Genomic DNA, 72089 nt, shown 5'->3' with positions numbered 1-72089 from the left:
CCCTGCTGCATCATCACCACATATTAATTAATTACATATTTGCATGCATTATAAATAAGTTGACTTTGAATCAAACCCTAGTGGGTTATTATTAATAAAGATAATTAATGAAAAAAAAAAATGGAATGATTGGATTAAATAATAATACCTGATCTGCGTCGAAGCTTTTTCAGCTATGGCGTTCCAGTTATGAGGGCCATAACGTTACCAGCTCTCTAAGTTTTCATCTTCAGCTGGCCTCCAATGTCCTCGGTGCACATTTGATCTTCAAGATATGTATATCACACAACGAAATGTTATCAAAACTGCAGAAAACCCTAATTCAAGTCCCCCGCTAATTCTTTCATTGTACTCGACGCCTCTTCAATACTCTTCCGATGATGAAGACTCGAACAAAGACAGCTAGATTAAACTTAACTAGTACTAACGCACAAAGATCAAAGTATTCACAATGGTCTTCTTCTTCTAATATCATCACCCACCAAGCAAACCCATGTGAATCACTTCAATTTGGAGAGGGTTTCAAGAGTAATTATTTTGCATTTGAGAGTTTGGAAAAACTCTTGCATATTTAAACGAATACAATATCATTCGGAGTACTGAACCTAATAATTAGGGCAGATAAACTGAATGTTTAAGTTTAGAAAAAAATAATAAAAAAAAAAAAACTGAGGCAATGGAAACAAGCCGTTATTTTATCTGTTTATGACCTAAACAAAACATCATGAGGGAAAAACTAAAAACAAAAGGACATTAACCCCATGATAATATATCGCTAACATAAAAGTTCGGGAAATATTGCTTAAACAGTATGAACTATGATAATCTGCATTAATTCTAAAGCACTATTCCAGATTGAGACGGGAGATAGCTGAATAACGGTTTATTACAACAGGAACGTACTAGACAATCCAACCAATCGGAAGGAATTAAGAAACCTCTCAAAGAAGCCACTCAAGCTTCATATATACGACGACCAAATAACCGGATCATTTTGGTCACTTTAATTGTGTAGTGCACAGCACCAGCTTCACCTTGTTGCACATTAAGAGTGACCCTATCTCCAGGTTTAAGACCTTTATTGCGAGCGAATTGACGCCAACCACCAGTGATTTCAGGCTTGGGATGATTAGGCTTGGGATTATTACCTGAGTTCTTTTGGCCAAACGAAAGTTGTACCGTATTCCGTCTGAGTCTGTAACCATAAAATGAGCGTAGTTAACACCTTCCGGAAAATGAAAACGATTGAAAGCCTTCATAGGGAAAGCCAATTGCAGTGTATGTCTGTGGGGAAAAACCTTGGAGAAAACCTGCGCCATTCGTGATCAACAAAGAATATATCACCTGCTCTGTGAGCCTCTGGGATACCAGGTGAGCATTTTTATAGGCAAGAGACAGCCGTTGCTAGTCTTTTTTCAAAGAGTATGAGTATGACAGCAGCGGAGCAGCCTCCGTACCTTTAGAAATTAAAAATATTTAAATTTTTTATCTTCGCTTGATTGATTTGCCAGTGTTAATTTAATTGTCATTTTGGTCCAATTCACTTTAATTAATTTTTTCATGACAATATATGATGCTCTAAGACCTAATTAGAAACAAAGATTAAAAGTAAAAAAATAAAACAAATAATTGAAAGCTTAATTTTAGAATATTTCACGAGTTTATCTTCAAATATTATCAAATAATTTGTGCTAATTAAAAGCTTTAAATAATCATTGTTGCTAACATTATCAGCCACCTAAATAGCTCATGCAGTACTCTAAATATTATCATATGACTTGATAGCTTCCATTGATGTTTTGTGGAAAAACTTTGACAATTTGACATTTATGAAATTCGTGGAGATTTGTGGCGAATCTTTGTCAACGGTACAGCTCTAGTGAAACTTGAATTAATTAAAATATAATAAAAATAAAAAATAAGAGCTTGGGATCTGCATTAATCTAGATTTCTTTTGCCGGTGCGGTTGAATTGGCGGATTAAGATTCAGCATCAATAAAATAAAACCATGGCCTACACCGATGTATACTGATACACGCATCAATAAAATAAAAAACATGGCCCACACCAATGTATATTGATCCAACAGAATTCCCAAAAACATACAAAAAAAATAAAAATAAAATAAATAAAATAGCTTTTGACTTCTAGCCAAATTAGATGCGGATAAGAAAATTTAGAGGCTAAAGTCTTACGCATCTAAATTGCAAAATCACTTTTCGTAGAAAACTATTAGTAAATATTTCAATTGACATGAATCTTAATCTGTCACTTCAATTCTTTGTTTCCCCCTGGAAGCCGGCACTTCCCAAGCTCTTTTATTTTTATTTTATTTTTTTTGAATGCCGTATAAAAGGAACCAGGAGAATACTATTTTGATATGAAAAGTTGAAGTGAGCTTAGAAGTTTAATAATGCTACAGACTCGAAAGTTTCATCGAATTTGAGTAATACTATCATCATATATGTGATTTGAGTTTCTACATGATTAATTAATGCTTTCTTTTTCTTGCATTTTCTTTCAGAAAGTTTTATCACCTCTAATTACTTGAATAACAAAGTAAAAAGATCATGATCCTCATCTACAATGTCAGCAGTGTTGCTATAAGCATATTGGCTTCATTTGGTTCACAATCGGGTGTTTTTGGGAAAAGTTTCTGAAAAAAGTTAAAAAAAAGTTGAATTGGGCAGGTATACGATGTAGGATTTATAATTAATAAAATACCCCTAATTTTATATTTACAAAAACACCCCCTATAATAAAATCTTAAAAGTTAACAAAAAACACCCCCACAACCAATGTCAAATAGGACAGCCGGCCACCACCGCCGGAGGGTGGCGGGTTCACCGTATTGGCGCATGACCGGCTGGATCTTGCCGGTCGTGCGCCGATATGGCCTTTGCGGCCAGATCCACAGTGGATCTAGCCGACAAAAGCCAGATCTACGGTCAGATCTGGCCGTATTTCTCGTCAACAACGACCAACAAACGGTCGTCGTTGATGGTCAACGACGACCGTTTGTTGGTCGTCGTTATAAACCGTTACGGCCAAAGATGGCCGTCAACGGCCAGATCTTTGGCTTAGATCTGGCCTTTTCCGGCCAGATCCACCGTGAATCTGACCGAAAAAAGGCTAGATCGACGCACTACTGGCAGATTCAGCCAGTAGTACGCCATCCTAACAGATTCCGGCCATTTTCCGGCAGTGGTAGCGCGGAATCTAGTAAATATGAATTACTGGGTGTTTTTATAATTTTTAAAAAAATATTTAGGGGTATTAATTAAATTATCAAATTTAAGGGGTTTAAAAAAAGTTGAATAATATGTGAGTAGTATTCCCAAAAATCAAAGTTTTTGGGTATTTTACTGTAACTTTTTGGGAATCTAAAAATAGTTTCCCAATTGGCAACCAAACGGAGCCATAAAGTTTGTTCTATTCTGCTTTTTAATTTTTTTTTTTTTCAAAAATCAAAACTAGACCCAAATACAAAACAAATACAAGTATTATTTGACTTTAAACCATAAAACTTAAGATCACTAATAATAATGCAGAGTAAACTAGTGTTAATTAAGTAGAAGATCAAAGAGAATTATTCAATGATTAGAACCAGACTGATTGGCAGGTTCGACTGTCCGACCAGAAACCAGTTCCAACTCTGTCGGTTAACCCAAATATGGAATTTGCAATGACCCAGATCCAAAATAAGGTGGGGTTTGCTCGTAAATTGGATGGGATTGGAAAAGGAACTAGGAATGGAATAGGATTATATAACCTAAGTTTAAAAATATATATTTATACCTATATTAAATTAATTAGACAAAATATTTCCTAATTTAAAATATTATATTTAATTAAATGTTGTAATAAATTTTCAACTTAAATATAAAATTACGTTTCATAAATAAAAAATGAAAAACAAAATGGTTAACCAGGGGGCAACGTCGTCGAAGCCGAATAGTAACTGTCATTCATGGTGGCGACAGCGGGCATGCTGAGGCGGAGGACAGTAAATAAATTTCTTTTAAATTTTTGTAAATAATTATTAGATTATAAAAAAATTAAATAAATTGCTTCTAAGGATAAGATGGAAAATTAATGGCATTAGTTGGAACATTTTGCATCCTTGTATATTAAATTTTAAGATTCATATTAAATAAAAAAAAATATAAATAAATTTGCATGCCATATTCAGAAATTTTTTAGGTTTTAGAAGCTTATAAAAACAATATTTTCCTCAAATTCTTTAAATCTATTGTTTATACAAACATATAATCCTCAAAACATAGCAATAAATAATCAAAAGGGTTTTTTAAAATAGTAAAGAAGAAACAAGCCAACAGAAGAGCCCAAGAGTAATGCTGAAAGCCCAGAAAATCATTGGAATAGAATAGGGTAAGAGCAGTACAGGAATGGAACTACTAGAAAAAATAAAAATAAGAGGTCTGGCTTGATGGTAGTCTCTTAACAATAGCTCTTACCCATTATTCCAAGTGATAAGACTGCCTCTGTGGGGTAGAACTTGCCTCCAGATTTGATCTTCATCTGAATTTTTTTCAACTGCATTTGCTTCATATATAAATATGAGCAATCTGCGACCTTATCTTCACTTTCTGGTACTTAAAACACATTCCTCACCATCTCTCAAGTCTGCACCAGCAACTAAATACATAAAATTTGGCAAAGTTTTGTAGGTTGAAGAAGACTTGAAGGTCGTATAATGTGGACTCTGCCGTTATGCTATGCCTCTTGGTCCATTTCATCTACCAAAATTTCAAAATCCATACATCAAGTTGGGTAGCTGAAACTGTGTACACTGTTGATGCAGTGATATTTGCTGGAAATTCAATGAATTTCAGTTAGAGTTTGAAAGTTTTTTGGCGCCAAGAAGTCCCTGTTTTTGTCTTGCATTCTGCCGTGGAGAGCTGCTGAAGTTGATATGTTTTGTGTGAGTTTAGGTGTACTCAACTGTGATTAAGGCTGTATTAGTTGTAACATTGTTTTAAATTTCAAATTTGTAAATATCTCTGAAAAGTTGGGTGTAACAGTAGTCTGTTTTGTTGTATAAATTTGGAATGTTATTGCAATGAATCACAACCTTTCTCTCAACTCATTTTCTACTTTCTTTCCTTAGCATTCTCAGTTAAGCACCAACAAATGGTATCAGAGCCCTATAAGACTTGAAATCCCTCCCTCCCCTCCTCAATTTCTCAGCTCAAGGCAGGTAAGACGCCAGATATGACATCCAAAAATAAGATTGAGGCTCTAGAGCAAACAAATTAAGCAAAAGCTTTCAGAGGCTATAAGCTCCTCTGAATTAAAGGAGAAGCATGAGGAGCTGATGGCTGAGATCTCTGAAACCACGGAGTCGTGGGGATAGATGAAAGTTCGAATGCCGAGAGTTCCAAACATGATGAGTCCAAAGTAGAGGTTAATGTGGGTGCAAACCGTAGCTTTGCTTAGTGTGAGTTGATCTATTCTCATCACACATAATTTCTTTGATGATTTTTATTTAGCTTGTGGGGTATTTAGAATTTTTATGTGACTGTTTGGAAAGGGTGGGAACAAGAAGGGCCTTTTCATCACTACCTCAAGGCCTGAATGTTTTTCTTTTATTTAGTATTGCATACTTGTGTCTATTGGATTTCTGGTGATGAACGATTGCAGTGGGTCAAAATCCATTTTTTTTTTTTTTAATGAAAATATTTACCCAAAACTTTCTTGTATGTGTAGTATTTGTTTCTATTGGAACGTAACTGGTGAGATGATGCAAAGCCGTTGGTAGTGATTGATCAAGTGTGGGAATTGCATCAACGTCTTTCAGATAGGATAAACTCGGGCGTGATACTTACTGCCATTGCATGGTCACCTTTGTAGAGGTCTTGCAATTGCACAATCATGACGACACTGTCTGAGCCCATTTCTTGGCTGTAACTTTCTTCTCTTGTTTGAATTAGGTTTTATTAATTTATTAGTATCCTTGTTTTTTTTAATTATTTTGGTAGAATGTTGGTCACTTTTTATTGAGAGCTTAAAAAAAAAACACTGTATAGATTAAAGTGAGTGCAAGGGTAAACTAATACCATGCTTCCAAATATCAGGAATAGTATTCTCTGAATGGTTCTATTCCATGTCATGTTTGCACATAAGACCCATCTCTGTTATTGTTGTTATTATTTATAAGTAGGGAACCTAGTATACATTTTTGTTAATGTAGACTAAATGCACTAGATTTGTGCGTCTCCCCGTCAACATTGATTTTATTGACTTCCTTTTTCTGTTAATATGCTTTAGTCTATTCTAAATTTTATCTCTTTGCATACCAAAATTAGCATTAAAACCACCCAACCTTAATCAGAGTACTAATTGAGGTGCACCTCAACTAGTTATCAGAAGGAGTTATTCATAGCGATCTATAACTTCAGGTAAATTATAAGCAAATATTATCTTTGGTCCAGCAAAGAATTAGACTTAGGATTGTTGGTTGGATCATTTGTCGCCCCTTGATTTTTCCTGAAATTTTATGAGCTTTACATGTAAAACAACACCATGCAAAATTGAAAACAGAGTTAAATCTTCCATAACTAAAGTATTTCACAAACTTAGTGTTATAAGTGAAGCTTGTACGCTGTCGTATTGGCTAGCTTAATTTGCATCGCGACGTGTCACAAAATATCAATATAATTTGACTCAAGATTTGTCATTAATACCTTGATTTTAACACACAACACACACAGATACAATATATGTATACAATAATATATATAATATATATTATTATATATATATATAATATATTATAGATATATATATATATATATAGAATATATATATATATATATAGATATATTATATAATATATATATATCTATATATATATATATATATATAATATAGTATTTATAATAATTATATATTATAGTATATATGTAATGTATTATATATATATATATAAAGATAATATATATTAGTATAACATATATATATATGATTATATAGTATATACTTATATATATATATAATTATATATATATTATATATACATAATATATATATATATATATATATTATATATCTATAGATATATAGTATATATATATAATATGTATATATGTACATATATATACATATGATCTTATACTATATATACATATGATATATATACATATATATATATATATATATATCTATATATATTCTATATATATACATATATATATATAATGATACATAATTCTTTTGTAACAAATTAGTTTGTAATTATAGCAGTATTACTAAATATAATGACTAAGTTTTTTTATGACAAAATGGTTTGCCACGATAAACCATTTATCTTGGCACTAAATTTTGACTCAAACATTTTGTATTAATACCCAATTTTAGCATAATTATGACAATTATTTTAATAGCAATAAATAACTCTTTAGTGACAAAATAATTTATAGTTATAGCATGTAAACTAAATATAGTGACTAAAATGTTTTATGACAATATGTTGTCACAACAAACAATTACCTAGGTGCCAAAATTTGGTGCCAAAAATTTGTGACGAAATATTATGATAAAATTGTTTTTTTTCAATATATTTCTTATGGATTTCTTTATTGTGATAAAATATTATGACAATATTTGTTTTAGTCACTATATATTCCTTTTGTCATACTTAATGTGATGTTTTTTTATTTGTCATAATACATATATTACTTGTGACGAAATAACTTTTGATAAAATTAATTTTGTCACAATATAATATATTTCTTGTAGTGATCTAACGGCTGAAAACAGAAGATTGGTCAAACCTATAAAAGCATAAGTCTATTCCATTCACAGCAGTCTTTCTCTCTCTCGATTATAATCTTCCCCAAATTACTTGGTTAGGGTTCAAGAATAGGATTTTGTGTGTGTGTGTAAATCTGCTGATAATCTGTCCATTAGAGTTGCGTTTCTTTGTGGAGTTGAGAATCTGGTGTTGAGTTCTCTGTTTGGGTTGTAGATTTACCAGTATTAATATGAAGTCTGGGTAGTTCTTGATAGGGAATCTTGCAAGGGAAGAGTGATTGAGTGGTTGTAAACGTTCCTAATAATAATAGTAAGTGCAGCGAGCATCCATATTCTGGAGCTCAACGTGGACGTAGCTTGTTCAATATTGAACAAGTGAACCACAGTAAATACTGTGTGTTGGATCTGGTTTTATTCTGCTTTGATTGATTGATTGTGTTGGTGTTTGCTTAGAATCAGTGAGAGGTATTTACAACAGTGGTATCAGAGCCGTATTTTAGGGTTTCTTGATTTGGGAATTCCATTTTAGGGTTTCTTATAAACGAATTGAAATTTTAGGGTTTCTGATTTGGGAATTCTATTTTAGGGTTACTTAGAAATGAATTGAACTTTTAAGGTTTTGTGATTTGGGTATTTCATTTTAGGGTTTCGAAATATTTCAGGGCTTTTCGATTAATTAATAGTTCCATGATAGTCCTAAAGCTCCAAACACAGTTAAATCCCTCTAAAATCCTCAGCAAATCGAGTCAACTAAACACAATCTTAGTATCTTAGGGTTTGGTTTTTCGAACTCAAAATCATGAGTGTCACGCGCATGGAGATTTCCCAATACGATGGGAAAATAGATTTCAACACCTGGAAAAAGAAAATGAAGGCCTTGTTATCCCACAACAAGGTTGGAATCGCACTAGAGAAAGATGAATCCAAATGGCCAAAAGAAAAGAGAAAGAAGAAGGCAGAGGTGGACGAAGAAGCATACAACTTGATCATCATGAACTTGTCAAACACCGTGCTTCGAAAGGTGGATGGCGTGGAATCTCCAATTCCACTCTAGGGTAAACTCGAGTCTTTGTATACTCTTAAATCTGCTCCTAACTTAGCTTTCTTGAAAGGCGCGTTATTTTCTTATAAAATGGACTTAGCTAAATCCCTAGATAAGAATTTGGATGAATTCCTAAAAATGACTCTAACCTTAAAATGTATTGACCAAGAACTAGGAGATTCCAGCCTAGCCATGATCCTGTTAAATTACCTACTAGAGGAATACTTAGTGGTAAAAAATGCCCTTCAATATAGTGGAACAGTACCTAGTGTGGACCTGATTGTGTCTGGACTAAAATCTAGGGAATTAGAATTAAAGATTCAAAAGAGTAACTGTAGCAATTTGTTTGTGAAAGGGAAATTCGATGCTGGACAATTTGGTAAAGAGTCTAGTAAGAACAATCAGAGAAATGTAGGCCCTAAAAACAGAAAGAGTAGTAAAGGTAATGAGAGACCTAAGGGGGAATTTAGGAAGTGTTTTTTCTGTAACAAAACAGGGCATCTCAAGAAAAATTGTTATGAATGGATTAAAAAGAACAAACAGGCCAGCACATAAACAAACCTAGCTAGCTCTAGTAGTAACTTAGAAATATCTGAAGCCCTTACTATTTCTAATTCATCTAGAAGCAATGCGTGGGTGCTAGACTCAGGCTGTACCTTCCACATGAGTCCTAACAAAGACTGGTTTCAAAGACTTAAAACTGGAGAACAAGAAACAATATACATGGGGAATAATCACTCCTGTGAGGTTCAAGGAATAGGTGATATAACCATTAGGCTGAATAATGGTAAGCTAGTATTGCTCACTAGAGTTAGGTATAAACCCGAACTGAAACGTAACCTAATTTCCTTGGGAACCTTAGACAAATCAGGCTATTCCTATAAAGCACAAAATGGTTGTATGGAAGTCTACAAGAATGGGAATGTGTTGATAAAGGGTGTTAAGAAAAATGGGCTTTATATCCTGTGTGGGCAGTACTATCCTAATGTTTCTAATTCTGCTTTACTTTCTACTAACATATCTGCTGCAGAAAATTGGCACTTGAGACTAGACCATATAGGCCAAAATGGTATGAATGCATTGAAACAGCAGGGTTATTTCGGTAATGACATTGTAACTGCTTTAAATTTCTGTGAAACCTGTATTCTTGGGAAACAGCATAGGATGAGTTTCCACAAAGGAACTCACCTTGCTGCAAAGTGTCTACATTATGTTCATGCAGATTTTTGGGGTCCAGAAAAAGTAAAGTCACGTGGAGGGAACATATACTTCCTCTCCATTGTGGACGATTACAGTATGAAGGTATGAGTATACCTTCTCAAGACTGAGGACGAAGCCTTAACGAAGTTCAAAGGTTGGAAAACCCTAGTTGAAACACAGTTAGATAGAAAAGTCAAAACTCTTAGGACTGATAATGGGTTGGAGTTCTGTAACTTAGAGTTTGATACTTACTGCCTAAATCAGGGGGTGCTAAGGCATAGAATTGTTAGGGCAACCCCACAACAGAATGGGGTTGCAGAGAGGATGAATATAACTCTCCTAAAAGGGTCAAGTGTCTTTTTTTCACTGCTGGGCTACCCAAAACCTTATGGGGAGAAGCTCTAACCACAACAGCCTACTTGATCAATAGGAGCCCATCCAGTTCAATAGGTTTTAAGTGCTCTGAAGAGAAATGGTCAGGGAGGAGACTAAATCTCAATCACCTAAGGGTCTTTGGGTGTGTAGCATATGCACACACCAGAGAAGGTAAGTTAGAACCTAGGTCCCTTAAATGTGTTTTCCTAGGGTACCAGGAATGGACTGAAGGTTACAGGTTGTGGGAGAGAGATGTACCAGGAATTAGGGTCATAATTAGTCGGGATGTAGTCTTTAATGAGACCATGTTTCCTTGCAAAACTTTTACTAACAATGCAGGTTACCCAATAACAGATCCTGAAATGTCTGATCAAACAGAGAGATCTTAGTTTGAGGTGGAACCACCAATCGTGATAGAACAGTCTGAACAATCTGAAGCCACTGAACCACAAAGTCCCACACTGCCAAACATTGGGGACTAATATGAAGAAGAGGATCAGCCTGAAAACAATTATGAAGACCAGAATGACACCCTGGTAGAATACCAGTTAGCAAGAGACATAGTCAGAAGGGAGATAAGGCCCCCAAATAGATATAGTTATGCTGACTTGATCTACACTACCCTTATTGCTGGGGTAGATACACTAAGGACTGAACCAGAGACATACCAAGAAGCTATGAGTTCAAAAGACAGTAAAAAATGGCTGGAAGCCATGAAGAAGGAGATGATGTCCCTAAAACAGAATAGAACAGAACTTGGACTTTGGTCCTAAAACCTGTTGACCAGAAACTAATAGATTGCAAATGGCTTTACAAACTAAAAGAAGGCTTAACAAGCACTGATCCTCCAAGATACAAAGCCAGACTGGTGGCAAAGGGCTTCACACAAAGGAAAGGTATCGATTTTACATAAATTTTCTCTCATGTGGTTAAGTTTAAAACAATTAGGCTAAGCTAGCTATAGTGACTCATTATGACTTAGAACTGGAACAGTTGGATGTTAAAACTGCGTTTTTGCATGGTGAATTGGAAAAGAAAATATATATGAGTCAACCAATGGGGTTTAGGGATAGAAACCTGTCTGATCATGCTTGTCTACTGCATAAGTCCTTGTATAGACTCAAACAATCTCCTAGGCAATGGTACAAGAGGTTCGACTCATTTATAGTGGGAATTGGGTTCATTAGGAGTGCATATGATAACTGCTTTTATTTTGCCTATACAAATAACATGCCAATGTATTTACCGTTGTACATAGATGACATCTTGTTAATAAGCAAGTCTAAATCTCACATAGATGAACTAAAAGCAAAATTGAGCACTGAGTTTGATATGAAAGACCTAGGGTCAGCAAAAAGGATCTTAGGGATGATGATTGATAGGAATAGAAAATCAAATAAATTGAAACTTCATCAATTTCCATATCTGTAGAAACTAATATCTAGGTTTGAGATGACTGATGCTAAACCTGTCAACTTACCTCTACCAGGACATTTTACATTAAGCAAAATGCAGTCCCCTAAAACTGATGCAGATAGGATTAAAATGGAAAATATACCCCACTCTAGTGCCATAGGATCTATTATGTATTCCATGATAAGCACTAGGTCTGATCTCTCCTTTGCAATATCTCTATTAAGTAGGTTTATGTCAAATCCAGAAATAGAACACTGGGTTACTTTAAAATGGTTACTAAGATACATTAACACTACAATGCATGTTGGATTAGATTTTTGCAAAAGAACCCCTACACTTGATCTTGTTGGGTATGTGGACTTTGATTTTGCAGGAGATTGAGATTCAAGGAAGTCCACCACAGCCTACTACTTTACCTTAGGTGGAAACTGCATCAGCTGGAAATCCCAGCTTCAACCATTGGTAGCACTGTCCACAACAAAAGCTGAGTATGTGGCAGTGACTGATGCATTCAAGGAGGCAATATGGCCACAGGGGATCTTGAAAGAGGCAAACTTGATGGATGGAACTGTGACTATGTATTTTGACAGTTAAAGTGCCATCCATCTAAGTAAGAACCCCGTATACCATGAGAGGACAAAACATGTAGGTGTTAAGTTTCACTTTGTCCGAGATAAAATCTCAAAAGGAAGCCTGAACCTGCTGAAAATTCCAATCGAAGAAAACCCATCTAATATGGGAACAAAAGTTGTAACTGCTGTAAAGTTCAAGCACTGCTTGAACCTTCTTCACATCAACTGAACTCACACAGCTAAGAAGGAGTATGTGAATTGCTTACTGCACCTGTATGATGCTGTCTGAGGAAGGGATAAGGCTTCAAGGTGGAGATTGTTATAAGTGAAGCCTTATACGCTGTCGTATTGGCTTATGCTTAATTTGCATCGCGACCATTGGTTTGAAAGAGATCTAACAGCTAAAAACAGAAGACTGGTCAAACCTATAAAAGTAGAAGTCTATTCCATTCACAGCAATCTTTCTCTCTCTCGATTGTTATCTTCCCCAAATTACTTGGTTAGGGTTCAAGAATAGGATTTTGTGTGTGTGTATGTAAATCTGCTGATAATCTGTCTATTAGAGTTGCGTTTCTTTGTGGAGTTGAGAATCTGGTGTTGAGTTCTCTGTTTGGGTTGTAGATTTACCAGTATTAATATGAAGTCTTGGTAGTTCTTGATAGGGAATCTTGTAAGAGAAGAGTGATTGAGTGGTTGTAAACGTTCCTAATAATAATAGTAAGTGCAGCGAGCATCCATATTCTGGAGCTCAACGTGGATATAGCTTGTTCAATATTAAACAAGTGAACCACGGTAAATACTGTGTGTTGGATCTGGTTTTATTCTGCTTTGATTGATTGATTGTGTTGGTGTTTGCTTAGAATGAGTGAGAGGTATTTACAACGCTTAGAACATTTGAAATTACCATACAAACTCACACAAACAAAAGAGAAACCAATGAAAACAATAAAAACAAAAAACCCTCGATGCACAAAAGGGATAACAGCTTTTCTACCTTTTGGATAATCCTCCCCGAACTTGTCCAAATACCACTTATGATTCGCACGTGCCCTCGGCACCAAGTTAGCACACGTGTATAGAAAAAACCCAAAGCCTGGCCAAGACCGCGTCATCACTCCCCATCCAAACCACTCCACAATCTCACCAAAATAATTTGGGCAACTCACCAGCTCAAACCATCCTCCCTTTGGAATTTTATATCCACCGCCTTGTTTCTTTAACCCCACCAATACTTTATCAGACCAAATATTAATCCACATCGCACCTATAAAAATTACCAAGCCAATCAAAAACCGCCACCAAAACAGTCGCCCATCCTTACCCTCGTAATCTTTATAATGAGACACCCACCTGGCCTGTAAATAAGCGTTCAAAAGATTAAACCCAAATGCCATTAGAGCCACGGTGACCGGAAAGCCGCTCTTTTGAGAGGTGTTATTGAGATAAAGTTGGATCTGGTAGATGCATGTGCGGTGAAAGTAATGGAGGAGAAAAGGGGACATGAGAATGAAAGATTTGGGGTTGTTGAAGTTGCGACCAAATGGGAAGATTAAGAAAGTGAGCCAGAGAGTGGGGCTTTCCATGAGAAACCACGCCAACGGTGGTGACATGGTGGGTCCCCACCCGGGACGGTGGTGCTTGCCGTATGGGGCTTGGAGGAACCGGAGACTGATGAAAGTTGGTGGGGCTGTGATGTAGAGAGTGAGAAGGCAGTAGTGAAAGAGAGCCTGATCTGATGAAGCCATGGGAGTCAATTAGCAGAATCCGAGGAGCTTGCGAAATCTTATAAGGGAATAAACTTTGTATTTTGTGCTAATTATTCCCAAATTTAATAGAAAAAAAATATTGTTTGTAATTGTGTGGGGCACTGGGGCTTTGCCACTTTTAGGGTTCTTAGACTTCTATTTCTGGTGAAATGAAAGCCCGCAAGTTTATTTTGACACTTAATCCCACAATGGAAGAGCAAACAAAATGGGGAAGTATCAGAACCAAGATTAAGAGATGAAACTGATATGCAAATTTACAAATTTCAACTAATAAACATAATTAAACATAATTTTGATTTGATAAGAAATAAAACAAATTAAAATTCAGAGAGTCTGATCTGATGAAGCCATGGGAGTCAATTCGCAGAATCTGAGGAGCTTGCGAATTTTTATAAGGGAATAAACTTTGGATTTTGTGCTAATTATTCCCAAATTTAAATAGAAAAAAAATTGTTTTTAATTGTGTAGGGCTTTGCCACTTTTAGGGTTCTTAGACTTCTGTTTCTGGTGAAATGAAAGCCCACAAGTTTATTTTGACACTCAATCCCACAATGGAAGAGCAAATAAAATCGGGAAGTATCAGAACCAAGATTAAGATATGAAATCGATATGCAAATTTTCAACTAATAATTTACTTAATCCAATAGTTAAAATCTAAAATAAAAAACAAAGTATATATCTATTTTATTTTCAAGATAATAACATTTTATACCTTTAGTTTAACATCAAAGTTTTCTGATCACAATTGCCGCAAAAAATAAACACTCAAGAATTGGTCCTCACAAGAAGGAATGATAGATGACAAACCAACCATGACTCTATGGAGAAGTCTGGCTTGATAATCTCTTTTCTAATAAATCTTTCTCATTTTTCCAACAGATAAGGCTGCCTCTGTGGGGTATCAAACTCCCCTTTCGCGATGATGCTCCGCGAGAACTCTTTCCTCCATACTACACTGAGAAATTATATTTAAGATTCACAGTAGATAGATAAAATAAATAACTCTGGTTGACCATATGTAGAAACTTTTTTTCCAAGTCTCTATACAAACGATATATATCTTCAATTATATAGCAAAAAGTTATCAAAAAGGATGGTTTATTTAATATAAAAAAATATTAGTTATTTTAGTTGGTTGAAAAAATGTCAAATACCTGTATAGTTTTAAATTACTAAAATAGTATTTTAATATCAAATAAAATTATAAAATAGTATGATATTTAATATTATTTTATCTTATTTTTACATTTTAACACATTATATAAGCTCAAAAAGAGCTTATATAAGAAGTTCAAGTTTTAAGTTTTTCGAAACAAAACATAAAACAACTTATTTAATTACCTATAAGCTCTTTCTCAATTACAAGCAAATAACATAAAAATATTTTGAAAATAGTTTTTGAAATTAAAAATTTATATATAATTTTAGTTAATAAATAAGTTTAACCAAACAAGTTGTAAACAAGGACAAGCAAATGCAACTCATATGGTCGCCAAATTATAAGTTACATTCCCAAGACAACAACTCCTTATATACCTTTAAATTAGAGTCAACAACATGTTCCAAATGGCCATTGACACTTTCTCACCCTCAAACTTTTAAAATACTCTTTTACTGTCCAAATATTAGGTTTTCCTATGATTTGGGTGAGAAATAAAGTGATTTACCTAAAAAAAGGCCTCTCTTTTTTCTTCTCTTCTTAGTCTCTTTCATTGCTGGTAATTGTAGTTGGCGTTGGAGAGTGTCGGTGACCAAAAAATCAACAAACAATCACAAATATTGCAAATAAACATTCCTCAATCGTTTTTCAACCCAACAAACATAAAAACTGAACGTATCAAACCCAATTAATCTATCAAAACTCGAAAAACCATAGGGTGAAGAAGCTTCAATCGCCGGCGATTGGTGAGCAAACGGGACCAAGAATGTTGGGGTTTTGCAGAGGAAGATCCAAAGAGTCGATTGGTGGTGAAAGAGACGATTTCTAACACCGAAAACGACCCAAAATTGGCTTAAAAATTGAAAGGTCATGCACCGATCAACAAGCAAGGATGGTGATGGAGGTAAGGGTTTTGTATAGTGGGTTGCGAGGAGTGTGATGGTGGTGTCTGAGTGAATTTCTGGTAAAGAAATCGACCGAAAATTTGGCTTGAAGAGTCGACCATGCGAATGGAGGTGGTGATGGGAAACGGTGAGTGATGACGCCAAATGGAGGCTTAGGCTTTGTAAAGGAGGTGATGGGGATTATGTGGGTAGTTTCACAAGTGATTTTGAATGTCGAGATCGACCGAAAAAGGGAAAAAATCGTCGACGGTGACATCTCGTTGACTCCTTTAAATTAAGATAGATAAGTGAATGGAAATAAATAATATTTTTAAATTAAAAAATTTAATTAAATAAATGTGTATGAATTATCCTACACGTGTGCACTTAGGACATATGTTAAGAGCACTAGAAGACAAAATATATGTCTTTCAAGTACATATGTGCCTTAAAACAACCCAACATTCTATTAAGAAAGGAATTAAAAATTGATTAGAGGGTTTTTCTTTTTTCTTTTTTTTTTTTAATGGTGTTTTTGGATACTGTAAAGAGATTTTATGATATTTTATAGGAGTCTTTTAAATAATTTTAGGAAAGTATCTAATACTTTCAAAAGACCTCTGAGACTTAAAGACTTAACTTCCCTATAAAATACATAAAGAAAATACTATTTTCAAATAATTATATACATGGTTTTTTAATATTTTAAAATAAATACAAGAACAGACTAAGTATCACGAATTACAAGACTAAATCCTTGCAAAATTTGAATAATAACTTGCCTACAATAACACAACTATATTGAATAATTCATCAGTTTATTGGATATAATGAGAGATTATAAAGTATGATATCTTAACCAAATAATCAGATTTTTCTCTTTAACTTGATTCTTCAATATTCTTGCTCCCATAGTTGAAACTTCCATGATTTCTTCACTCAAAATGAGAAGGTGAAAAGAGAATGTCACTATGAGCAAGGTGATCGTACGTTGCCCTAAAGGTTAAAGCCTATATAAAAGACTCGTTGGGCCCTACTTCTACTTTGAAATTTTTAGTTGATCGAATAAAAAAAACAAACGACTTTGTCCTTTTCGTGTCTGATATATGGCCTCTAATTTTAACAATCTCATAGTTATTGTCTAGTTGCCGGACTGAAAATAGAAGTGTTTTCGGAGAACAAGAATTTCAGGAACTAACCAGTCGAAGTTTCATTGACGACATAATACAAATAATACACAAATTAATTATAAATTATCATTAAACACCATTTGTTTTTGTTTGCTGAATTCTTATAATCTAGAATAATTATCACTTCAATTTAGAGAGGCCGTTTCAAGATGTGATTATTTTGCATTTGAGAGTGACGACAAACTCTTGTATATTTAAACGAGTACAATATCATTCAGAGTACTAGACCTAATTAGGGTAGATAAACTGAATGTTTAAGTTTTAGACAAAAAAAAAAAAAAAAAAAAAGCTAAGGCAATAGAAAAAAGCCGTTTATTTATCTATTTATGACCTAAACAAAACATCATGACTGCCATTCTTGAATGAAAAAAACTAAAAACAAAAGGACATTAACCCCATAATTAATATCTATAACTTAAAAGTTCAAGAAATATTGCTTAAACAGTATTGAACTATGATAATCTGCATTAATTCTGAAGCACTATTCCATTACTTAAGACGTGAGATAGCTGAAAAAGGGTTTACCTGCAACAGGAACGCACTTGACAATCCAACCAATCGGAATAAATTAAGAAAACTCTCAAAGAAGCCACTCAAGCTTCATATATACGACGACCAAATAACCGATCATTTTGGTCACTTTAATTGTGTAGTGCACTGCACCAGCTTCACCTTGTTGCACGTTAAGAGTGACCATATCTCCAGGTTGAAGACCTTTATTGCGAGCGAATTGACGCCAACCACTAGTGATTTCAGGCTTGGAATAATTACCTGAGTTTCTTTTGGCCAAACGAAAGTTGTACCGTATTCCATCTGAATCTGTAACCATAAAATGAACGTAGTTAACACCTTCCGGAAAATGAAAACGATTGAAAGCCTTTATTGGTAAAGCCAATTTACGTGTTATGTCTGTGGGGGATAAAACCTTGGAGAAAACCTGCGCCATTCCTGATTAATTACCACCTGCTCTGGGATACCAGGTGAGCATTTTTTATAGGCAAGAGACAGCCGGTGCTAGTCTTTTTTCAAAGAGTTATGACAGCAGCTGCCTTTAGAAATTAAAAATATTTAAAGTTAGTCTCATCTTCACTTGGTCCAATTCACTTTAATTAATTTGTTCATGACAATATATGATGCTTTAAGACATAATTAGAAAAAAAGATTAAAAGTTAAAAATAAAACAAATAATTGAAAGCTTCATTTTAGAATATTTCGCAATGTTTATCTTCAAATATTAATCATCTGTGCTAACATCATGAGCTAAATAAATAGCCCATATGAATCACTCCAAATATTATCAAATGACTTTATAGGTGCTGATATTGATGTTTTGTGGAAAAACTTTGACAATTTTGACATTTATGAAACTCGCTGGAGTTCTGTGGCGAATCTTTGTCAAACGTATGCTTGAATTGGCGGATTAAGAATCATGCCAATTGAAATATCTGTACCATAGTTTTCTTATATCACATTTTTGATATGGGACAATCGAATGCAGATATTAAGATTCATGCCAATTGAAATATACCATATCTTTCAATACCGTATGCTTGTAGTTTTTGGTGTGGGTCAATAGTGGGTTATCCAATCTAATCTTCAAACTTCTAAATTATACCATATATTTATCAATGTGAAGGTCATCTTAGAGCTCATAAAAGCATGTGCAAAGTGCAATATTGGCATCTATGTTTAATTTTTGAAATCTCGTTTTATTCTAAATTTATGCTTTTTTTAATGGTAAAATATTGTTTGATTACACCCACATCTCAAACACAAGTGAAAACGTATCACATTTATTTCTTAACTTAATCAATTCGTTGATTAAATTAAGATTCAAAACTATGCATAAGGACATTACTAAGTAATTCATACAGCGAAGCGAATCACCATTACTGGTATATAGCTATGCCATTGCTTAATAATAGTTCATGGAATTCAAAATAATCTCCACAGCTTATTGTGGCTGCCGGATTACATATTTAAAAAGCCAATAAAAACACAAATTGACACATGCATCAATAAAATAAAACCATGGCCTACACCAATGTATATTGATCCAAACAGAATGCCCAGAAAGGAGCCCACAAAACATCGCATCCGATCTGAAAATATAACAATCACCCCCCCAGCTATTACTAACTATAACAATCTCATAGTTGTGTCCCAAGTTATTGCCTATAGTTGCTGGACTGAAAATAGAAGTGTTGTCGGAGATACAAGAATTTCATATACTAACCGGTCGAAGTTTCATTGATTACATAATACAAATAAGACACACAGATTAATAATTATCATTAAACACCATTTGTTTTTGTTTCCTGAATTCTTATAATTTTAAAAAAAGACACAATATTTAGATACAAAAATCTTCATTAGTTGGCTCCTTGTTTTAATTGTTGGTAGAGATCTTTGCTGAAGTACGTAAGTTAATGGGTGTTGAATAGTTGGTGTTAACTTTTGAGCTCTGCTTCAACGTTTCGAATTGAAATGTTCAAAGTTTATTGATGTTTTGTGGAGAAACTTTGTCAAAGGGGACACTGGGTACAGTCACCAGCTCTCTTGTCAAAGATCGAGTTGACCAACTGTCTAAGTTGCTTTTTATACTTCATTAAAAAATAATAAAATAAAAATAAAAAGAGCTTGGGATATGCCAGCTTCCACTGGGAAATACAAGAATTGAAGTGACAGATGAAGATTCATGCCAATTGACAATTATGGGGGGTTTATCCAAAAAAATAAATAACACACAAATTATTAATTATCATAAACACCATTTGTTTTTGTTTGCTGAATTGGCACCATAAAAGCTAATTTTTGAACCTCATCTTAGACTTAGAGCTCATAAAATCATGTGCAGTATTGACATGTCTGTTTAATTTTTTGAAACCTCATTTTATTCCAAGATTGCGCTTTTGTTAATGGTAAAATATTTTTTGATTACACCCACATCTCAAACATAAACTGATACATGCATCAATAAAATAAAACCATGGCCTACACCAATATCTGTTGATCCAGACAGAATGTCCAGAAAGGAGCCCACTAAACATCACGTACGATCAGCTTGGAGAGTAAATGAGATCCAAAACGTGATCTAAAATCCTAAATTTTCTTCACAGATGTGAAACCCTTGCGGCCGCCGTGGCCTTTAACAAGAAGAAAGTAAGGTGGGCAGGGTAAGTTGGAAACTGACAGAATTTAAGGTAGGTCTGACTCCTTATCTGATAAGGTTTTGTTAAACGGGAGGATTGTCCTCTCTTATAAATCAGTAAGCTTGAGTGTGCCTAGTCGGTATGAGACTCGAACACTCCTCCTCACGGTCAAGCACATATGTTAGGTCATGCCTGTTATTGGAGGTACTTGTCGGTTCTAACTCATTATCTGTTGATCAAGCACTTAGCTCAACTGAATTTGGGCTCTAATATTATGATAGAATTTGAGGTGAACCTGACTCATCACCCAATGAGGCCTTGTTGAATAGGAGGATTATCCTCTCTTATAAACCAATAAGTTTAAGCGTGCCTAGTCGGTATGAGACTCCAACCTATGGTTTTTACTAAGGTCAATATTATTGTAACGAAATCACCACCACCCCCCCAAGCCACTGCCAGCCATCAGCCACCATCGCTGACCACTGCTTGGAGTCGCTGGAAATCGTTGGGAGTCTCCTAGAGTTGCTGATATGGTCGTTTCCGGTCATCCTGATGGCTGTAGATATGGCCGAAAATCTAGTCATTTCTGGTCAAATCACACCATTAAGGTTATTCTCTTCTTCACTTAATTAATTTGTTAAGTGTTAATTTAATTAGCATTTTGGTCCAATTTCAATTTAATTAATTTGTTCATGACATTATATGATGCTATGACTCTTAATTAAGACATAACTAGAAACAAGGATTAAAAATAAAACAAATAATTTAAAGTTTCATTTGTGGTAAAAGCCTTTTTTAGATTATTTAACAATGTTTATCTTCTTCTAATATCATCATCCACCACCAAGCAAACCTTATTGATGTTTTGTGGTCAAAGGGGACACTGGCTTGTCATTGTGATTGATGTTTTGTGGTGAAACTTTTTCAAACGATACACTTCGATCGAATTGACCAGCTCTCCTAGTTGCTTTTTATACTTCTTTAAAAAAAATAAAAAATAAAAAGAGCTTCCATTCGGAAATACAAGAATTGAAGTGAGTGACAGATTAAGATTCATGTCAATTGAAATATCTATTTGGTGTGGAACAATACTGGGTCGTCCAATCTAATTTTCAAACTTCCACATTATACCGTAACTTATTCTTTTATATATATATATATTGGAACAATACTCGGTCATCCAATCTAATTTTCAAACTTCCAAATTATACCGTGTCTTATTCATTTATATATATATGTCAATGTGAACCTCATCTTAGAGCTCATAAAAGCATGTGCAATATTGACATGTCTGTTTAATTTTTGAAACCTTATTTTATTCCAAGATTATGCTTTTGTTAATGGTAAAATATTTTTTGATTATACCCAAATCTCAAACATAAACCGATACATGCATCAATAAAATAAAACCAAGGCCTACACCAATAGCTGTTGATCCAGACAGAATGCCCAGAAAGGAGCTCACTAAACATCACGTACGATCAGCTTGGAGAGTAAATGAGATCCAAAACGTGATCTAAAATCCTAAATTTTCTTCACAGATGTGAAACCCTTGCGGCCGCCGTGGCCTTTAACAAGAAGAAAGTAAGGTGGGCAGGGTAAGTTGGAAACCCATGGTTTTTACTAGGGTCAATATATTATCTATCAAATTCTAATAATTCTGAATAAAAATAAAAGTCCAGAGCAACTGAAATTAAATTTTATGAATAAAAATAAAAATCCAAAGCAACCGAACAAAAATTTCTGAATAAAAATAAGTTGATGTTTACTTTTTGGAGTTAATTGCGACAATTGATGTGTTAATCCAAAGGTTTTCCAACAAAAAAGATGCTTATCGTATACATCATTTTTCGAAATAATTCTAAACAACAATATATTAAAAAAAAAAGTTAATTATTTTAACAAGAGAAATTAATTTAATCCTACATGTTGGTGCCAAAGTCCTACATCGGTTAGGAGATGAGAGCCTTGATCACTTCTATAGTTTTATAGCACAAAGACGCTCTCACCACCCAAAGACGCTCATTAACAATTGGCGTTAGAAGGAGGGCGTAAGCCACTCACCCCCTGTGTTGGTGTCAAAGTCCCACATCGGTTAGGAGACGAGGGATTTGGTCACAAGGTCACTCTCATCATCCAGAGACGCATTTTCAGGACAAAACCGTGCAGGTCACAAAGCCCAAAACGGATAATATATATCTCTGGGAACCCACCTACTATGTATCTGGACGTGGCATACATCAACTCTACAAATTCATGCAAACTTAAACAAAGGCATTATATTTCATAAGCTCATTACCAGTATGAATATACAAAATTACTAATAAACAAATTGAAAAATGGTATTAAGAAGTTAATATAATAAAAAGTAATGAAAACCTAAGAAACAATCTCTTCTGGTTCATCCACTAAAATCAAGCCATTACAACTGGACCTAGGAATATGACTCATCTGTGTATATATATATATTTTCAGGAGCTTCTTCAATTTTGTCTGTACAACAATAATGAAAAGACGATCCAAAGTGATTGCAATAGATTGGTTCAATGACATTCAAACTTAGTAAATATAAATGTGATTTGAGTTTCTACATGATTAATTAATGCTTTCTTTTTCTTGTATTTTCTTTCAGAAAGTTTTATCACCTATAATTACTTGAATAACAAAGTAAAAAGATCATGATCCTCATGTACAATGTCAGCAGTGTTGCTATAAAGCATCTAAAGTTTGTTCTATTCTGCTTTTTAATTTATTTGTTCTCAAAAATCATAAAACTGTATCAATTTAAAAATATCAAACTAGACCCAAATACAAAACAAATACAGTATTTAAACCATAAACATTAAAGATCACTAATTAATAATGCAGAGTAAACTAGTGTTAATTAAGTAGAAGATCAAAGAGAATTATTCAATGATTAGAAACCCGGACTGGATTGGCCGGTTCGACTGTCTGACCAGGAACCAGTTCCAACTCGGTCGATTTAACCCAAAATATTGAATTTGCCTATGACCCAAATCCAAAATAAGGTGGGGTTTGCTCGTAAATTGGATGGGATTGGAAAAGAAACTAAGGAATGGAATAGGATTATATTACCCTCAAGTTTAAACTTTAAAATATTATATATCTATACCTTATATTAAAAATTAATTAGACAAAAATATTTATATTTAAATTAAATACTATAATAAATTTATTCAACTTAAATATAAAATTACATTTTATTTAAATAAAAAATGAAAAACAAAATAGTTAACCACGGGTCAACATCGTGTGAAGCCCGAATGGTAACTGTCATTCATGGTGGCGTTAGCGGGCATGGTCAGGGCAGAACAGTAAATTAATTTCTTTTTAAATTTTTATAAATAATTATTAGATTATAAAAAAAAATTTAATAAATTGCTTCTAAGGATAAGATGGAAAATTAATGGCATTTAGTTGTAGCATTTTTCATCCTTGTCTATATTAAATGTTTGGTGATTCAGCCTTTTAGATATAAACAATGTAATAAATCCTCTATTTAATTTTAATTATTGAAAAAATATATTTATAACAAATTTTAAGATTCATATTAAATAAAAATATATAAATAAATTTGCATTGCCATATGCAGAAATTTTTTAGTTTTTAGAAGCTTATAAAAGCAATATATTTCCTCAAATTCTTTAAATCTAATGTTTATACAAACAATATATATCCTCAATAACGTAGCAATAAATAATCAAAAAGGCTGGTTAAAATAGTACAGAAGAAACAAGCCCAACAGCAGAGCCCAAGAGTAATGCTGAAAGCCCAGAAAATCACTGGACTAGAACAGGGTAAGAGCAATACAGGAATGGAACTACTAGAAAATAATTAAAAATAAAAGTCTGGCTTGATAGTAGTCCCTTTAACAATGGCTCTTACCCATTATTCCAAGAGATAAAGACTGCTTCTGTGGGGTATGAACTTGCCTCCAGATTTGATCTTCATCCTGAATTTTTTCAACCGCCTTTGCTTCATATCATATAAATATGAGCAATCTGCGACCTTGCCTTCATCTTTCTGGTACTTAAACATCATTACCTCACCATCTCTCATGGCTGCCACAGCAACTAAAAACATAAAATTTGGCAAAGTTTTGTAGGTTGAAGAAGACTTGAAGTTTGTATAATTTGTTGACTCTGCCATTATGCTATGCCTCTTCGTCCATTCTTGCCCGCCAAAATCTTCCAAAATCCATACATCAAGTTGGGTATCTGAAACTGTGTACACCAATGCAAGATTTCCACCCATCTCCAATAAATTGTACCTACATTCGTTGGTTTTCCCTGCAGAATCTGGAAGATACATTCTGATGGATTTTTCATCGCTTATATTCATAGATATAATGTAGTCATTTGAGTCAACATACCAGTGAAAAATTTGCCTGTTTATGGACATAGGATCTCTCCATCTAAATCTTTCCATGTCAAAGGGTCTCTCAAATGCATACTTGAATGGTCCTGGAACCCTTTTCCAGGCATTATCAGAACTACCCTGTTATGCCCAAGGAAATAAAGGGCTGACGTGGGAAAGTCACGTGAAGGGCGACCTGCTCCCGTCAGAGCAGCACGCACACGTCAGACCTGCCAAGTGATATGGAGCCCACACGCGTCCTTTCTCCTGCAGCAAGTCGTGCGATGTCAGCTTGGAAAAAGGGAAATGGGACGTAAAGCCGGATTAGGTACTGACAATCACACCAAACCACGGATTGAGTGATGATTATACGCTTCAGTCCAGTATAAAATAAGGAAGACCCCTTCATTAGGGGGATTCGGCCATTTTTCATACAGAAAAAGAAATCTCTCTCTCTTGTAAACTTTTCTTTGACTTTTTCGTCTGATGTAAGTCAGCTCGCGACCGCGATCTGACATCCACTAATATCAATACAAATCAGTGGACGTAGGACTTGCTACCTTAGCATCCGAACCACTTAAAAAACTCCCTCTACAGTTACTTCACTTTTCATATATTTCATTTTCGCGTGTATCGAACAGCCAATCAACATTATACACGTAAAAATTCGTTGGTGTAAAAACTTAGCATCAACATACCCAAAGTAAATATCTCAAACCCATAGCCATGAGCATACATATGTACCACTTTGTACTCTTGTTTACAAGGGTCAAACCCCAGGGCTGCACCACAAGCTTTGTGTAGACAACCAGAGTGACATTTTGGGGGAGTTAAGACAGGACTTGGTGAGTAAGTTCATAACATGAAACACCCCTCTTCGTTTCGGATCATCTACTAAAATTAGACCATTACAACTGGACCTAATCATTCCCATTCAACGCATATCAACATTACTGACTTTGAAGCCAAGCACCTTATCATCCATCTCCAGTAGTTTGGTTTGGTATTGAACCACTTTCGATGGCCATTTAATGTCAGTGGTAGGGACTGATATCAGCACTCCAGATTTGTTTTGTGGAGTATTCTGGGCTATGAACATGCTGCTAGAGATTAAATTATTCCATCCTTTGCATACGTACCTAAAGTTTTCATGAAGGTATTTAGCTGGAACTCGTTTCAGAATTTCGAAGATAATTTCTTCAGGAAGATCAGGCAGTACATCTGTCTCTTTATTTTCTTGAAGGTTCTTCATTTGTCTACCTCTCTATCTGACTTTGCAAACGTTCGGCCTAGTTCTGTTCCAGAAAGGATTTTCACCTCTATATATGTTTCTCTTGACCTTTCCCAGATGAAGTTGAACTTCACAAATTACCCAAAAAGCAAAAAATCAAAACCAAGATTTAAATTAACAATTAAGAATTTAACAAGCACTTTAAATATGTTCATACTTCAATTAACAGAAGGTTTAAAATAAATGCAAAAACATTATATGCTTAAAAATTATCAAGATATATACACAGTATTATGCAAATTAAACCTCAAACCCTCAACTCTTTGAAATAGCAAAATTGAATGAAATAGAGTCAGCAGCGAAAACAAAACAATAATAAAACAAATCACAGATAATAAATATAGAGAAAATAACACTCGCGATTAACCCTGGTTAACCCAATATGGGTTACATCTGGCCGAGTCAATATTATTGCAATATTTCCTCACCTCTCTCTCATTTACAATGAATGAATTGTCCTATGATTTACTATTACACTCATAAGTCAAAACAAGAGAAAAATATGTTTATATACTAGGTTTAAGTAACAAAAACCTAGTTTTACAAGGATTCATATTCCTAAGTTCAACCCAATAAGGAATTAATAACTTAAAGAAGTTGATCGGGCAGTGAGACCTCCGAATGCGTCTGCGTAACCTAATAATGCTGAAGTAGTCGACAACTCCAACAAAAATAAAATTACAAATATATAAAACAATTAATATAACAACAAACGAACCAGAAATTAAAGTTCACTGATCAAACTGGTATTAATCAAAGAGTTTATTAGCATAAGAGGGGAAGAGGAAGCCATACCTAGCCATTACATGCCTACTGTTGTTAGTCCCTGTTGTGAGTGAATGCTGAAATGGCGTTGTACTGAGTATTAGTGGAAATGTGTTGTTTTGAGACAGCTCCAAGATGATCCTAACCGCTGATTCAGAGGAAATCTAATGGCTAAAAAATCAAGCCTCCAGTCAATACTATAAAAGGATTAAGTCTTCGCACAAACAGTAGATCAAACGAAAAGAGTGAGACCGTTTTTCATATTCTTCGTTCTATTAGGGTTCTTCATTTTTGGGTCTGATTTTAGTAGTAATCTGTGGGTATCTTGAGTGGTTTGGGTTAATCAGTCAAGAGAAGAACTTCTGTGTTCTTGTTATAGGAATTGGCAGATTACGGGTTTGAATCAGAGTTGTTTGATCTAGGGTTTTGAGCGTATTCTTGTAATCGTGACTGTAAGTGATTGTTCAATAATCATAGTGCAGCGAACTCCCTTTTCCAGAGTTCAACGTGAATGTAGCTTGCTCAAATAGGGCAAGTGAACCACGGTAAAAACCCGGTGTTGATTATTTGTGTGTTTTCTTTTTTCTTGATTGTTTGTGTGTTTTCTTGTTTCTTGATTATTTGTGATAGGTTCTTGGTTGATGGCATAACAGTGGTATCAAAGCCAACGTCCTAGGGTGTATCTAAGTTTAGAAATCTATTATTTTTTGACGAATTCGAAAATTTGGGTTTGTTCGAAAAATTAGGGTTTGTCAGATTTTAGGGGTTTCTCAATCTATAGGTTCCTAGAACTTTAGAACTTCGAATCTTGTTGAGTCTTGAGGTTAATTAGTGAGATTAGATCACAAACACGAGTCAGGGAGAAAAAATCTTGGTTATTGCCTAGGGGTTGTACCAGTACTATTCATTTCTGTTTTATCTGTCAAGTTTAAGGGTATATCGGCTGGAAACCAGTAACCGCCTTAAAAACTGCCTGGCAGTACTTGGCGACCTCTGGTCTAACAACGCCACTTACACCTTAGACTGTACGACCCGACCTTTATAGTACAATGAGCACTACTTGTATGGAGATCTCCCAATACGATGGGAAGATCGATTTCGGGAGTTGGAAGAAGAAAATAAAGCTCTGCTTTCACACAATAAAGTCGTTCTTGCACTGGAGAAGGATCAAAAGAAATGGCCCGAGGAGAAATTGAAGGAAAATGAGGAGATTGACGAAGCAGCTTACAATCTGATCGTGATGAACCTCTCAGACAGCATACTGAGGAAGGTTGATGGAATCAAAACTCCTCTGGGGTTATGGGGTAAACTCGAAACTTTATATGCTCTGCAATTTGCACCAAACTTAGCGTTTCTCAAGGGTGCTCTGTTTTTATATAAAATGGATAATAACAAGACAATAGAGGAAAACCTAGATGAATTCCTAAAAATAACCTTAATTTTAAAGGGCACAGATCAGGAATTAGGAGAAACTAGTCTAGCCATGATACTGCTAAACTCCATTACCGAAGATTATCTTGTAGTTAAGAATAGGGGTGTTCAAAAGAACCGGTTGGAACCAGAACCAGCGGGTACCCTAGGTTTGGTTCGCTGGTTCTGGTTCCGGTTCTTACCCAGAACCAATCGTCAATGGGTAGGTTCCGGTTCTAAATTTTTGGAACCGTTACTATACGATTCCGGTTCCGGTTCCGGTTCCGGTTCCTATAGTTAGGAACCGAAACTGGAACCAAGAACCAGGAACCGAGACTAATATAAAATAAAATTAAAGATTAGGGGGGTTACTAAAAAATTTTGTAGAAAAAGTTATGTGAATACATTTATATTTATATTTCATAACATTTAAAGTAAGTTAGTTTGACTTTTGAGAATCTACCTTTACAAAGTAATAAGTGCCAGGTAGGGGGGTATTTGTAAGTTTTTAAGGGTTTTTTGTCATTTTAAAAACTTTTGGGGGGTCATGAATTTTACAGGGTACCCAGAACCGAAACCGAAACTGTTGTTACAGGTTCTGGTTCTGGGTATCTAGGAACCGGAACCATCGGTTTCGGTTCTGGTTCCAAATTTCAAGGAACCGTCGGTTCCGGTTCCGGTTTCGGTTTCGGTTTCGGTTTCGGTTTCGGTTTCGGTTTCGGTTTCGGTTTCGATTTCGGTTTCGATTTCGGTTTCGGTTCCTTCAAAAAGTGCAGGGTACCTGGAACCGAACACCCCTAGTTAAGAATGCACTTCAGTATTCCGGTATTGTCCCTAGTGTTGACTTGATTGTGGCCGGTCTTAAGGCTAGAGGACTTGAGTTAAAGGTCCAAAAAAGAAATGGGAGTAACCTGCTAGTTAGGGGAAAACCAGACACCTTTCAATCTGGTAAAGGAAGTCAACCTAGCCAGGGGTCCAAAAACAAGAAACGGGGTAAATGGAACAATAAGCATAAGGCAGAGTCTAGAAAATGCTTCTTCTGTAATAAAACTGGTCATCTGAAAAAGAATTGTTTTGAATGGCTTAAGAAACAAAAGCAAGGAAACACTAAGAGTAACCTAGCCTCATCAAAACACTTAGTTGAAGAAACAGAGGTACTTACTGTCTCTGTTTCTGACAAAACAAAAGAGTGGGTGTTAGATTCTGGGTGCTCATTCCACATGAACCCCAATAGGAACTGGTTTCAAGACTTTGAGGAATATGATAGGAAAACTGTTTTCATGGGGAATAACAATGCCTGTAGGGTTAAAGGTAAATGTAGCATAACCCTTAGACTCTGTAGTGGGAAACTTATAAAACTTACCCATGTTAGGTACATTCTAGAACTCAAAAGGAACCTCATATCCTTAGGAACCCTGGATGAGGAAGGGTGCTGTTACAGAGCCGAAAATGGGTGGCTAAATGTGTATAGAAACCAGAACCTTATCCTGAAAGGAGAAAAAAGGAATGGGTTATACATCCTATGTGGAGAATATTATTTTGATTGTCTAAGTTCAGCCCTAGTCTCCTCAAATATGCTACTAACTGAAAGATGGCACCTTAGGATGGGACAAATGAGCCAAAGGGGATTAGATATCCTAAGTAACCAGGGCATGTTAGGAAAGGATACTGTATCAACCCTAGAGTTCTGTGAGAACTGCATTTTATTAGGAAAACAGCACAGAGTCAGTTTCCCAAAGGGCATACACCTGGCCAAAAGATGCTTAGACTACATACATTTAAACTTATGGGGGCCTGAGAGAGTGAGATCTCATGGGGGCAGTAGTTACTTTATATCCATTGTAGATGATTTTAGCAGGAAAGTGTGGATATACACCCTTAGAACTAAAGACCAGGCACTGTCTAAATTTCAAGAGTAGAAAGCCCCAGTGGAGAATCAACTGGACAGAAAGGTAAAAACTCTAAGGACTGACAATGGATTAGAGTACTGTAACACTAAATTTGATAAGTTTTGTAGTGAGCAAAGAATCCTAAGACATAGAACAGTGAGAAGAACCCCTCAGCATAATGGAGTAGCTGAGAGGATGAATAGGACCCTCCTAGAAAAAGTTAGATGCTTGCTGTTCACTTCAGGTTTACCTAATACCTTTTGGGGAGAGGCCTTATCCACTGCAACCCTCTAATAAATAGGAGCCCCTCTACTGCCATAAACTTTAAATGCCTTGAAGAAGTGTGGTCTTGGAGAAAGGGGTGTGCTGCCTATGCACATACTGTGGGGGGAAAGTTAGAGCCTAGGTCCACCAAGTGTGTCTTCCTAGGATATCAAGATGGTACTAAGGGGTATAGACTCTGGGACAGAGATTCACCAGGGGTAAAAATCATTATTTCCAGGGATGTAGTCTTTAATGAAGGGGTGTTCCCTTGTAAAATCACTGGTCAGAACACTGTTAACCACACCCCATCTGAACATGAAGAGGATTCATCTGAGATTACAACCATTGAGGTGGAGCCTGTGGGTCAGTAGGTTGAACCACCTCAACCTGATGAAGAGCAAGCACCAGAAAACCAACCAGGACCAAAGGATCTTGGTTCTGATAGTGAAGAAACTGAAGCAGATGCCCCAGAGCCTCAACATGCCCAACTAGAACACTGTCAACTTGCCAGAGATAGAATAAGAAGAGAGCTAAGACCCCCTGCTAGATTTTCTTATGATGAACTAATATATACTGCTTTACTTGCAGGAACAGGAATTCAAAGGACAGAACCAGATTCATATGAAGAAGCAATGAACTCCAAGGAAGGGGAAAAATGGAGGCAAGCAATGGAAGAGGAAATGAGGTTTCTTGAGGTAAACAGAACCTAGTCTTTGGTTCCCAAACCCAAGGACCAGAAACTAATAAGATGTAAATGGTTGTATACGATTAAAGAGGGAATTTTAGCTACTGATCCTCCTAGGTACAAGGCTAGGCTAGTAGCTAAGGGTTACACCCAACGGGAGGGAATAGACTTCAATGAAGTCTTTTTCCCTATAGTCAAGTATAAAACAATTAGGTTAATGCTCTCTATTATTGCCCATTATAACCTAGAGCTATAACAGATGGATGTTACCACTGCCTTCCTGCATGGTAACTTAGAAGAGGAGATCTACATGAGCTAACTTCTAGGTTTTATTGACCCTAAGAAATCTGACCATGTGTGTATCCTGCACAAATCACTGTATGGACTGAAACAGTCCCCAAGACAATGGTATAAGAGGTTTGACAATTTCATTGTTAGCATAGGGTACACTAGGAGTAGATATGACAGCTATTTCTATTTTAATTTGAATCATAATCTGCCTGTGTATCTCTTATTGTATGTGGATAATATGTTGCTAGTGAGTGAGTCTAAGGCTAAAATTCATGAGTTAAAGGGACAGCTTAGGTCAGAATTTGACATGAAGGATCTAGGAAATGCAAAAAGAATCCTAGGAATGGACATTACCAGGAACAGGAGTAAACATGAACTAATCATTAGACAGAAATCATACTTACAAAAATTAGTGTCTAAGTTTGGGATGGCTGATTCAAATCCAGTGTCAATGCCTCTTGCAAACTATGTTGTGTTAAACAAGAGCCAATGCCCTAAAACTAAATCTGATTTAATCAAAATGGAATATATTCCTTATGCAAATGTTGTTGGATCTGTGATGTATGGGATGATCAGTACCAGACCAAACCTGTCCTATTCCATTTCCTTACTGAGCAGATTTATGGCAAATCCAAGCAGTGAGCACTAGACTGCCTTAAAGGGAGTGTTAAGGTATATTAATGGTACTCTGAATGTTGGTAATTTCTGTAAAAGGCGTAATACACTTGACTTGGTGGGTTTTGTAGACTCTGACTTTGCAGGTGACAAAGACACAAGGAAATCCACCACTTCATATTACTTTACCCTTGGAGGAAATTGCATTAGCTGGAAGTCACAGCTTCAACCTATATTGCTCTCTTAACAACTGAAGCAGAGTACATTGCTGTTGCTAATGTGTTTAAGGAAGCTGTGTGGCTGCAAGGTTTGTTAGCCGAAGCAAAGCTGACTGATGGCAAGGTTACTGTATTCTCAGATAGTCAGAGTGCAATTCATCTTAGCAAGAATCTAGTATACTATGAGCAAACCAAGCATGTGGATGTTCGCTTCCACTTCGTCAGGGACTTAGTAACACAAGGGGTAATTGATCTCAGAAAGGTATCCACTGAGGATAATCCAGCTGACATGGGAACCAAGGTTGTTTCACTTGCAAAGTTCAAGCATTGCTTGAACTTGCTGCATGTGAGATAACCTGTGAAGATCAGAACGATGAAGGAACTGGGTGGGTTTGCTGCACTGTGAATTCTCAGCATTCAAGGTGGAGATTGTTGTGAGTGAATGCTGAAACAGCGTCATACTGAGTATTAGTAGAACAGTGTCGTTTTGAGACAGCTCCAAGATGATCCTGACCGCTGATTCAGAGGAAATCTAACGGCTGAAAAATCAAGCCTCCAGTCAACACTATAAAAGGATTAAGTCTTCGCATAAACAGTAGATCAAATGAAAAGAGTGAGACCATTTTTCATATTCTTCGTTCTATTATGGTTCTTCATTTTTTGGTCTGATTTCAGTAGTAATCTGTGGGTATCTTGAGTGGTTTGGGTTAATCAGTCAAGAGAAGAACTTCTGTGTTCTTGTTATAGGAATTTCCAAGTTAGAGTGTTCCTAGGGCAGATTATGGGTTTGAATCAGAGTTGTTTGATCTAGGGTTTTGAGCGTATTCTTGTAATCGTGACTATAAGTGATTGTTCAATAATCATAGTGCAGCGAACTCCCTTTTCCGGAGTTCAACGTAGATGTAGCTTGCTCAAATAGAGCAAGTGAACTACGGTAAAAACCCGGTGTTGATTGTTTGTGTGTTTTCTTGTTTCTTGATTGTTTGTGATAGGTTCTTGGTTGATTGCATAACAGTCCCACCGTTGTGACGGCTAAAAGAGACTTTTCAATAAGATTTTTTATTTGATTTCCACTAAAATTATTAATTTAATTTAACCTTCTCTGATTCTTTTAGATTCACACTAATCTTATAACTATTAAGTTAATTACATTCGTTTGTTTTCCCTGCAGAATCTGGAAGATACATTCTGATGGATTTTTCATCACTTATATTCATATTTATAGAATGTAGTCATTCCAGTCAACATTCCAATGCAAAATTTGCCTATTCATGAACACTGGACCTCTCCGTCTAAATCTTTTAATGTCGAAGGGTCGCTCAAATGCTTACTTGAATGGTCCTGGAACCCTTTTCCAGGCATAAACAGGTCGGGGAAACGGTGAAAGAAGTCCTAAACAGATTAACATACTTCTTAATTCACAGGACAAGTAAACTATATGGATGATAATGAATAACATTGATAAGGAAAAGATATATAGATTCATGAACTGATATTTCTCAATCACCAGTAACCAAAATCAAAAGTACTAGACAGAATTTGATCCTCATTTACTTTTTTCAACCAATATGCACCCTAGCTTTAACTGACAACAGTTTTATTCAGTAACTTTAACTTACAACCGTTATTTCAAAAAGTTAAAACTTCATATCTTAGACTTTAAAGAAAGAAAACAGAAGAACCAGCAGATGAAGAAGAAGAAGAAGAAAAAGAAGCCACACCTGGCTTAAAGTTTGAAGTATTTTCGTTAATTTGCTAAGGATTAAGGTACTGTAAAGATACTGATAGTGTTTGAGCCACAGTAGCCACAGTATATATATAATGCCAATTTAAAGGAAGCCGTGACTAAATGAAACATGTTGAAAGAGAACACCAGGTCACAGTCATGTTAATATAAATTTGTTTTTTTTTTGGGATATTAAAGGAAATTACATTAGATTACGAATAGATATTATGAAGGATAAAGAATTGAATTCTGAAATAAATACGGTTTGGTTTTATTTCATATATATATATATAAAACACAAAATCACTATCTCTTTCACGTATCAAGTACTTAACTTAAATGGACAATCTCCAAAAATGACGACTAATCAATAGTTCCAGATCCGGACACCCATGAAAGCCACTTGAGAGCTTGGAAGGTCGTGACAAATAAATATTAAAAATTGAAAGGAGAAAATATATACTATGATTTTTTACATTTTCTATATTGTATTTGGCTGTTTAAAGACCATACTATATAATAATAAATATATCCATCAAACAGAATTTAAAATAATATGTATCTATATGAAAACAAATATTATGTTAATATGTTTTAATTTTATATGAAAGTTTCTAGTAATACCAGACAGGTTATGACCAGTGGCGGATCCAGCCATTTTTTGGTCCACCCTCAATTTTTTTTTTAATATTAATATGTAAATTTATATACTTTGGCCCACCCTAAAAAAAATATTAATGGACAAAAATAGTAATCTATAATAAATTTTTATTTTGGTTCACTCTAAAAGAAATTCCTAGATCCGCTACTGGTTATGGCAAAAGAGGATTTAGTGTTCAACTAAGTGGGTAGGGGTGTTTTGGGAAATAAAATTAGAAAAGTGTCACGTGGCGAATCTAAAGTGGAGAACCGTGCATAACTAACTGGAGAAGGATTCCTCTGTTGTTGTGTGAGGTTGGTTTAGGAATCTTGGGTTGGGTTGTTCGTTGTTTGTCTTTTTCCAGTTTCGTGTACACATCATCCACACGAATACGTCTCTGACACGTTTTTGCTTCTTCCAGTTTCACATTGCTTTTTACTTACACTCACTGTGCCATTAGCTTAAACGCTGACGCCTTCTAATAGTGCTGTCACTTTTACTATCCTCCGATCACTTCTCGCCACGTGTAAACACTTCCAAATACCACGTGTAGTTCGCTGACGTGTCGAAGTAGCATTCGACCTTTACGATTGGTAGACACCACACCGCATAATCGCTTCACCTAATCTAATTTCCACTATTTCACACTACTTTTATTATTAAAATTTTGAATATTTTTATAATTATAATATTAAATTTGTAAATTAATCTTTAATTGGATAATATTTGTAAATAATAAAATGGTTGTATGTATATATACAAATTTAAATGGACACAACGTATCTATCATTCTTGCACAACTTATTACACCACAAACTCTTATTTTTCTCCCATTTCTCGTTATACTTATTACTTCCTTATTTTTTCATTTCAGAACCATTGTCAAATAACTTAATGGTAAAAGAGTAAAAAAATATTTTATAAGCTTTTAAGTTCCAATCCTCTCATACACTAATATGAGTGACCGACTATGTCTCTTACCTGATCTACAGTTAAAAGATTATAAGAAATTAGTTAAAACGTGCGTAAACTGATCCAAACACTCTCGATGATTAAAAAAAAAAAAAAAAAAAACATATATATCTATCATCACTTAGAAAAGAACAATATCTAACTAAACTCAAAGAATAAATGATTATTTTGCAAACTTACTCCATTCAAGTGTTAACTGGGTGTCCTTCAAAGTTCAAATGTCATCCATCCACCATTCCAATATTCCCAATTTAGTGCAATTTCATTGGTTCTTCGTCTTGTCACTTTATCATCTTTTCCCAAATTAAGGAAACAAAACTTTCCCCTTTTGCATATTGAAAAAATCATAACTTAATATGCATTTATTGATTAGACTTTTTTAAGTTAATTTAAATTAAAGTACGAGAAAATAATAATATAGGTAAGTTTAATTTAAAGAATGTCTTAGTAAATATTAATGTGTGACATGTTGAAAATAATAATTAAATAACGAAAATGTCAATAAAAACACCAAATATTTCGTTAAAATTTTAAAATCAAAAGTCCTTTTTTAAGTTTCTTTGAGATGACTAAATTGCCCCTTTTAACAATTTTCTAGGGATTCGTCTGTCGTCACCGCCGGGGGTACCGTCCGAATTATGTAACTCCAGCGTACTATTTATTATTTGGCTTTTCCCCTTATTAAACAATACAATACAAATCCTCTCTACGCCCCCGTGCTATTTCTCTCTCTCTCTCTCTCTCTCTCTCTCTCTACATGGTTTAATCAAATTCACTTTTACCACTTTCTCCCTCTAGGGTTTCGAAGGCAAAGTTCTCTGTGTGAGTACCTGAGGTTTGAAATATACTTGTTTCTTGCGATATTACAGCAATTTCGCGTTGATTACTTGATCGCGTGACTCGTCTATTTCTCTTCCGTATCAGAATCAGTTTTCGTCTGCTTTTTTCTTGGTGTTTCGTCCCAACTAGATGAAATTTCTTAGTCGATTAAGCTGGTGAGTTTTTGGTCCGTTCTATTAGTTTGGTTTTGACGATGCGTTGTCTTTAATTTAGTTTTAATTTTAAGTTTAATCTTTTGTTTTTGGTTGTTTGGGAGATTTGGTATGGAAATCGGTTTAGTATTGTTTAATTTTGTTACTTAGGGTTATAGGCCTTGATTTGATTTGTAAATGTTCAGTTTTCTTGAGTTGGTCGAAGTAAAAGTACTCGTGAAATGGAGAATTTTATGAGTGGAGTCTTTTTGTTATTTCTTTTCTTTTCTGAATTTTTTAAACTGTGTAGTTAGATTCTTGGTGTTTTTGTAAATTTCACTTTATGGTTTGGATATTTTGCATTGTTGTTGTGCACTCAAGCTTAATTTGTCTTATGGGTACAGTTTTTTTGCAGTTCATAGTCTTGGTAATTACTACTGATATGGGCGACTGAGACTTTGATGTCGGTGAATGCTTTTGAGTGGATGTTGAATGATTGGTACCATGGATTTAAATGCTTCTCCATTACCTGAAGAAGACGAGGATACTTTTGAAGGGCATATAGAACAATATGCTGTACATGAACGTGCAGAGTCTGGAGCTGAAATTTTACGGCGGGTACGTTCATTGATTTTCTCTTTGTTTCCAGCTTTTTTTTTTTTTCCCCTGTTTCTATTGTTGAAGGATGCTTTTGTTCTTTTATATATATGTGTGTGTGTGTGTGCGTGATAGTTGGCAGACCTCTTAGTCTTTGATTTTAGTAAATTACGTAAACTAGGCAAATTAACAGCAGTGTTAGAGCACTCGTAGCTTGGCATAGTGGTTTGCAATGTTCCTGTCTTTTTCATTTGGGTGGGAATGGCATTACTTAAAGAGCTAGTTGGTTGTTTCTAGTCTCTCAGTCTAACAGAGACATCAGCATGTAGGCAGAGTTATTTGGTGCCTCTTTCTATTATTTTCTTTTGTATCTTTTGGAGAAATTATTATATTTTCATGTGTGCTTCCCTATGTGTTTGTCATTGTCACAATTTTCTGCCTGCTCTTGTCAGGAGCGTGAAGAAAGAAGAATGCGCTTGAAAAGAGATCGGCCTGATGACAGAAACATGCATGATCAATATTTTCAAGCTCGGAGATTCAAGTCTTATGAAAAAAATAAGCTCCCCCCTGGTATGCTCTTTGAATTTTTAACTATTGATACTGCATTAAGGTACTACTTTATGTTATTCGTGTTATTGGGTAAAAAAAAATTGCCACATTTTGCTTTATTTGCATCAAGGTACTACATTATGTCTTATATTTGTTTTTGTGTTCTATTTCTTAATTCTTTGATTTCTTAAGCAATTCAACGGTTGAGATTCCATAGGGGTAGTATGTACCAATTGTTTACAGGTATTACATTTTAATTTTTCATCAGGCAGCATTATGCCTTTAAAGAGTCAATATGATACAACCACGCAAATGAGTTAATCAACATGCAACTTGAAGATGCAAAATTGGTGGATGAGTATCTGTTGTTTGATACTGGATACATATTATATTTTTTAATTGGAACATAACGTGATTTCTTGTATTTAAATTTTGAGTATTTTATGTAGATTTTTAATATTATTTTCTTTGTGTTTCAGGTTGGTTGGACTGCCCTCCATCTGGTTCAGAAATAGACTGTATGATCCCTTCCAAGGTTCCTCTTGGTGAATCCTTCAACGACTGTATTCCTCCTGGTAAAAGATACTCCTTTAAACAAGTGATTCATCAACAAAGGGTTTCAGGTAGAAAGGTAAGTCAAATTATAGTGAGCTTAACCTTCCCTTTTATTTGCATGGTAATGTAAAAAATATTCTCCAAGCTCCAACCTATTTATGTTTGTGTACCTTTTGTTTGGACAATCGATTTAAGAAGGACATTTCTTCGGATTTGTGTCAGCTTGGCTTAGTGATTGATTTGACAAATACAACTCGATACTATCCAACAACCGATTTGAAGAAAGAGGGCATTAAGCATGTCAAGGCAAGTATTGAGTCATCCTGATTCTTATGACTGAACTGTTAGATTTTTAACTTTTTTGTTTGTTTGTGTTCTAGATTCAATGTAAAGGCCGAGATTCTGTACCTGATAATCCTTCTGTAAATAGCTTCGTTTACGAGGTACGTTTCTTTGGTGAATATGGGTATTTATTTTGTAGACTCTTGTGGAAATTCTGCCTCCTTTTATCTCCTTTTCAGCGATTTCTTTGTTGTGATAAATTTAGTGTATTGTATTTGCTGTGATCTTCTTTCAGAATCAAAAGACTGGATTTAGTAGTTATTTAAGGAAGCTCTTTTTAATTTCAGAATTTAGAAATTTGAGTTTATTATGACTCGATAAGGTTATATTTGTATTTTCATACTTAGGTTTCCTTAAGCTTTGGGTTGACCACTATATTTATGGACTTAAAAGTGGTTTCGTAAGAAAGGCTTTGAAATATTGAAATGATGAATGTTATTTGTTTCTGTCAACTCTACATAGTTCAGTTCCCATATAATTTTTTTTTTCAGTTTTCCCCACTTTTTTTCCCTTTCTTCTCTCACTCTCACCCTGTCCTCTATTTTTGTCTACTTCTCCTAGATAAATTTTGAAACAAAATATATCCGTATGATACTGGATATTTATAATTACTGATTCATGCAGGTCACGCAGTTTCTCATTCGTCAGAAACACTCAAAGAAGTATATCCTTGTGCATTGTACTCATGGACACAATCGCACAGGATATATGATTGTTCATTATCTTATGCGTTCACAACCAATGTCTGTTACTGAGGTTAGTTCATGTCAAATTCTTTCATGCTCATCCAATTAGTTTTACGTTTTTTTTAATATAAATTTTGATATTTCCTTTCATTTGGCCTCTGTGCAGGCTATAAAAAGATTTGCTGATGCACGTCCTCCGGGAATCTACAAACGTGATTACATAGATGCTTTGTATGCATTTTATCATGAAAGGAGGCCTGACACGATTGAGTACCCAATAATTCCAGAGTGGAAGAGACCTTCTGAATTTGATCTTAATGGTGAAGCAGTACCAGATGATGATGACGATGATGGAGGTTCAACTGCTCCTTTGAATGTATGCGTAATCTAAGAAGTATAGATTATTCTAAATTCATTTGATACTGGCAGAGTACTAGTGAAAAGTATTGACTTTTTGGGGTTTTTGGCTAGTCTATGAGTTGCATTTATTATCATAGATAACATATATGTTTATTTATTATCATAGATAACATATATTTTGATTAACTTTTTGACAGATTAACGGAAATCAATACTTTTTAAGCCGCTTTGATGCCTTTAAAATTCAAAATCAGTGTTCCTATTTTAGCTTGAATTTTCTGCATATGCATGAAATGATATATTTCTGGTTTGCTGTCACTTAGTAGAAGATTCTTATTTTTTAGGACAATCATGAGGTCCAGGTAGATATGACAAATGATGATGTTTTGGGCGATGAAATACCTAATGACCAGCTACTTTCCCTGCGGAATTTTTGCTATTCGATGTTAAAGCTGGATGCCAGAGTAGGTTTTTTGAGGACCTCTTTGTTTTTTATGTTTGCTGCTCCTTTATAGTTGTTACAACCAAGAAATTCTAGAATTAGATGTGCGAATATTTCATTTGTACTTAGTTACATATTTTAAAGATGATTTTAAGTGTTACCCTGCTTTCCTTTTCAACTTTGACATTTTGGGCGCATATTAGTGTTCTTTTGTTCAAATATTATGTTGAATGATAATTATTAATGTATTTGCGAAAAAGCCAAAATTGCAAAATTGTTTTATAAAATTTTATTTTATTTAAATTTTTTATGAGTACAGCCAAATTTGCAAAATAATTGAAATTTAATAAAATATATAGCAACAATGACATTTTTTTATTTCCCCTTATATTTGATATGCCCTTGTAGCTGTTTGGTTTAATATGGGGTCTGCTGGGGTCTTTTTCTGAAATGCAGGGAAGAAATATGATGTTTCCTGGGTCACATCCAGTTTCTCTCAACAGGTCCAACTTCTGCATCTTTTTTTTATTATAATTGTGCTGCAGTTTCATTCTTTTTTCTTAAGCAGCTAAAACCATTGTTTGCTTTAAAGATGTTACACCCTTGTATTTAGTTAACGTAACACCAATATTGCTTGTAACACTCAAAAGAAGCTGTGTTTTGGGTAATATAAATATTAGTTGGTAGTATTCACAAGGTTCTGCTGCTGGTGTGAAGGATTAAGTTGAAATATGTTTGTTCTTTTTTCAGTATGTTATTTACTGGAGTTTCAAGGCTGCTTGGATTCATAGATATCCTATTGTTCTTGTTGACCTATAGTTACGTTATTTTTACCATCTCACAGGCAGAACATGTTACATTGTTTCTTAAAATCTCACAGGAAGAACACCTTAACTTATTGTGTGGAATAAAAAAACTGAAGTGGTTCTCTTTGTTTTTGCTTAAAGGATAAAATAAAACATACTGATTCAACTCTTGGGAAATGATCTAATGTTCCAATTCATTTTGTTTTTTATTAGCTATCTAGAGCTCTGTTAGTCTGGGGATTTATTTATGTTATGCTGCCTTGATGTTAATAAAAAGTTGGTAAAAAAAGTTTTGGTAGCTGAAGGCTTAAGATCAGCCAGCAGAAAGCTCCTCTTATCATAATGGGGGAAGTTCACATGGTTGAAAAAGTACTTTAAGCCTAACCTGATGGGTCATAAAAGCTATAATCTAGTGAAACTTGTAGCTTATATTGGTGGAGCAAAAGGCCTGAGGCTAGAGTGATCTGATGGGGGACGGCTAAGTGAGCAAATGTGTGACTACAGTCAAACATGACTGTTCGAAGTGGAATTGTGTTGTTTTAAGTTTACTTTTGATTGAATGATGAGATACCTTTGCAGACATCCCTTTTCCAATATAGCTTGGTATTTGTTTGATATTTTTTAGCAGTATAACAAGTAACAAATGGAGTAGAGATTTGAAGTGAACTAGAATGGATAAGTACGGGGTGGGTGAGCTATGATTTCATATAGTTGTAGTGTCGAGAAGCCAATACATTAGAGTTTATGTCTTCTTTTCTTGAGCTATGCTGTATGTGTTTTGAAGGTTAGAAGTCTGGAAGTGATAATTGGGTGACCAGATACCTTTTTACATTCTTGGCTTTAGAGTGGGAACCTGGACTGCCTGTCCTGCCCTGTTTTGGGTTGCCGTTGGCAAGAGCGAGTTAGTAAACCTCTAATGTGAATTCCAACTCTACTAACTTTGACCAACAAGTTAATATGGTTTGACTGCATTGAAGCTCTTGAAATTTTTATAATCGCTTGATGTTCAACATTTTTGTGTTTGATATATTTAGAAGATAAGCAACACCCACCAAGACCTATTAAGTGAAGAAATTTAGCATTGTTCCATCATTTTTATAGTCTATGCATGCTGTTTAATTCTTAACTCCACCAGACGAGTTTTGGGACTAATGTGTCACCTGATATGACAATTTCTCTCTCTTGATTATTAGAGTAATTGAAGATGATGTTGACCACATCTGTTTTTTTTCAGTGACTTGTAGTAGTAGTAGTTTACTTTTCTTATATTTTCTGGATTTGATAATGGCAGCTATAGTTTATTTGAGTTGCTTCTTGTCTAAAAGTGGATGCTTATTTTGCGGTATGCAGGGAAAATCTGCAACTGCTGAGACAGCGTTATTATTATGCAACATGGAAAGCTGATGGGACAAGATACATGATGCTCATAACAATGGATGGATGTTATTTGGTTGATAGATGTTTTAATTTTCGAAGGGTTCAGATGAGGTTTCCTCTCAAATTGCCAAATGGAGTATGTATCTACAGTCCGTGCCTTGAGGAAGTTTCCTGGTATTTAGACCCTAGTTACTACCATTACTGATGGCTTCTAATTTGTTAAATTATTTTGCTTCTAAAGGCTGGTGTGAGTGAGAAAACTCACCACTATACATTGCTTGATGGGGAGATGATTATTGATAAATTGCCAGACTCACAGAAGCAGGAGAGAAGATACCTTATCTATGATATGATGGCATTGAACCATGTCTCTGTCATTGAGGTGGGTTTTCAATAAAATATGTGATGGTTCATGTTATGTACTGCAGGAATGCAGTTATATATTATTTTTTTTATGTAGCTGTATCCTGATATCCTTAGGCCAAAAACTAATGCAAGTAATAGTTATATGCCAGTGTCAGTTTTACTTTAAATAATGTCACTTTTTTCATCATTTACAAGTTAGTTATACCTAGTCTAGAGCCATGTTTGAGGGAATCATTAGAACCATGTATGTTCTTACTGTCTCTATCCATGTTGAAATGTACCTGGAAATGGGTTTCATTCATCTTGTCCTCAATATCAAATTGTAGATATTCTTCATGTTCCTAATCCAGTTTCACCATCCTTATCTTGGCTATACTTTTGTATTTTTTTTTTTAATTGTTCATCTTCCTGTGTANTAAGTACGGGGTGGGTGAGCTATGATTTCATATAGTTGTAGTGTCGAGAAGCCAATACATTAGAGTTTATGTCTTCTTTTGTTGAGCTATGCTGTATGTGTTTTGAAGGTTAGAAGTCTGGAAGTGATAAATGGGTGACCAGATACCTTTTCACATTCTTGGATTTAGAGTGGGAACCTGGACTGCCTGTCCTGCCCTGTTTTGGGTTGCCGTTGGCAAGAGCGAGTTAGTAAACCTCTAATGTGAATTCCAACTCTACTAACTTTGACCAACAAGTTAATATGGTTTGACTGCATTGAAGCTCTTGAAATTTTTATAATCGCTTGATGTTCAACATTTTTGTGTTTGATATATTTAGCGGATAAGCAACACCCAGTGAGACCTATTAAGTGAAGAAATTTAGCATTGTTCCATCATTTTTGTAGTCTACGCATGCTGTTTAATTCTTAACTCCACCAGACGAGTTTTGGGACTAATGTGTCACCTGATATGACAATTTCTCTCTCTTGATTATTAGAGTAATTGAAGATGATGTTGACCACATCTGTTTTTTTTCAGTGACTTGTAGTAGTAGTAGTTTACTTTTCTTATATTTTCTGGATTTGATAATGGCAGCTATAGTTTATTTGAGTTGCTTCTTGTCTAAAAGTGGATGCTTATTTTGTGGTATGCAGGGAAAATCTGCAACTGCTGAGACAGCGTTATTATTATGCAACATGGAAGGCTGATGGGACAAGATACATGATGCTCATAACAATGGATGGATGTTATTTGGTTGATAGATGTTTTAATTTTCGAAGGGTTCAGATGAGGTTTCCTCTCAAATTGCCAAATGGAGTATGTATCTACAGTCCGTGCCTTGAGGAAGTTCCCTGGTATTTAGACCCTAGTTACTACCATTACTGATGGCTTCTAATTTGTTAAATTATTTTGCTTCTAAAGGCTGGTGTGAGTGAGAGAACTCACCACTATACATTGCTTGATGGGGAGATGATTATTGATAAATTGCCAGACTCACAGAAGCAGGAGAGAAGATACCTTATCTATGATATGATGGCAATCAACCAGGTCTCTGTCATTGAGGTGGGTTTTCAATAAAATATGTGATGGTTCATGTTATGTACTGCAGGAATGCAGTTATATATTATTTTTTTTATGTAGCTGTATCCTGATATCCTTAGGCCAAAAATTAATGCAAGTAACAGTTATATGCCAGTGTCAGTTTTACTTTAAATAATGTCACTTTTTTCCTCATTTACAAGTTAGTTATACCTATTCTAGAGCCATGTTTGAGGGAATCATTAGAACCATGTATGTTCTTACTGTCTCTATCCATGTTGAAATGTACCTGGAAATGGGTTTCATTCATCTTGTCCTCAATATCAAATTGTAGATATTCTTCATGTTCCTAATCCAGTTTCACCATCCTTATCTTGGCTATACTTTTGTATTTTTTTTTTTAATTGTTCATCTTCCTGTGTAACACAGTTACCTGATAGTTGTCCTTGTATATGGGTTTTGTTCCTAATCGCACATAACTTATCATAGACCATCAGACTTCTTAATATGATTCATTTAAAAAAAAAGGTTAAACTATTGCTCCCAGTAAACGTACTCATATTATATATGAATGACAAGGAGATTGATAGGAACATATTAAGATCTAAACTATGTAAAAAGTGTATATTAAAAAGTTCCATTTTGCTTTAATCTACTTGTGTTACTGGAAAACTTTGTGACATGTTTTAATGGCTAAGATGGTGAATCGATAGGTGCTACTGGAGATGCTGTGATGGATGTTGGAAAATGGGCTGGTTTACCTCAATGTGTAATATGACTTTATTTAGGGACAAATAGCTTAGAAGCTGAAACAATGGATTTGCTTACTCGTACTAGATTTACAGTGTTATTGATGGATTGAATGCCAATATTATCTCATTTCTCCACCAACGAATTCAATAATCAATCAAGGGGACTTTAAATGCTCCCTTTGACATATATAATAAAATGTGAGAAAACATAGTATTAGACATTTTTACTTTCTGGAAGCTGTATTGTCAACTACTAACTGATGTAGAGAAAGTGGTTGGCATGCTTTTTATCCATTTGCTAAGTTGAATTAAGGGCATATGTTAATCTACTTTCTTTAATTTTAGTATTCAAGTTCTCTAGGAAGTGTGAGGATAGTCTGCTTGTCAGGTCTATATTAAACATATACATTACCACTTGCATTTGTATATGATTTTCAATTTACTTTTGTTATTTTCACCATATCATTGAATGTGTATGTATTCTGGCTTATGATGAGCATCTACTAACTTTAATATGTGGTCATCGAAATTGGTTCAGCGGCCCTTCTATGAACGGTGGAAGATGCTGGAGAAAGAAATTATTGAACCTCGGAACATTGAGCGACATAGTATTTACTCAAGTAAAAATCCTTATTACAGATATGACCTGGAACCCTTCAGAGTATGTTTTGACAACCATCAATCCATCTCCTACCGGTTCTTTCCCCTTGTGACTTTGGTTAGTGACTTGCTCAATTTGTTTATCAGGTCAGGAGGAAAGACTTTTGGTTGTTGTCCACCGTTACCAAACTTTTGACTGAATTTATTCCGAGGCTTTCACATGATGCGGATGGCCTTATTTTTCAGGTAATTGAGGATCATAACATTGATTGCAATATCAAAACTGGGAACTTTTTTTTAACAGTCTTGATAGGTTTTCATGCCTAAGGTCAAACCTAGTGGGAGAGAAACAACATATTCCTTTTTCATGAGTATTTTTCCTTCCCAATTGCAGCATATAACTCTTCATTGTACTGCATTGGGTTCTTTCTTATCATGCCAAGTATTTATAAACTAAGTATGGGGCATTTTTATTATTGGCTCACAGAGGGGTGTGTGTCAGGCTATCTGTTGATTTCTTTCAGCTTGCCCAGAAAATTGCCTTGATTTCTTTCTTGATATTGGCATGTAAAATTGCTTTGGCTTTTGCAGGTCAAAATCTCATCTGTGTATAATGTAATTTATCATCTAAGATATTTGTAACTTTAGCAGCAATTTCCTGCCACTATTGAAGCATTAATCCAATTGGAATTAGTGACCCACTGTTAACAGATAATTTAGTTTCCAGGCAAACTTTGCCATGTCTTAGTTAAGTTGAGACTTTCATCATTAGGTTGTACAGCAGTTTTTACCAGTGATATTATGTTGCAGGGTTGGGATGATCCATATGTTCCACGCACACATGAAGGCCTTTTGAAGTGGAAATATGCGAGAATGAACTCGGTTGACTTTTTATTTGAGGTACACTATCATATTTACTTTGGTTGGCTGTTGATTTGTGTCTCTTTATCTATATCCAGTAGCATGTTTATCTATAAACTCCTATGATATTTGGTTGGTACATGTTGACACAGGTAACTGATGATCGTCAACTACTTTTTCTGTATGAACGAGGGAAGAAGAAACTGATGGAAGGGAATTCTGTTAAATTTGAAGGTTGATACGTTCTCTCTGTTTTCTCACTTCTAGTTTCTTGTAGTTTTTTGATGCATTTATCTGTCATCATGAGTTGAAATTTCTGAATGTGGAATCCCAGCTTTATGGATGTCTTACACAGCATTCACAGGTGTCACCTATAAAGCCAGAAGTGGGAACCACTTTTGATGTTAAGTGATAAAATTATCAAATTTTTAATTATGTTCCCAATATGTGTATAGGGCAGGATTGATAGTTCCTACATTATTCATATCATCTTATAGTTTTAGACTTACAGACATAGATGGTGCTTATAAACCTTCGCTTTTTCTCGTCATTGTTTGGCATGATAACTTATGACCTTATGGAGAATATTGCTGTTATGGGGACCCAAATAGCATAAAGCCATTCAAAATAAGTTGGCAGTGTTACTGATTTTATTTAGGAAGTCAGAGATAATGCACTACTTTGCCACCCTGAAATTTTTGTTGGGGCTGAGTTTTGGTTTTCCATTTTTCACATCGATTAATCACTAGGATAGAATAAGCTGTGGAAGATCTTATGGTGACTTACAGGATAATTTATTGAATTTTCAGCTTGTCATTTGGCTCATTCTGATTATTTTTCCAGCTTTAACCAATATTATTTGGTGGATTAAATGTTTGCTTGTGGAGCTGTCCATTTATAGATTTTTTGAAAGTGGTTAAAGTTACTTTTGGTAGTCATTTGGTTTTCGTTTTGTGAATATAACATCTCGATTGTCAACGTCTACGCAATTACTTTGAGCTGAATCAAATCTTTTTCCATTTCATTTCTGTAACTTTTATTTCACGTCTTGGCAGTTCTTTATATGGGCGCATTTTTTTTTTTTTTTATCATCATTAGTTGTAGATTAGCCCTTTACTTACCCTCCCAATGCATTTAAAACTCGCAGATGGTTCAGATCCATCTTTTTACTCTGGGAAGATTATTGAGTGTGGTTGGAGTCCAGAGGAACAGGTATGGGTATGCATGCGGATCAGGACAGATAAATCCACTCCGAATGATTTCAATACCTACAGGAAGGTTGGTCCATTTCTTCTCTTCTTTTCTATAATGTTCTGAATCTTTCGACTCTATCAGACTAAGTAAAACTTGCTGGTTTAAATAGGTGATGCGGAGTATAACAGATAATATAACTGAGGATGTCTTGTTGAATGAGATTAATGAGATAATTCGCCTACCAATGTATGCTGATAGAATACGGAATGATAGCAAGAGACGACTTAGGTGATGGTGGGCGGTTGAGGCGCAGATGTCCAACATGTTTTCAAGAGCACCCAGTAATAAGAGAATAGGTGTATCTTTTTATTCTTTTGCTTGCGTTAGCCAGTGCAGGTGTTAGTTGGGCGACTACTTGGTCTAAAGGGTCATCGAGTTAATATTGTAATTAGCTATAGCCCTTTCTATAATATTCTAGCGTGTGCTATGCTGGTGAGTTGTATGATCCAGCGAGTACACTTGAATAGATCTTGACTTCATGTCTGAAATTATTTTTCCGATCATTGTCCAGATCAAGAGAAGTAGGTTTAGCAATACCGACGCCAGTGTATATTATTAGTATTATCTCCACCCTCCCAACCGCATTTTATGTATTAGTGATTTATAAGTTGCTTAATAGGTAGTCATATTTGTAGAACCGTAACGGCACAGTTGTTCCATTTTGTGGATTTGCATCATCCCTTACTGTGAATATTACTTTATGGCAGCAGGTGAAATATGCGTCCTTCTGATTTTCTTCTGCCTCTCTTAGTATTAACTTATTATTCTTGTTGATTATAAATTTATAAGGAAAAAGATTTGGTATTGATTTAATACCCAACCCGGGTCAAGGGCCCGGGGTCTCGGGTTAACCAGTCTAACACACCGGTCAAACCAATGCTGACGTCAGTATCACATCAGCAAACTAAAACATTTGTAAACCCAAATTTTTATTATCAATTTAACCCCCACTCTCTTTCCGTCTTTGCTTCCAAATTTTTACCGCTTTCTCTGGGCTAGGGCTGGATTTTATTTTCCTTCTCTCTTTTTGTTTTATCTTCCTTTGTTTTCTCTTTTGTTTTAATATGCTCTCAAATTTGTAAGGGATCTACTAGCTTCACATCTTGATGTACTGCTGGGTGTTGAACTGTCATTCAAAGCCAATATGTGTTGGCTATCATCAAACGAAGCACATGTGGCTCGAAGTAGATTTTCTCAGTTTCACCATCCCTCTCCAATGAAGATTGAAGAATCAAGAATCAATTAGCAACTGGTTTAAAAGATGCAGGGTTGAATTTTAGGGATTTATTTTTTTGACCCGGTTTTGACACATTGATCCAACAGGCCAGCAGATCCAAGAGGTAAGAGAGATGAAATGAAGAAGTTAAGAGAGATGCAATGAAGAAATCGCAAAATGGGAGAGTGAAAATATGGTTTGGGGCTCATGCAATGAAAATTTAGGGAAAATTGGTGAAAAAAAAATCGGATTTTAGTAAATAAAAAAGGGGAGTAATGGTTGAATCGGTTTTTTCAAAAAACCGGTTGGATCGGCGGGTTGCTACAGTATCCCCGATCCAATTACAAGTTATTCTGGGTGAAATCATCTCTCCGGGTTTTATGTCAACCCAACCTAGCTCAGAGGCCGATTCCCGATTCAATCGGTCGGGTTGGATCGGGTTTTAAAACATTGCTATCAATTGCATTATTTTAAAACTCGACCGTGTGTTAACCTGGCCAAGTAGTCAGGTCACGGGTTGGTTGAACCCTGGGTTAACCTATCAATTGATAGTATTGGTTTTTCAGTCGGCTTGGACTAGATTTGGTCTCGGTTGCTGGTTCAATCGGTTAAACTGGCTTGTTTGGGTTTTAAAACAGTGCCTAATTTTTAATTGCCCTGAGGCAATACTTCACAATTTAAGCATTTTATGGTGTGAAATAATATATATACATTTCACAATTTGAACATTTGAGTTATAGTGTTAAATAATATAAATTTTTTTAAACATGTTTAAAATAAAAAAAAATTAATTAAAAACTTAAGCAAATTATTTCAAACAGCGAAATATTATCACAATGTAGCCTTCCAATAGTGAAATACAAACTTCTATTGTTATAAAATTAAATCTCAAATTAAAATCCCGTATTTAGACTGTCAGGAATATTATCTCTTTTAGAAAAACGAAAACATTAAAAAAAAAAAAAAAAAAAGTACGGTTTACTGATCACGTTTAGCCGAAACATTTTTATTTTTTAAGACCTTTTCGTTCCGAAATTCGGTTTCCAAATTGTCAACTCACGACATGAACGACGAGCAGTCTATTAGATTTTGTCGCGGCAGGGATTAATTCATTGAAATTGACAGATAGATTAGATCCTTAGAACCCTAATTCAAATAAATCGCCTCTTCGTCTGTTCTTGTTCTAGTAGGGTTCCTATATGTTCAAAAGGATCAATAACCAATCCATTGTTTTTGTTGATCGTATTTCTTGGTGAACATATGAAATCCTCAACAACCAGCGTATTTTTAATTTGTGTATTACTCTCCGTTACGTTCCTCAATTTTGTTCATGGCGCCGACTCAGAACAGAATAAGTTTCGTCAGCGACGGGCTACAGACGATGAGCTCGGTTACCCTGAAATGTGAGTTCATGATACTTTTGTACTTACTTTACTTGTATTCACCGATTCGAATTGTAAATGTATGATTGTTTTTTTTTTAATTAATTTGTAGAGATGAGGATGCGTTGGTGAATACTCAGTGCCCTAGAAATTTGGAGCTGAGATGGCAGACTGAAGTCAGCTCTAGCATCTATGCCACCCCTTTGATCGCTGATATCAACAGGTTTGATTCATGATTCTACCAATTATACTCATCTCAAATCAGTTGGATATGATTTTGTATTCTTTTAATGTGATATATATATATATTTTTTTAAATTTTAGTGATGGGAAGCTTGAAGTAGTTGTTCCTTCTTTCGTACACTACCTAGAAGTGCTTGAAGGCACTGATGGAGACAAAATGCCAGGTACGAATAATATTTCTCATATCTGTTTGTATGTTGATTTGGCATATCCTGAGCGTAACTGGAAATTCTATTTTGTTTAATTGTAGAAATCTTAATATGTGATTTTCTTGTGATATTCGGAGATATCTAATCATTCGCTAGAAAGAATATAGGTAAAAGTAAAATCGTCTGATGTAGAGATTCTGTGATTTATTAGGTTGGCCTTCTTTTCACCAGTCAACTGTGCATGCTAGTCCACTGCTATTTGATATTGACAAAGATGGTGTGAGAGAAATTGCACTGGCGACCTACAATGGTGAAGTACTGTTTTTCAGGTAATTTTCCTCTTTGTACTATTCTCTTAGCTATTATGTGATATTTGGTAATTAACGTGGTTCTCAGTTGCCAATATGCCCAGAATCATTGTAGATATATTCATCTTATTTTTTGTTTTTTAGGGTTTCCGGCTACATGATGACAGATAAATTAGAGATTCCTCGTAGGAGAGTTCGTAAAGATTGGTATGTTGGTTTGCATCCTGATCCGGTGGATCGCACCCATCCAGATGTCCATGATGATCTACTTGTTAAAGAGGCTGAGGCTGCTCACATGAAATCAACGACAGGTAAGTTACATCAGGATTTAGGGAAGTTCTGTGTACTTCCCAATGCAGATAAACTTATGTTCTTTGACTTGTCAATCAAGTAGATTCACTACTAGCCTGGATTTCTCTTATCTTATGATTTTTTGCCGAGACTTTAGCTACTTGACTGGATCATTCATTTTAACCTATTTTTTCATGACATGGTCAAGATTTCTAGGATTTACAACTATTAAAAATATAATAAAATGTATAAATAGTTAATTATTGTGATTGTCAGTCTGTGTTTAGCAATAAGAGCGTGTACCTTCTGACAAGAATCAAGTAGCTAGTAACTAATGTTGGTTATCATTTTAGAAAAGGAAGGAACTCCACCTGAACTGAACACAACAGCTTCTACTTCTACGGAAGGTATCCCCAGAGTGGTAAACATGTCAAAGTCGGGGGATGAAAAGAAAGTAAATGAGAGTCAAACTGAAACAAACATAAAGCTTACTACATCAGTGGATAATTCTTCATTGACAGTGGATAATTCATCCTTGACTGCTGGTTCAGAGGGAAATAGTAGTTCAGAGAGTAGAACAAACTCCGGGAGACGTCTTTTGGAAGATAACAACTCCAGAGGGTCTCATGAAGGCAGTTCAGAGTCTAAAGATGATAATAAAGAGGATGCTCGTAAGGCAACTGTGGAAAATGATTCTCAAGCGTTGGCAGATGATGCAGATCGAAGTTTTGAGCTATTTCGTGAGGGTGATGAGTTGGCTGATGAGTATGGCTATGATTATGATGATTATGTGGATGATGCAATGTGGGGAGATGAGGAGTGGCAAGAAGGGCAACATGAGCAAATGGAGGATTATGTGAATATTGACTCACACATATTATGCACGCCTGTAAGTGGTCTCGAATCATTACACTGCTCTTTTAATATATGTGAATATTGACTTTTATATATTTTGGTACTGATGAAATGTATTTGTCCCATTTTCATCAGGTCATTGCGGACATTGATAACGATGGGGTATCTGAAATGATTGTTGCTGTTTCCTACTTCTTTGATCATGAGTGAGTTCTATTTTATGGTGTCACAACTTGCGATTCTAGTTCCCTATTTTTCTTAAAAATATTTAAATTCAGATTCAATGATTAAAGTTGGCTTTCTCTTGTGAACTTGAGCTGTAGCATTGAATGTTGTATGAGAAGTCAGTCATCAATCATATTCTCATATAGCCTTAAAAGTTTCCAAATTTAAAGTGCATGCCTTGTGCTTTTTAAATAACCGGTCCAACTAATAGACACCTTATGAACTGACAGGTATTATGCCAGCTCAGAGCATTTGAAGGAACTGGGTGGTATTGATACTGGGAAATATGTTGCTGGTGCCATTGTTGTTTTTAATCTTGATACAAAGCAAGTTAAGTGGATCACAGATCTTGATCTAAGTACAGATAGTTCAAATTTTCGTGCATATATATATTCTTCTCCAACTGTCATGGATTTGGACGGTGATGGCAATTTGGACATTCTTGTTGGAACTTCTTTTGGCTTGTTCTATGTCCTGGATCATCATGGTAATCTCTTTGGATTGGTCACTGATTTTTTTTCTTCTAATGTGTTTCTGGTTGGAGCATATTTTATTTTAGTTATCCTATTTCTGGCCTTGGTTCAAATTTCAATTTTAGTCATTTTCGAGAGCATGAGTTTCTTTAATCTTTGACACAGTGGCGCCCAGCTTGGATATCGATGCTTTGTGGGGATTATGAATTAGAGTTCTTTTGTCAAGAAAATTGTGCTTGACTGTGATATGACTTTCTTTATTTGCAATTGCCCAATTTCGCTTGTGGAAGTAGTTGTATTAGATTCTTTAGTTTTTGTTTTCTTTCTGCTACATTATTCCTTACGTACTTATATTACGGTTATATCTGCTATATAAAAAAATTTAACTTTGTCTTTATTAAAAAGCACTTCATGGTAATTGAAAATGATTACATTTCAATTTAAGTTTCTGGGATTATGCTTTCCAGGAAATTATATGGATAGTAGGCTCTGATCAAATTTTGTTATGTTTGCAATATATAGCTTTCTTATACCCAGGACCTGCCTACTTTTGTTTTTAACTGGAATTTGAGATAATCTTGGAGATCCTTTACAGTTATATAGTCCCACTGAACTTATATAGTTCACTTTACTTTTTCATATTTTTTCTATGATCCAACTGCTGGTCTAATCTCAATGAGAGACAATTATAATCACTAATAAGCATGTATAATAGAATATAGAAGATCATTCAATATGATATTGAGGCAGATTCTTTATTTCAAGTTGCTAGAGATTTATACAGAGAACTGCAGCAGTGAAGAGGAATTTGCTGTGTATGTATTCATGATTGAAAATTATGTTTATACAAAGATCTCCCTGATTAATTTTTTTCTTTTTATCAAGACTGATTATGAATGTACTAGCAACTTAGTGAAAATTCTCTTTACCAATTTTGAAACTAAATTGTAACACTTTTGCAGGCAAAATTAGAGAAAAGTTTCCTCTTGAAATGGCGGAAATTCAAGGGGCTGTTGTTGCAGCTGATATTAATGATGATGGCAAAATTGAACTAGTGACCACTGATACACATGGAAATGTTGCTGCTTGGACTGCACAAGGAGAGGAAATTTGGGAACAGCATCTGCAGAGTCTCGTTACCCAGGTTTATTGCAGTGTCAATTTCTCAATATGAACTTGTGCTGGAATCACTCATAATATCAAGCGTATTAGTTTGACTGATAATGCATGGATATAGATTCTTGTCTCATGTGTGCCCCATGTATCAGTCCATAAGGAGGCGTACCTTATTTGTAATTGACTTTTAGCTAGTACTTAATCTCTAATTATTTACATAGGACATCATAGATGTGATTATGGTATAACTGTATTAGAATACTTGTTAATATTAAAATGCATGTTCATGCTTAGCACAAAGAAGTTGCACCTAATTCTACTTGTATGGATTTATTTGTCTATTTATTCTGAACTGTTCATACAACATTGCACATGGTGATTTGCTTTAAAGGTCGCTTCATGAGTCATGTTTGTTTCTGCTTTGTTGTAGGCCAGTGATTGTTGATTAGCATAGATACCTTTAGTTGCTTGATTATAGAGCTTTCTGAAACACCTTATTTGCAGGGGCCCTCTATAGGTGATGTTGATGGGGATGGCCATACTGATGTTGTGGTTCCAACCCTGTCAGGGAACATTTATGTTCTTAGTGGCAAGGATGGCAGCAAAGTTCGTCCTTATCCATATCGAACTCATGGAAGAGTGATGAATCAAGTTCTTCTTGTTGATTTAAGTAAACGTGGGGAGAAAAGCAAGGGGCTAACACTTGTTTTGACATCATTTGACGGTTACTTGTACCTAATAGATGGACCGACATCATGTGCTGATGTAGTTGACATTGGTGAAACTTCGTAAGATATTCCTTCCTTGGAGCCGTACTGCGTCCCCTCTTTTCTTTTTTCAAATATCTAACTAAAATGTAAGTCTCCACATGACAGATATAGCATGGTCTTGGCAGACAATGTTGACGGTGGAGATGATCTCGATCTTATTGTTACAACGATGAATGGCAATGTTTTTTGCTTCTCAACTCCTGCTCCACACCATCCCCTCAAGGCAAGATAAATCTGAACCTTTGTTTGCAGATGATTACATGGAGATTTTCCCAGCATGTTAGATATCATTTACATGCTATCATTTTCAGGCATGGAGATCAAGTAACCAAGGGAGAAACAATGTTGCACAGCGTTACAACCGTGAAGGGGTCTTTGTTACTCATTCATCAAGAGCTTTCCGAGATGAGGAAGGCAAAAACTTCTGGGTGGAGATTGAGATTGTAGATAAATACAGATTCCCATCCGGGTCTCAATCACCATATAATGTCACTGTAAGTTGCTTTCCTCCGTGCGGAGTATTGTTTTCACCATATAATCTTTAAATCTTTCTAGATCTGAATCTCTTGAATTGATTCCTATATTCTGTTAAAAAATGCAGACAAGCTTGTTGGTTCCGGGTAATTACCAAGGGGATAGGACGATTAAGCAAAACCAAATCTTTGAACGGCCTGGTAAATATAGAATTAAAATGCCAACAGTTGGAGTAAGGACTACAGGGACAGTGCTGGTGGAGATGGTTGACAAGAATGGACTCTATTTTTCAGATGAATTTTCTCTCACATTCCATATGTATTACTATAAACTACTGAAGTGGCTCCTTGTTCTCCCCATGCTTGGGATGTTCAGTGTGCTTGTCATCTTTCGTCCGCAGGAGGCCGTGCCTTTGCCGTCATTTTCACGGAACACTGACCTGTGATGATTGTCCCATATTAAGATTTACTTGCCGATGTTGTCAAGACAAGAACAGCTCTATTTACCTGAGCCAAGGCCAGATACCTCAATGGATTGAGAATTAAATCCACTGGGAAACAGTTTCTGACAGCAAAGTATAATTTGATCTTAGACTGCCTCAAAGGCGATGGCCTCAACTGGATGATTTTTGAACCAAGAAATTCGGGACTTGTAACATAGTTTAATTTGAGTTTAAAATGTTTCAATACATAGATAGTCAAATGAGGAAATAGATATTTATTGAAAGTTGAAGCCTCTCTTTCACAGTAATTTCAAATGGAGATGTGAGCTTGGGTAGTTAAGTATTTAAATCAATGTTTTCAAAACCCAACCGTGAAACCTGGCAAAGTTGCAGGGTCTCGGGTTAATTGGAAGTTAAACTGGTTGACAAAAACTTTTAAAATTTAGCAAATATACCATTAAAAATTACGTTACATCCCTATAGGTTTGAAATTTAGCAAATACACCCCAAATATAAATTGGTCGGTGACTGGTTGGCGGTGACGACACCCTAGATGCAGTCTCAATCATTCCTTCAGCCCATTCTCCTTAAAATATATCGAAGATCTGGCCAAAATTGGATTTCGACCAAATATCAACGAAGCTGGCGTCTGCATTCCAAGCTAGATCTTATCGACATCAGCGTTAACAACCCTCTCCATCACCTAGAAATTACTCCCCTTTTCCTCCTGACCAAAACTCACCTCACCCCACCCCTGTTAGCCTCACCATTCACCAATCGCCGGCAAAAGCCGATTGTTGTTGCTACCAGTTTTTGTTCGATTTCCGGTCGATTTACTAACCGAAAATCAACGTCGTCACCACCATTGCATTCACCGGTAGTTTCTTTTCAAAAGCTCTAACATCTCGACTAGCAATTGTTCGCTGATCATCCTCCCAAATTTTAGGGTTTTGGATGAATAGGAAAAACATAAACTCAACCCGTTGAAGCTTTCGCATCTTGATTCAACCGGTCGGGCTGGACCGAGTTTTAAAACAATGAATTCTAAATAAAACCAAAGTACAAATTCCTAATGACCTACTTAACATTGGGTTGCATGAAAATCAACTTTAAAACGATTGATAGTCTTTTTTGGAGAATCATCTCATGCAAAACTGCCCTTTTGCCTTTTCTTTCCCAGGGAGGGAGTGTGGAACATAAGACTGTTTCCACCTTTTAAGTAAACATTCTATCAGTAACACATTTGTAAACCACCGTTGGGTGTCATAATAATAAAAGTAAAAAAAGGTTTTATAAGCTCCACTAATAAGAGTGATCATTAGAGTTTTTACCTATTCGACAATTTCAAGACGTTGGGGGATTAGTTGAGATGCATGAAGGCGAATCTGGAGACACTCAGTAATTTAAAAAAAAAAAAAAAAATTACAAAAGATAGCATATCATTTGGATGAAAAATATGGGTTTTCATTTGGGATACATAGCATAATTCTTTGTATTAGGTGGAGCACAAATACATTTAAATCGTTGTACGGTTGTATATAATTCAGTATAACAGATAAAGAGAAACCTTTCTGCCTCCTCTATATACAAATATGAATAGTTCCCCGCCTAAGAACACTCTTCAGCCAAAAGGTGTTTACAGAAAGCAACCATATGTTATTCATACATGAACAATTCAAAGGCTAAATTCTGAACTATTTACAGACATCTTGTTTTCATTACTTATCACAGTATCAGATTGTATGCTCGCGCCGACAATGTCACCATGCACTTTGGTGAATATATTCTGCTATCCACTCAATATCCTTCTAAATGCTTCCAAGGTTGGAAGATGATGGCATATATTCCCAAAATTTCTTTCTTACGGATGAACACCCTCACCCAAAGTAAAGCAGAAGTTTCTTGGGGATGCAAGTCTGCAACCAATAGATATGGCTCTAAACTCTTGCCATAGAATAACGCTTAGTTGAAATAAGGTCATTATAATAGGTTTATCCTCGCAGGCTTACAGCATCATTAAGTGAATAATGCAGAAAAACATTTTGGAGTTGCAATATAACTGAAAACCAAACAATTTAATGCCACTCCTAAGAAAATAAGACTAGCTCACATATGTTTGCACCTTTTTCCTGATTTTATTGACTCTATTATAGCCAGCAACCTAAAGGTTGTATCAAACAAGTGCTCCCTATAAACCATTTCTCAAACTTTTGCACATCAGTATGCAATAATAGAAACCTAATGATTTAACATAAGATTTCCATTCTTGTGCTGAGAAAAGACATATACTTATATAAGAATATCAATTTGTTCAACTCATGAAACAATCTATGATTTTAAGCAAAAACAATTTACATATACAAAAGCAAGAAATACATTAAAATAAGATATCAATGATATGAGTTCCAATAGAACTGTAATCAACCCTAGAAGCATATCCAAAGTCTTGAACAACAAGCAGAAAAGCTTACATCATCATGATCAAAAGACCTGCAACACAGGCCTCTTGCCGAGCCTCTTAATTTCTCTATCCATATTCCCTGTAAGCATCAATCCAAACATCTTGTAATCACAAAAAAGAGACCATAACGGGTGCCCAAAAGTAGCCGGAACATTTCCTTCAACAAAGAAATGACTATACCAGGCGAATCCATAACCAAAGATTGGCACACACACCAGAAAGCACCAATTAAACAATATCGAGAAAAGCAAAAAGATAATACTACTGAGTGTTCCCACAAAGTGCCAACGCCTTGTACTTTTTTTCGAGTGTTGGCTCACATAGAAAGCCCAAAACTCATCTAAGCTCCTAAAATTCATGTCCTCAAGCAATGGTAAACTAACCCAATTCAGAAAAAGAAGTTTTTATATCTCGATCTTGATCCTGATTGACAGGTGTCCTTTGAAAACCCTCCCTTATCAAAAAAAACAAAAAAACCAAAAAAAAAAAAGGCAAAATTTTGATTATCTGGGTGGGTTTAGTTTAGTTTGGTTTGGTTTGACCAGGAAAAGACTGATTGGGTTTAGTGGTGAATGGTGATGAGATTGTGGCTATGATTCAAAACATAAACAGAGACCAAAAAAGATAAAATCTTTGATATGGGTTTGACTGTAATTTGGTGGGAAGATATTTGTGAAATGGATTGAATGATTACCTAAAGTAGTTTTCGATGTAATTTGGGAACAAACATAGTAAACAATAAACATTAAGGTGAGTTGTAGTTTTGCTCGGTCTTCTTGTGACAAATCAAGGTAGGTTTCTTGTCTCTGCTTCAATGGTTTCTTGCTACACTCTTTCCAAAGTATTTTATTATTTTATGGTTGGTCCAATTTTTATTTTATTTATAATTATAATTTATTATTGATCTTTTTTTTAATGATACAGTATATAATAATATAAATCTTCAACTTAAATCATTGACATAAATATTATGTCATTCTTATGTAACAATCCAATGATTAGACAAGTTTTTAACATTTAAACTAAATTAATTTAAAATTTCTCCAAAAAATTGGTAGATAGTGATAGATGAATAATCATGAATTTGTCAAAATAATTTTAAATAAATAATATTTTTGGGTTTTATCATATTTTAGATTCAACTAACCACTAGTTTATTAATATCACGTCACAATTATAAAACACATACAGCAAATATTTAATTTTAAAACTTTTTAAAGGAAATATACTTATAAAATGATATAAGGGTATTTTTGTCTTATTAAATGGCAGAGACTACAAACTTAAAAAAAAAAAATTAGCAATAAATTCAGGGGTAAAATTGTAATTTCCCTCCCTTGGAATTGGTACTATTGTCAATTCTATGGGAGTGTGATTCTATTTTTATAATAATTTATGGTTTTTGTTATTGTTGTCATGATGAGCTCATCGTCATTTGAAGAATCTGAAAAAAAATGTGACAATTGGCAGATACCTAGATTGTCTTTCTTTTTCTTGACCAAAACAAAAAGAAAATCAATATTTTCCTAAATCTCAATAAAAATTGGAATGGATTCCTAATCAGAAGGTAGGTTTATATTTAATTAATTTCGGTAGGTCAAAAGTTAAGTCTTAATCTTGAACCCACTATGGGATTGGGATAAGGTTTATAAAAATAATCCCCTGCGCTATAATTAAATAACTGTTCAAATAAATAGAGAATTTTATACTATTACTAAAATCTCAAGGGACCATTTGGGATATTATAATTTAAAATAGAGTAAACGGCTTTTCTCTGTCCAAATAAAGGCTTAATAACACTTTCTTATCTACAGACTTTTAATATACTATTTTATTATCTAAATTTGTATTCTGTGTCTAATTTCGGCATCGTTGCGACGCCACACCACTACTATTTTCTTTCCCGATCATCACTCACCAAAACCCCTCAAACCCTACTCCTACCAACCCTCGCCAATCATCGATAATTAAGTAATTAGAGTTTGTGCAGCTACCTCTCAAGTCAAATTATGATCAATCCCAACTACCAAAATCTAACCTTTCACCATCAAAAGATTTATTAGTCTTCCCTCTTCAAAAGTCCTAACAGCTCAAAACGAGTTTGCTCTCTGTTCGCTGTTAGAATATAAATTTGAGTAATAAAATGATATTTTAAAAGTTTTTGAGTGAAAAAGTGTTATTAAACCATTATTTGGGTGAAAAAAAGTCGTTAGCTCTTTAAAATATAGGTTTAAAAATTTAAATAAGTGTCAGTCAAATTCACAGTTTGGACTAAATGAAGAAATCCCCAGTAAGATACACAAGAGGATAAAGTTCATAATATATAAGTACATTAGTAATTTTAGTTTCACAAATTTAATACAAAAATATCCCATTTCCTAATTTTCTTCTTTATCTGATTCTTGGAGAAAGAAAAATAAGAAACAATGGCATAATCTCACATTATGTGAGATCCATTTTTTGCCTGCTACACAAAGTTACCAAAGAATAATAAAACTGTACATTGATGAAATTTCTCCTCCATCTAAACCCATTTCATGCCTTAGACGTGATCCAAAATTTTAATAAATTAAATGAACTTATGCTCACTGCTCTTTTTTTGCTTTTTTGTTTTAATCTTTTTTCTGTTACTTCTTCATGATACAATCTAATTTCTGGGCATCTCAGTTTAGAAGACGCGTTCACCAGTAGCATACAGGTTCCAGAAAATGGTTGCGGCGAAGTAAAGACCGGCAGTGACAGTGAGGAATGCTTGAAAGGATCCAAGCCATTGAACAAAGTAACCAGTTCCGATTGTACTGACTATTGCAGCTAATGTTCCTGCTGAATTTGAAATACCATGGAGAAATCCTGCAGAATCTGGGGCTATTTCCTGATAACATAAACCAGGGAAACTAATTAACTTTCAGGTTAAATTTCTCCATACATAATTAATATGAATAGCGTTAATTGTTCTAAAGGATTTTGTCATGACTGAATGGGGAACTTACTTGCATATTTAGGAGAAATCCTGCCTGGCTGAAAGAGCTGAAGCTCAGAGCAGCTGTGATAAGTGTAGCTGCAACTGCAGGCGTCTTGGCAAAATTCAAGCAAAGCAATGACACTCCAGGTCCCATGAAACCGATAGACTGTTAAATCATGGTTATGTATCAGTAATGTGATTGTGAGGAAAATATGCACTGAATGTATTATGAGCTTGATAGAGGATTTACCTGCATAACCTTTCGGACTAAAGTCACAGGGTAGCCTGCTTTGATTAAGTTATCTGATGCTTTACCAGCAATATAGCCACAAACAGCCATTGTCCCCCACGGTACGGCACTGAACCAAGCTGCTTGCTTCAAGTTCACGTTGAATACCTGTATTCGCCAGAAAGAAAATGTATCGTCATTGAAGTGCTCATCATGCTGTACAGAGTACATGCTCAAACAGTATCAAAATAACCCCCAACATGATTTTTGGTGAATGCATTTTGAAACTTTCAGAACCTCTATCCTTGTTTGACTCTAATATATAAATTTTCCTAAAATTAGTAGACAGAATTAAAATTAGTGCAGTAATTGAGAATATTGGGACTTACAGTTCTGAAATAAATAGGCATCCATGTGAGAAGAACAAAGTATCCCTGTAATATGAAGGAAGTTCATAAGTATTAACACATGGAAAACTGTTAACCATGGCGAATGACTGTTGTGTTCAGATAATGAAAACTCACCCAATTGTTAGTAACATTAGCCAAAATAATTGCCCAGGTTGGCATTTTTGATAATAAGAGTCGCAGAGATGGAAGCTTTCCTTTCTTTCCTTTAGAATCAGTTTTTCCGGCTTGGATTAATCGCAGCTCTGATTTGCTGACAAAAGGGCTATCTCGAGGATCATCGGTGGCCATAGATGACCATGTCGTCATCCATAGCACCCCAAGAGATGAGAAGAGAAAGAAAGGACCAGTAATCCCAATTGTTGCCAACATAATAGGAGTAAGAACTAAACCGACAACATTGCCGAGATGAAATCCAGCCATGGAGATTCCAACTGCACTTGCTCGTTCATGACTCGGAAACCACCTAATCAAAGAGACACATCCAAATAGCTATCAGTCAAAATTCCTTTACCAGATTATATAGTAAATGAGCTTGTCATACCACAAATAATTGCAACTAAATTTAGGCACCCATCTAAACAAATAGCCAAAATTCGCGTAGTATTATGCAACGAATGCATAGTAGGCTTAGCAGGACATAAAAATAAACACAGTATATGACTAAATGACAACCTACTAATTGACATTATACCTTGATGCGAGGGTGCTCATGGCTGGCAGAGCCACGCCTTCGGCCAGTCCAAAGAAGGCGCGAACAGCTAAGAGGGCGGCTGTAGAATGGTTGGCAGCCCATGGAGTGAAGAGTGTGGACAAAGACCACAACACCACCCCACATGCCAGCACTCTTTTTCCTCCATATTTATCCACCAAAGCTCCTCCTACCACAGAGGAGAATATGTATCCCCATAAAAAGGATGACTGCAACACATGATGAACATATATTTCAATTAGCACATACACAATCACTTGTCAGAATTATTTACATCTATTAAAAGTGTAATATTAGGATGTAGTAATTCTTCTTCAGCAAGAATATTTAATTGCTTGACTGGTTCTGATCTGGTTATACAACCGTCTCAATACTTCCTTTTTCAGTATCTCTCATCATAATTAATAAATAATCACCCATTTCCATTAATTAATAAGCTTCACTGTCTTTACTTTATTTTACACTGTCCTACGTAAGTTCTTATCCTGATTTGGATACCTTAGCACCCAGGCTGGGATAAGGTTAGGTTGAAACCTCAACCAATCAGGCAGGGAGGTGTACCCTAGCGTACAATAGAATTAAAAAATAGAAAGAATGCCGTGTGAGACCCAAATGATCTCATATGTGGGTCCATCTTTGATTGTCTATGTACACAATTTGCTCACAAAGAAAATTAAAAATTGGCTTCGAAGAAAGGGACACAACACCGACAAGAGGCCCCCAGCCCCACACTTCTCCTAGTTAAAGGCAGAAAGAAGAGCCGATAGGATTTGGTCTCTTGCTGTACTGAGAACAAACAAATAATTACCCCACCAAATCAAAAAGACGAGAAAAAATATCCCAAATGAAAGAAAATTACCTAGACCAAGTTGTAACTTGAGATTTTTGAATTCCCAAAAGAAAAGGTGTATGGATCCAATACTTTTGACATGTAGGTTGGTCATTTCATTATTTAAGTTTCTTTTTTCAAACGGCGTCGAGCTAATAATAACATTTACGTTTTCTCAACAACCACATGACGCACTACCTTTCTTTTCTTTTATATTCTTTTTTGCTTCTTCTTCTAATCGTTCTACCAGAAACTAGAACGACAGGAAAATAAAATTTTACTCTGTTGACGAAGTATAACTTTTTAAAAGAGGTTGAAGATTATCCAATATCCATATGGATAATTTAAGAACCCGAAGAATTGTTTATATAAATTATAAAAATCTTTTTTTTTTTTTTTTTTTTTCCATTAAAATACATCCAGAGAATCCAACTACCAGTTCCAAGGAGAAGACCGAGACGTATTCTTATAGGACATTAAAATAATAATAATAATAACTCTTTGGTAAACGAACTACTCTTGAGTCTTGATCATCAAAGCGATGAAAACAAAGATAGAGAAATATTACCTGAACGATGCCGAGGAAAGAGCTGGACCAGCCATATTTGGCGGCCAGAGGAACGATAGCCACAGACATGACAACTCTATCAGCATTACACAAACACATGACACATGCAAGTAACGCCACCACCTTGTATCTTTCTGCCACCAGAACTTTCGTTTCTCCTCTCCCTCCTCCGATTAATAAACTCCTCTCGATTCCCTCCGCCGTACACCTCACCACACCTCCTCTCTGTTGCTTCTTTTTCGTTATTACGTCTCTGCTGGTTGAAAAGGACATATTTTCTCCCCATTTGACGCCCCCGGATGTTGTGAGGTTTCTTGGCTTAAACCCCAACTGGGATGTTCTAAAGTTGATCAAGTTTGATTGAGAGTTGAAGAAACAAGACGGCTTTGGTGAAATAGAGGAATGCAGCAGAGATTTAGCTGCCATGTTGCAGAGAGTTTGAGTGATATCGAGGATGAGAGAAGGAACCGTTTCAGGATGTGGTCTTTATAAATAAATGAATGTTGGTGTAGAAAATTATAAACAAAAAAGTCTTTAAATGAAGCACTAAATTATCCCAAAGAGTTGGTGAGTTGTTGAGGAGGATTAGACGAAATGCAGAACAGAAGACTTACTATTGAAAGTAAAAAAATAAAAAATTCTAAAAATAAAAAAGTATTTAACGTAATATTGTTTTTGTTTTGAGGGTTGGTGACAACCACTGAGCACTCCTTAAAAATACACTTGGAGGGCTTTTTCGTCCACGAAAAGTTTAGTAAGAGGTGTGTCCTACGTGTCAACACGTGTTGCCCACTTTCCATGGTGTCACCTAACCCTCTTACCGTCTCTAGTTTCTACCACCTACCACAGGGTAACTGGCTACCGGAACTGCCGGTCACATAAAATTCGAATCCCAGTCAATCCTGCCAAAACTTGGCGTCATCGTTGTATTTTCGTATTTTATATTAGAATTTTTTTTCCATACTTAAATTTATATACAATAATACGAACATACATTGTACTATAAAGGGTAACGTTACCTCTGAGTGAGAGATAACGTTGTCCCTATTTGTACATGCAATAATACTGTTTATGACGTGTCATTTACAGCAACATTATTCTCTAAACAGATCCAACAGATAAACGTTATTTAATTTAAAAACAAAATTTTCGGGAAATTTAATGTTAATGTTCGGATAATTAGTTAATTACCATTTACCACCATGCATCCACGTGACCACGTCATTTTATCCAAAGCCGTAAAAATCGAAACGGATGATATCTTTACCAATACTTCATAAAGTTGAAAATCTGGAATTCAACAACAACTTTATAGTTTAATTAAAATAAAAATGTAGGTTTGAAAGTCTCAGATTAAAATATCGGTAATTAAATTGAACGATGATGTTTATACTTACCTAACACACAAAGCGACTTAAAACGACACAGCATCAACATAAACAGTGCGGTTGCGCTGACGTTAGAGAGCATGTCTGACAGTATTAGTCTGACAGATCGATGGTACAGTTACTTGGATGATTTGGTGACTGCGTCTGCACTTAAATTGGGGTGGGGGGGTGGGGGGGATTGTGTGTTTCATATTGCTTGCTGCCAAAACCCTCCAAGGCTCCAACTTGGCTAATTACGTACGTCACTACCTGCGTCCCAATTCTAATGAACTTTCAACAACGACAAGTCGTTTATCCGAGGATTGATTTACCAGTACCTAAAGTCTAAAGATCAGGGATATATATTTTGAAATTCAAGTCGTACACTTGTACAGTTGTACTCAGGAATGGTTGTCAAATTCTTCTCTTTAATTATATATTTCCTTTTCTCTTTCTCTCTTTCATGCCAGTATTGTACGAAAAGGAAATAGTAACTGTTATGACTAAACGAGTCGGTCAGCTAATCCGGTATCAATTATATAATGAGATATCCCTCCCCTACATCCTACCAGAAAATAAACATCAGTGTAGAGAATTTGAAATTGTCAACCTATAAACTGGGGCATCGTTGATTGAAGACAGTTAAATTGCAGCAAGGAACGTTTCAATGGCAGACAGTATCGATCACTGTCATTAATTGTCAATTCTCAATCAGCTGAAGATTGGCTGGAGGGTTCCTGAAAATATTCGAATGACGAAGAAAGATAAATAATGTGTGATCAATATATGATCTAGTGGGATTTTATAATCAATTTACGGTGTAGGGTAGTGCTCAAAGTTAGGTGGGAATTGGATAATAAATGGCTATCGCCAATGAAAGAAATGCGATTACGCCTCCATGCAACTTGCTCAAGAATAACACATCTGTGTTTGAATCTCCATGTATTATGTATATGAACTGAAACCATCCACTCTCGAGAAAATTCTAGTAAAACATCGAAGTTTGAGTATTTTGATCTTATGTGTAAGTTAAAACAAAAGATTGTTTGAGTATGAATCACACCGTCGATAATTTATTCATTATTTTGGAAAAATATCGTAGTTATATTAATCCTTTTAATGATATTAAAACGACACCTCAGATACTTATCTTAAGTTGTTTATTAGATAATGGAAGAACCTATCCATTTTTGCTCTATCAATTTGCGTAGGAAATTGAACCAATCGAAAACACATACATAGATAGCTTGACTAAAGAGTAAAACTTGTCACGCCTCCATTAAAGATCGATGGACAATAGCAAGTCTCTAATCAATATTGTGGCAGTCAAATCTCTGGGGAGTTTGCGTGCCTTGTACAAATGTTAAGATGTAAGTTAATGAATAAGATTGATTAAGATGAGACATGGAGATTTTCTTCACTAATAAGTATATATATATATTCATCCGACGTACGATTTTAACAGTATTTTTGTCTCTTACATTCATGGCAATCCGGTGATCGTGGCGAGATATATATTAGAAAATGCAAAGTGGGAATTCACTGTGACTGAGATAGGAACGTGTAATAGGAGGATGCTGCAAAATTAATTAACTAAGAATGATTTGGTGCAAAATTATTGCCATTTCTTCAATCTAACCTTCGTTTTTGAGGCACCAAATTTGAAGGTTTGATATCCGCGTGTGTGTTAGTTCAAATGACACGCCGGGATCCGGTCGTTTAAATTAGTCCACGTATTATTCTATAAAAATTTTGTAGTTCATCTTTGACTTCTACTATCCTATTAGACCCTGTTTTTTATGTACGTCATTTTTTTTAACTACCCAATAAACATTATTATATGTTGAAAGAGTTAATGGTTTTTTTCCACTAAAATAATGGTTTAATGACAGTTTTCCATCAACAAATTTTTAAAATATCATTTTATTATTTAAATTTATATTCTGATAGCGAACAAAGAGTAAACTTGGTTTAAGCTATTAGGGTTTTTTAAGAGAGGAGGTTGATGAGTGGTACAAGGTTGGATTTTCGCGGTTAAGATTGATAATAATTTGACTTGAGATGGACAGTTACACAAACCCTAATCATTCGATTACCAGCGATTGGCGGAGTCGGCAGGAGTAGAGTTTGAAGGGTTTTGGTGAGTGATGATTGGAGAAGATAATGATAATGGTTACAACAATTCCGGAATCGAGACGGTGTATAAACTTGGATAATAAAATAGTATTTAAAAAGTCTATAGGTGAGAAAATGTCATTAAACCATTATTTAGTTAGAAAAAAGTCGTTTACTCTATGTTGAAATTAACAAACTGATGATCTTTTTTACAGTCAATAGCAGAAAAATTGGCGAGTCGTGGTTGTCACATATGGTAAATTTTGTGCCCCAACATTACTTGCAAAGGACAATGATGAATTTGACCAGGGAAGGTAGAGGGATCTTGCTTGAGATTTTCTTGGAACATTACTGCGAAGATACTATAGTTTGATTTCTCAATAAAGGTATGCGTTAAAGGGAAGAAAAATTTATGTAGACGGTTGGTCGATGTAAATATATGAAAGTGTGCTTGAAACGTTTATATTACGAGGAAAAATAAATAGTCAAAATGGAATGGTGGTTGAATAATGAATATAATGTCTGACTTGAATGATCTTCAATCGGATTGTGCGGCCTGACTTCGACTCCATCAACTTTGTCAAACTCCTTTCAATTTACTTTATTTTTTTTTTTTTATCTTTAAACCTACCCAAATTGGTATTTTAACATTTTAATGGAATTCTTGCTTCACATGTTTAACGTGAATATCATGAGATCATAGAGGCTTTGGACAAAGAGATGGAAAACTTAAATTTATGGATGTGTATTTTCTTTTAGTATGTATTCTAATTATGGAATAGCAGTTAATGAATTTGGCTTTTAATTAATGTAATACACGCATAAATAAATATGTAGACAATACGTATTTTATGTATGAAAACATAAGAAATTAATTTCAATCTTATCTGTTTTGTTAATTATTATTTGTTATACCGAGACTTTATATTAGGATTGGGTTGATCTCATAAATAAAGTAGTTACGTTGAATTAATGAATAAAATATATTATAAACCAATCTTAATCATAAAGTTTCGCAAAATAAAAGAGAAAAAAAATATACCTAACAAGAGATATTGAATAGAAAATAGTCAAAATGTGATGTAAATGTGAATGATGAATAGTTAGAATACTAAATGAAATTCCGTTTACACATATTTTATATTTTAGGTGAATACATAAATTTTATATAATAATAATAATATTTAATAATGTTTTGTTTAAAAAATAATTAAAAACTAATTGCTAACCCTCTCAGCCAAGGCGTAGTCAGGAAATTTTCTTAGAATGGGCTATTTTTTTTTTTCTCAAGCCAAAAGAATTAAAATAATGAAAAGAAAAATATTTTGGGTAAACATTAAAGTTTTAAGAGAATTATTAATAAAAAAAATTAGAGCTGTGCACTTAGCAATCAATTATATAATTTGCATTAACTTATGGGTGCGTTTGGTTTAGGGTATGTTGGATTATTGAGAATATTGGATTATTGGTGTTGTGTGTGATTTTTCCGTCAAGCTCGGAGAATTGTGAGATTATAGCTCAATCCAAAATCTGTTTGATTCAATTGATTGTTCGACCCAACATAAGCTTGCTGAGTTGTAGCTTGACCTAGCACAAACTAGTCGCAACCAATCATTACAGTTGTTCAACTAGCTCACAAATAACTCTAGATCCCTGATATCTTGGAAGGGATTAGAGATGGCAATGGGCCCGATATTCTCGAGTACCCAGCCCAGCCCGTCTCGAAAAGGTCGGGCTTTACCCGATGTTTGCAGGCTTGGGCTTGGGCCTAAGCCTGATTTTAAGGCTCGACCTTGGGTATGGGCCAGGCTTGGGTATGTCTTCAGGCTCGACCCGGCTCGACAATTTTAGTATTAATTATACTAAATTGCCCTTATACTATATATTTAATTACGAGATTATCCTACATATATATACTCATTTTTCCCAAAACCTACATGGATGGATGGATGGATGCAGTTTGTGGTTAGTTATTTATATATTTGATAAGTATTCAAAAATAAATTAATATTTAAAAATTGTTTCTAGAATTAAAAATATAAAAAAATAAATATTTATTAATATTTAAAAATTCACATTATAAAAATGGGCAGGCTTGGGTCGGGCTTGAGGTTATAAAAGGCCCATCGGGTCGGGCTTGGACTTTACTTGTCATACCCGTGAGGCCTTTGTCATGAGGTCGGGCTTGGGCTTGGGCTTGGGCCAAGGGTACCAGGTCCCGGCTCGGCCTGACCCATTGCCATCACTAGAAGGGATCAGATCGACAACAATCTTGATGCAATCTCGGGGCTTAATCAAGAGAAATATCAGAGTTGCATTTCAAACTTAATTGTAATCCCTTTATTTTCACTATTTCCTTTGTACAAAATATGTATATAAACCCCTTCCAACAATGAGAAAGGGGTTAGCAAATTATTTTAGAACTATTATTGTAAGCTCTCATAGCAAATACAAGAATAATGGACGTAGGCTAAAGAGTTTAACTCGCTGAACCACTTTAAAACTCGTTGTGTTATTTACTTTACTGCATTTTTCTGTTTATACATTGTTGGTTACCCGTAATCACGCACACATCAGTTTCGATCCTATCAAGGTTGATCGAATCACTCTGGTTGGTATATTTTTGCATCAATATTTTGGCGCTAGAAGAAGGGCCTCTGCCAAATTTCAGAATTTCCGGTAAACCAACCCCAATAACCCGATCACTCGAGGCTCACGATAGTTCGAACCAGATCAAAGACCACTACTGAGAACCACGACAATGTGCAGACCGAAGGATGGAATGCATGGAGAATGATGCATGCCTTATTCCTTATTCAAGTGGGATCCCGCCTTCCCTGGTAGGTTCTTTTCTTTAGAAACTTGCTTACTGAAACTCCCTGACTGTGGTCATATCTTTGAGCAGCTTCATCTAATGAACGTTCAGTGAATCTTTCCGATGTTTGAATGAGCTGCTCGGTTATTAGCCCAAGTCAAAAAATTCCCTTCTGTATCCAAGTGAGAGAGATTGCAGTCATCAATCATGGTAGAAAATTCAGTATAACATGTATATTCATATTTTGCAAAAAAAATTCAATCAAATTGAAAGCAAGTAAGATATAACTTGTTATGTTAAGTCCTTAGCAATCTTATAGACTTTTAATTTCAAGAGAAATTAAACAAAAGAGTATCCACACTAAGGTAAAAGAAGAATTAGGCCAAGAGAGACATTTAGGGTTCTCAGAAATTTTGATCTCTATCTCAAAAATTGATATATTATTTTCTTTATATATGTAGTCTTGTAAACAATTCAATAATTGTTTTGGACTTCCTTAAACAATTCCATAATTGTTTTGGAGTTTTAAATAATTCCATAATTATTATGAAGTTATTAAACTTCTTTAAATAAAAACATTGGATTAACATTTAATCACAATTAACAATTTAACTCTTCAATTGTTTACATAACAATTTGACCCTTAAATTGTTCATATGCTTATAATTACAACACATTGTTAAATTCAACTTAATATAAAGAAAATGATTAATTATGAACAATTTAAATTTTAAATTATTTATAATAACTAATATAACCCTCCATTGAATGTAATTCAATGATAATAATATAAATAACGTTATTACCCTTGGTAAGTGCTAGCCAACCTTGGATAATCAACCCTCTTTGGCTATTTCTCCATTCTCCTTAGTTTTTATGTGTGACCTCTTAGGTTCACTGTGGCCTAGCCGTGGGCCCAATATCATAGTCTATTTTGATATGTTTTGTCATAACTCTTTATGAATAAAACTCTCACTGATTATGGTAGGCATCTAGCAATGCTTCATAACCCTTAAGTCACAATGAAGATATACTCTAACGAACCCTTTTATAATCATACGCGCTGTATAATCAAATCTTTCTGTTGTATAATCCCAATTAAGAATGGATTCATGGTATGTCAAAATTCTTATCTTAATTTTATATCAAATTGACAATCAATACATATAAAATGTGTCACCATGAAACAACCTTTCAGGTAATATTTATATACCCCGACTAGAGATTTCCCTTTTCCAATGTATCTTGACATTTGTCTAGGAATTTGATATCAATTTATATCAAGTCAACGGATCGCATCTTGACTATCACTTGTCCTCACACATAAACAACACATGGCCAAATTGACTTATTAACACATGACATGATTAGCCTTGTGTTTATACACCATATGAACCATATGTGTTTATGCAGAATCCAACCGTGATATCTCAGGTCTAAGGATTAATAATGCACTAGTACGATCTTATGATGAATCATTGACTACATTTTAAATGTCCATGTGATTTATCATAAACGATCATATTCGATAAACAGTTCACTAACCGTTTATCCATGCTAATGCCCTAGTGATATAACTTTTATAATCACCCACACTAATACCATCACATGATATTCTATAGAGGCATTCAACATGTCTACTATATAATATTATTGCGCAATTAATATTACCTATGTATGAAATACTTTGATCATTTTGATATTCTAAAGATTTGTATCATCCGCATATTTCACATATAATACATATATATAAATGAAGCAATAAATCACATGTGAAATAAGAACACTTTATTCTATGATAAGATAAAAATGTATATACACAATATATACATTAACATATATATACAAAACATAATGTCTTGGAATCGACGACATGATTGGTTCCTAGGGCATACACTAACAAAGACCACCCACCAAGAGGTGCATCAAGACGTTGACGGGCGTCGACCACCAGTGTTGTCGATACAGCAGGCCACAAACCAACTGGGGGCAGGGATGTCAAATTCCAAGAA

The 72089-nt window shown here is 35.0% G+C and overlaps 5 protein-coding genes across 10 annotated transcripts; 2 read left to right on the top strand and 3 right to left on the bottom strand.

The window, feature by feature from the left end:
• Window positions 1-10720: 10720 nt before the first annotated feature.
• LOC116134598 (steroid 5-alpha-reductase DET2-like) lies at window positions 10721-14126 on the bottom strand. The gene is made up of 2 exons (XM_031420283.1): window positions 13299-14126; window positions 10721-10894 (listed from the first exon to the last, which is right to left on the bottom strand). The coding sequence occupies exons 1-2, from the start codon at window positions 14124-14126 to the stop codon at window positions 10721-10723; spliced, it is 1002 nt and encodes a 333-aa protein (XP_031276143.1).
• Window positions 14127-36377: 22251 nt separating this feature from the next.
• LOC116134565 (mRNA-capping enzyme) lies at window positions 36378-48013 on the top strand. 6 transcript variants are annotated; one of them, XM_031420243.1, is made up of 19 exons: window positions 36378-36497; window positions 36600-36670; window positions 37062-37264; window positions 37696-37813; window positions 38272-38423; window positions 38570-38653; window positions 38728-38790; window positions 39314-39445; window positions 39542-39751; window positions 40080-40199; window positions 40634-40680; window positions 42334-42496; window positions 42602-42742; window positions 45492-45614; window positions 45701-45799; window positions 46364-46453; window positions 46567-46648; window positions 47562-47692; window positions 47778-48013. In XM_031420243.1, the coding sequence occupies exons 3-19, from the start codon at window positions 37139-37141 to the stop codon at window positions 47898-47900; spliced, it is 2004 nt and encodes a 667-aa protein (XP_031276103.1). In that variant the 5' UTR covers window positions 36378-36497; window positions 36600-36670; window positions 37062-37138; the 3' UTR covers window positions 47901-48013. The 6 variants fall into 6 exon arrangements, with proteins under 6 accessions (XP_031276103.1, XP_031276101.1, XP_031276102.1 ...); XM_031420241.1 differs by having other exon boundaries at window positions 37051-37264; XM_031420242.1 differs by having other exon boundaries at window positions 36391-36510.
• A 1844-nt stretch (window positions 48014-49857) lies between these two features.
• On the top strand, window positions 49858-55935 carry LOC116134571 (protein DEFECTIVE IN EXINE FORMATION 1). The gene is made up of 13 exons (XM_031420252.1): window positions 49858-50287; window positions 50379-50489; window positions 50591-50673; window positions 50870-50987; window positions 51111-51277; window positions 51611-52146; window positions 52248-52318; window positions 52568-52824; window positions 53773-53954; window positions 54431-54714; window positions 54802-54919; window positions 55008-55190; window positions 55298-55935. Exons 1-13 carry the CDS (start codon window positions 50145-50147, stop codon window positions 55613-55615), a joined length of 2571 nt encoding a protein of 856 aa, XP_031276112.1. The 5' UTR covers window positions 49858-50144; the 3' UTR covers window positions 55616-55935.
• Window positions 55936-57073: 1138 nt separating this feature from the next.
• Window positions 57074-58741, bottom strand: LOC116134632. The gene is made up of 2 exons (XM_031420312.1): window positions 58087-58741; window positions 57074-57528 (listed from the first exon to the last, which is right to left on the bottom strand). Exon 1 carries the CDS (start codon window positions 58430-58432, stop codon window positions 58094-58096), a length of 339 nt encoding a protein of 112 aa, XP_031276172.1. The 5' UTR covers window positions 58433-58741; the 3' UTR covers window positions 57074-57528; window positions 58087-58093.
• A 1640-nt stretch (window positions 58742-60381) lies between these two features.
• On the bottom strand, window positions 60382-64449 carry LOC116134577 (probable anion transporter 3, chloroplastic). The gene is made up of 7 exons (XM_031420262.1): window positions 63781-64449; window positions 62366-62592; window positions 61789-62137; window positions 61654-61698; window positions 61286-61432; window positions 61064-61201; window positions 60382-60945 (listed from the first exon to the last, which is right to left on the bottom strand). The coding sequence occupies exons 1-7, from the start codon at window positions 64204-64206 to the stop codon at window positions 60742-60744; spliced, it is 1536 nt and encodes a 511-aa protein (XP_031276122.1). The 5' UTR covers window positions 64207-64449; the 3' UTR covers window positions 60382-60741.
• Between the last annotated feature and the right edge of the window lie 7640 nt (window positions 64450-72089).

This window comes from Pistacia vera, unplaced genomic scaffold, assembly GCF_008641045.1.
Source record: "Pistacia vera cultivar Batoury unplaced genomic scaffold, PisVer_v2 Contig29, whole genome shotgun sequence".
Taxonomy (NCBI): Eukaryota; Viridiplantae; Streptophyta; class Magnoliopsida; order Sapindales; family Anacardiaceae; genus Pistacia; species Pistacia vera.
This window is presented reverse-complemented; position numbering and strand designations above follow the sequence as displayed.

Bases quoted from the DNA above. Each gene is read 5' to 3' on its own strand.
- LOC116134598 (XM_031420283.1), bottom strand. From the start codon at position 14,126: ATGGCTTCATCAGATCAGGCTCTCTTTCACTACTGCCTTCTCACTCTC. The intron at 10,895-13,298 runs GTGAGTTTGTAT...AATTGTTTTCAG, and splicing joins TTGGTTTCTCTTTTGTTTGT to GCTGATCCTCTTCTTCATAT.
- LOC116134577 (XM_031420262.1), bottom strand. From the start codon at position 64,206: ATGGCAGCTAAATCTCTGCTGCATTCCTCTATTTCACCAAAGCCGTCT. The intron at 62,593-63,780 runs GTAATATTTCTC...CATGTGTTGCAG, and splicing joins CTTTCCTCGGCATCGTTCAG to TCATCCTTTTTATGGGGATA. The intron at 62,138-62,365 runs GTATAATGTCAA...CTCTTTGATTAG, and splicing joins ATGAGCACCCTCGCATCAAG to GTGGTTTCCGAGTCATGAAC.
- LOC116134632 (XM_031420312.1), bottom strand. From the start codon at position 58,432: ATGAATTTTAGGAGCTTAGATGAGTTTTGGGCTTTCTATGTGAGCCAA.
- LOC116134571 (XM_031420252.1), top strand. From the start codon at position 50,145: ATGAAATCCTCAACAACCAGCGTATTTTTAATTTGTGTATTACTCTCC. The intron at 50,988-51,110 runs GTAATTTTCCTC...TTTGTTTTTTAG, and splicing joins GGTGAAGTACTGTTTTTCAG to GGTTTCCGGCTACATGATGA. The intron at 54,715-54,801 runs GTAAGATATTCC...TCCACATGACAG, and splicing joins GTTGACATTGGTGAAACTTC to ATATAGCATGGTCTTGGCAG.
- LOC116134565 (XM_031420243.1), top strand. From the start codon at position 37,139: ATGATTGGTACCATGGATTTAAATGCTTCTCCATTACCTGAAGAAGAC. The intron at 37,265-37,695 runs GTACGTTCATTG...TGCTCTTGTCAG, and splicing joins GAGCTGAAATTTTACGGCGG to GAGCGTGAAGAAAGAAGAAT. The intron at 39,752-40,079 runs GTATGCGTAATC...CTTATTTTTTAG, and splicing joins GTTCAACTGCTCCTTTGAAT to GACAATCATGAGGTCCAGGT.